The following is a 72,089-nucleotide window of genomic DNA, read 5'->3' as shown; positions in this document are numbered from 1 at the left end:
CTGGACATTTTTAACATGAAGAACACAGCTTTTAAAATTAAATTAAAGCCTCCACATTTTCAGTCTGTTCAAATGATTGTGTCATTCTAACATAGTTTTAAGCTAATTAATATCAAGTATTTTTTGTTGAGAAAGAATTTTCTCATTCTAATTAAAAACTTGGTATCAAAAAGTAAATGCACTTCAAATAATCAACACATTACTTCATTTTGAAAAGTTCATCGTGATTATTAGTGAATCAGATGCGTGCTTGTGGGTAGCAGTGACCTTAACAGAACAGAGGTGTCAATGCAGTAGCATAAAGGATTAAAAAATCCCTTATATTGAAGAACTTCCAAAGAATCTTTGCAGTCATTGCATTAGCAAAAAAAAAAAAAAAACACAAACAACCAAACAAAACCAAAAACAAACAAACAAAAACGATAACAAAACCAAAAAACCAACCAACAAACAAACAAACAAAAAAACCCACAAAAACACACAAACCAAAAAGAACCCAACCCAAAACCATAAGACCATGATTGAAATTGCTGTAGTTTACTAGTAGTGTCACTCATCACAGTCAGTGAATGTAAAAGTCTTCTCACACCTCATCCTGACACTATATCAAAGCCTGGGCAAAGTCAGTTGCTGAATTAGAATTAAAGACAATGGAGTCTGCAACTTGAAAAGGGGGTTCCTGCTTAAATTTAAGGTAAAAATAAATCTGATAATAAAAATGTCAATTTTTATTTGGAAGCTGGGAAAACTCTGGGGAAAATCTTATATTCAGCGCTTCTCTGACATATATTATGAAAGGTGACAACCTCAACAGCTGTAGGTGGAATGTAATTAGGCTTTATTATCCCCATTTTACAGATGGTAGTCTGAGATACATAGCAATCAAAAGCTACACAATGCAAAGAGATTATAACACAGAAAGAACCCTTTTTTTTTCTGGGATAAAAGAACTTTCAATGATTTTCATAAGCATTATTTGTATTTCACTGTGAAGAAAAAAAGTACCAAAGACCTTTCAGTTTTCTGGCCCTAAATCCTCCAGCAGTTTATACTCCCATTCAGGCAAATCATCTTGTTGCAACCAAACTAGAGTGTTAAAGGCACTTTAGAGGGGTCTTATGTGTTATACCATAAATGAGGTGATCAACAGGGGTTCCCTCTGGGGTCTGGGTATCCCACAGAACTGAATTCCTAAAGAGTGAGTAATTGCAAGTTCTTTTCTGTCTGGTGTATCTAGGTGTGAAAACAGGTGACTGAAGTGCTTTGTGATTCAGCCAATATGGGCAGATGTGTTCTGCAATCTTAATGAGGTGATTAAGGTCTGGAAAGGAAGTGGGTGTGTTGGGCTGCATTTTTAAGGAAAGAGGGTGCTAGAGAGCACCTTGAAGTTGGACTAGACAGATATATGTAGTAGGATTTTGGTTTGAGCAGGGTCTACTTGTTTGGAAAAAAAAAAGAAAAAAAAACAACAAAAACTTAAACCCATTTTAAATTATGGGAGATACAGCTGTGACTATCAACACTTAACTGTGGCATTTTGAAAGAGGAAGAAAGAATTTTTAAAACTTTGGGAGATACTCTTTCTTAGAATTTCACTACTTAAGCATTGTGTGCATCTGCCCATAGTTTTCCTGCTTGCCCCAAACAGATGGTTTTTAGATACTCTCCGTTCTGCTTAACTTCCACAGAAATTCTTGCATTAACAGTGCTCAGTCCTAACATGTAGGGGAATAAATACTTTTTTATCATTGGATTAAGCTTGAGAAAATTTTGAGAAACAGAGCAGTGTTTAATGTCAGTTGTCTTGTATAAAGAGTTGCCTAAAAATACCTGGTCATCTTGCAGTCACACTCAAGTCAGTTTAGGTCAGCTAAAAAATAAAAATAAAAGAAAAAGGTTTATTTACCAAATTCAATTAAAACCACTTGTTCAAAATTTTTTTCTAAAGCTACAGGCACCGCTAATAAAGAAAAATCTCTAATGTGCTGTTTTAAGATCATACCTAAAAATTTCCTTTCCTTCTAGATTTACTTGAACTTCTACTAAATGTTTAATCTAAATTATATTAATTCTGTTTTCTGACAATTTGACGAGTAAGCCGACATGTCTGAAGAGGCAAACTTGTTCAATCTCCTCCTCAGATGTTTAGGACTCCACTTAACCATTTGGAGGTACTCAAGCAGGAGGTCTAATCCACTAATTCCAAGGATTTTTTCTCTTTTGTTCCCAAAGTTCAGCACTCCCCTTCTTTTTCCTAGTCCCTCTTCATATCTTTCCAGTGCCAAGTTGGCCCTTATCTAAATTATCTAGTAGAATCTCTGGGACTGACATGGCCCTTAGACAGTTTTCCTTCAGGCTCAAAATCTCACTCAGTTATGTCATTCTGAATGTCAAATCTGAGCAGGCTTTGGCTATTTTAGGTCCTCTCATGAAAATTTCAAATGATGGTAAATATATGTCCTCGCTCATTCACACTGATTGTCCATTAAACTGGTATTTGTTTTCTGAAAGACCATTGCCCTGTATGCTAAAGTGAGGAAAAAAATACTTCTATATATCTCCTCTCCCCTATCCAACTTACATCTGCTATAATTTGTTCTTCCATCCCAGAATAAAACAGCTTTGCTTATTTCAGTGTTTTTCTTGATTTCTTATAGTCATTGGTATGTAAATTATGTTATACCATACTAGTTGAATTTAAATTTTAGTACTAGTATCAAATTTCCCTGTGGAAAGACATGTAAAAACACATTTCTTCTTAGGTATGTTTATAAATACCATTAGTTATCTTTTTCTGTGTATAAGCATTATTGTAATGTCATCACTGACAGCATAAATCAGAACCATGGCCACAGAAATCTGGTGCTATCTTGGACACAAGATGGGAATTCTCTAAGAATTAAATAATTTATAGAAAATATAGATAAGTAAAGTTTTGGAGAGTAGCTTCCAGCAGCTTTTGTGATTCATAATGGAAGTTTAGCTAATTTTAATTGTAATTTTGAATTTCATATCTTTGTCTTTTGGGATTTTTTTTATTGGTTTGACTTTTGTAAGTTTGTTTTTATTGGGTTTTTTTTTAGTGGATTAGTTTTAAATATATTTCAGTATTTGGAAATAACATATAACTTAATTAATATTTGGTAAACATTAATTAATTAAGTTGGGGGGGAAAAATTACCTCACTTTTCATTAATTATAAAAAAATCACTCACATTCTAGTCTCTTACTCAAATTCAGGTAGATCATCCTTCAAGTTTGTCTGTTATGTTATTAGTCTTATCTTGCAAGGGAAGTAATCACTCCTAAGGTGTCATCTTTTTGCATCCATTTTCTACTAGTTGTTAGAAACTAATTTTCATTCTTTTATATATCTCTTCAGCTTCTGTTTTTCATTCCATCTTCACAGTTCCCAGTTGTCTTATTTCAGGACCTTAAATAGGTCACAGATTAAACTATGCAACTTCAAAATTACCACTGTTTACTTAGTGAATGGGTCTGGAGCAATGTGACTAATCAAACACTTGATTAAGCTTGATTCAAAGTAACTGTGTTCAGCAGTCCCTGGACACAGAATGTTACGTCTGTCTCATATGTTCTTTGCTTTAAGGATTATCTTTAGTTCTAGCTGAAATTCTACTGGTTTTCTTTTCTGCGTTTAAGGTGCCTGCAACAGCTATTCTTCAAAAACAAACATAAGGAAAATTAGTAATGTTACATTCTTGTAAGCAACTGTTGAGTTTCCAATAAGAATTGTGGTTTTACATAAGATTTTGAGAAATAGATTAGATATTATTCCATTACTAGATTATGTCAACAGTGTCCAGAAAAAAATGTTCTATCAAAATTTCTTACTTTCATCAGTTTGATAGCTCAGTAGAATAAAAAAATATTAGTCAATAGAATCCAATATTTTCTTCACGTATTTTTTTCTTCTTCTGAGGCATGTGTAAATTGAAGCTGTTAGGATATATGAATACTAGAGTATAAAAAAGCTGCTCAAGTATGTAAATCTAATGTTGAAAGAATCTGACTTTTGCTTTTTTTGATTGGGGTCAGGAAGAGCCTTTGGAAGTTTCTTCAAATAAATGCTACAATGTCAATGATCATGTCCATAGTCATTTGTGCTGAAGTGTCTAACAATATAAATGATATGTCAGGTACAGGAATCAGTGAAAAAAGATGGAGAGACAAACCTACCCAGTATTTTTTCCTCTTTTGTAATATGTTTTAGGTCAACAACATACAGGTGATTGGCCTCAGATTTTGTTTGGAAAGCAGGGTTTTCATTGAGGAGTGTCTATAATATTCAGTCAAAAAGTCCTTGAGACATTTCTCCTAGTACTGTGTTTACAATACTTTGCCTTGAATGGCTTCTCTGCTATTTTAATGACTCCTTTCCCACAATGAATTCTGTTTTCTCTGAAAGTAATTTATATAGTTCTGTCCATTTACAGCCACATATTATGAAAATGTATTTTCAAATGTATTTATTGAGTGCGAACCAAGCTCTACAGACACTACTCTTCAACAATCACGTTCATGCTGTTCTGAGGGCTATGACTGGAAAACAAATTGCAGCTATTCTTTACCATCCAAATAGAGATATGTGAAAAGAGACGTGTTTTACTACCACACACATATTTAGATTAAATTTTGTAGAATTTTAAAAACAAAAATCAACTTGTGATACAATATTTAGTAAAGATTTTTTAAACTTCAAGTTAATGAAGAATTATAAATAAAGAGGTGCTTGTATTTTAATTTGCACTGAGGCGACATTTCAAATTACCTTACAATATTTCTGATATGCATAGGAAATTAATATGAGGTTAATGAGCACACAAGTACACAGATTTTGAATTATAGTCAGGTCTTTGAGGGATTATTATATTGTCTTAATAATCAGGATATTTCTTTCAGATTCAAGAACAATTAATCACAATCCATATATTAAAAGAAACAGACCAACAACCCAGCTGAACAGGCCACAATTCCTTGATTTATTTACATAGGAGGAATAAAAATGAATGAAGCTACATTTTGAAATAAGACAATAGAAAGGTGTTTAGTCTGATATTTTGCCTCTGGACTGCTAGCCCTTCATTCTAACATTCACTGGGTTGATTCGTTTTGTGACTTCAGGCAACTTTCTTTACTTCTTTTGACCTTCCTCAATTTAACTCAAGGGCTGAGTAACACGACTTCAATGGAAAAACAAGTGTTTTGTCCCCATTAGCATTCATGGATATTTAAAATAACAAAATGGGAGTTTTAATGATTATGTGTTGCTTAAATACGAAAGAGTTATGCGAACAAGTCACTGTATTGATATATAAGCATTAACGACTATGTGCTCAAATTAATTGCAGATAAGCTTGATGTGACTGGGGACCTAAAGGTACTTTTAGCCCTTCTATAGTTAAAATGACCAAACATGGAAATATTTTCATGATAGTTCTGGGAATCCAGTGTAAGAATTTCCAAATTATTATATTTTACATTAATAGGAAAATTAATAGTAAATATTGAGAGAAGCTTTGTCCTTGCATTGGAGCAGCTAAATAGGCAATTAGAGCTGTTAAAAAATTACATAAGACTAACCCTAGAGGAACAGAATCCCAGATCTCAGAAGGAAAGAACAGAAAACTTAAGGTATTCTTAAGAATGATTTTTAGTTAGCTCTTTGGATACCAGATTAGATCTGTCATCACGCTTCCTGTGTTAACTAATATTTACTGAGAACATCAATGATTGAACCAACATGTAGTTTAAAATTCTGAAATGCCACTCATGTATGCTGTCAATATGATTTAATAAAATACATGTTGCTGAGAAATAATTAATTTGCTCTTTCTTATAATTGGAAACCATCATGAATACATGAATTTTCTCTTGGTTTCTTTTTTATTTTGTTGATTATTTTTGGACTGTTGAGAAATTTTTCATCCCTAGAAAAAATGTCTTTATAATTATACCTGAAGAAGTGACTTCAGCCAAGAATGACAAATTATGTAGTATGACTTAATATGTTTTCACACTTTTTGGCTCTGAGACTGGGATTCATGTATGGATGTCAATGCTTAAGATGACATTTATCACCTTGATTGAAACTGAAAATTGCTGGTTTTATTAATGTAAGACCAGTTAAGCATCTATTTACCCTGTCTCAACCCACCTAATCTTTTTGTATGGGGATATTTCATTTTCTGCTGAGTGGAACACAAGGCTTTTTTTCAGTGAAATCTTGGTTAAATGCACCATGTCAGGAAGCAGCAAAGGTTGGCTGCCCCACGCGAGAAGGGAAGCTGGGTGCCAAGCAAGACATCAATCAGTAACCTCTCAGGCTCAAAGTACACCTGCGAGGGAAGAAGAGCAGGTTCATGATGACAACCACGTGCAACTTAGAGTCAAAACTCTCAGGCAAATCCAATAGAATGACACCAGGCCAAAGACAATCAGAGAAGTCAGCCTGTGGCTCTGGGTCCAAGAACGCTGTGTTTCAGGTGGCATACTTTTAACTCGCTTTGAACGATGATAGTTTTTTTATTTCCCTTTTGGAAGCTTCATACAGAGGACGTTAACCAGCCAACTCCTGAAGGAAAATGTTTACTTAGTAATGAGTCATAGAAAGTGCATACATAAACACATAAATATTTTCTGTAAAACAGTCAATGGCCTGCTTTCATGTTTAATTTCTACTCTTCATTATTAGAAAAATATTCTCTCTGTTTTCAGGACTCCTCCATCTTGTTCCAATTATTTTAGAAACTCTAAATGCAAGACAGGTCAAGAGGATGCTCTCAAAGAAGATACTTCTAGTGATTGTTTCATTGTTTGTGAACTTGGACATAGTAATTTTTAGAGAACTATATCCGATGTTCTGATGACTCTTAATTGTCAAGGATTTTCAACGCATCTGAATAAATGTGATTTTTAATCTCCTGTATTATTTTAAAACATCTATGGATCCAAGTTCATACATGTATGAACACCCCAAAGTGCCCAATCAACGATATTCATAAGATATTGTATCTAGAGCTACCTATCTATTATGTATTCTCATCTATGTTAAGACAGATCCACTTTAAAGTAAGCACCGAGTACTCACCTAACACCCACTCAGCAGAAGTGGGTTCTTGCAGTGAGCATATTGTGTACCGTATACAATTTTAGTGCACAAAATTTGTGGTGGTGTTGTAGAAATTCAGTTAGTCATTTTCTCAGTGTGAGTGTAGTGGATGTGTAATGCATGTATCAAGTGCATAATGACTGCTAACAAATGAAGATAATAATCACTTTGACTACTCCTTAAAATTAAATGGAGTAGTTATTATGTACATTTATTTATCCTCCAAAATGTAAACCATTACTGTAAACAGTAATGAGCACCTCTTTAGCATTCTGTTATCAATGTAAACTACTTAATATGTACAGATCTACTAATAAAGATACTTTAAATGAAGACTGTGATGTCATAACTTCTAAGAATATTCAAATAAGTCTATTGAAAATCAAAATGTGCACATGATTTTTAAACCCCTGAAAATTTGAGGTTTTTAATAAAATCCAAAAAAAAGATGGAATGTGAAAGGCAGAGAAAAGTGTTAGACAGGTGTCAGTAAACACCCAAGGGCACTATGCTAACTAGTTAGAGAACAAGAGTTTATAACCAGAGGTTGAAATGTGGTTTAGTCTGCCTACATTTGAGAAGAATTTGTACCCAGATGCTGCTTGAAGTATAGGGCACATTATTAAAATAGTGTGTTCCTGCTACAGAACTTAGAAGCACGTTTATCAATTTAAAACACTTTTGTAGGAACTGAAGGCACAGATATTTCTGTTAGTCAGCTTATTAGAATTAAAATAAAACTAGTCTGTTGGTATTTAATAAGAAAGTATTTACTTAAAATTCCAATGCTACAAGTACAAACTAGTGAATCTTCACGAATCTTATGACACAGGTAGTTAAGCATGACTTCTATCTTTTATGCCTAAAGCAATGATGTTGATGAAATACAGTGACTTGACATGGGCCACTCCAAAAGAATCGGTATTGGAGCTGATGAGATTACAAATAAAGTCTCTTGGCTTTGTTCATGCTTCAGTAACACTTTTGTGCTTCCCTTGTTGTTGGTTTTGATTTCTTTTTTCACCCATTTATAACTGAGAGCACGACTTTCTGTATAGTAGCTGATTGGCATGCAGTGTTCTATATCCAAATATCATCCTGGATTATGAGAGAACTGTAATATCCCTGAATGACACTACTATCACAGAGATAGTACATTTTCCTTTTGTTGTAGTCTAGGACTTAGTTCTATAAACACAGTCTATCTCTCTGTCACGGGAAAATATAAATCTCTAAAGGTTTGTTATTCTTTAGTTGCTGATGAATGTTGCATGTGATCATGGCCAAAGGGGAAGAGCTTTCACAACTCTTTATTAAACTCTGGGAATGTTAAATTCACAAAAGTACTCAGAAGAAAGATATAGTTTCCCTTGGTAAATGCTTATTTGGTTTGGAAGGGACTTCTTTCAGCACCCAGTAAAGAAGCATGTTCTGGAAAAAAAATTCTTTCTTTGTATTGATTTATTTCATGAAATCTGAGAGCAGAGAGGGCCTCAGAAATGACTTAATGCTGTTGATGGAAATAAATAAGTTACAACTGGTATTACAAATGCCGGTGGAACTCACAAAAATGTAATAACATTGAAGAATCATAAATACACCATTCAACCAAGGATGAATATTCCTGGAATTGCGTTGAGTGGGGATTGCTTCATTGTAAAGCAAAATGGTTCCTCTTGGAACATTGCCCAGAGTTACCTAACTATATTAACTCTGAGCAGATATTGCTGCATAAATGTCAGGGCAAAATGAGCGACGGTAGACTAGACAGGCTCTGAGATATGTAAAGAAGTGTTTCTACACCACCACCAAATCTGACTTAAGGTAGAAAATTAGATACTAGGATACCAAAAAGCAATATCAGATAATTTTTTTTCATAAATAAAAGTTTGATCTGAAGCATTATCTTGTTATTAATATCATAAAAAAGAACAAAATTGTTTTGCAAAAAAATGGACATTTCAATGGATGTTCTGAAACCTGCAAATGCAATTTAAAATATTATGAATGTTTTGGAATATGAAAGTCTTCTTTTAACATAACTTATGATAAATTACTGCAAGACAGCAAAAAAAAGGTACAGTAAATCTGGTTTAGAGTTATGATTTCTTTGTGTTAAGATGGAATGTATAATTAAATTGTAAGGTACGGAGAATAGAACTCACCACAAAAATCTTTATTCTAATACATTTACTGTAATAATGGAAACCTTTCACATCAATTATTTCACATCAATTCCTTTCACAGGGTTTTCCTCAGATGAATTTAATGTAGTTTTAGTTATCATAAGAAAAACAGTATTCTAGGTGTACTTTATCTATTTTCCACTCTACATCAGGACTGATATAGATATACAAAATAAGTTCCTCTTGCTTCAAATACTGTTGTTGATGCAAAACTACACTCAGATGCGGGAATACAAATCTAACCTTTTCAACACATTTTGGTTTGATAGGGATTTTAACATGAATTCGATTTCTCACTTGTTGTCGTGGTTTAACCCCAGTCAGCCACCAAATACCACGCAGCCACTTACTCACTCCCCCAGCAGCAGGATCAGGCAGAGTATTGAAAGAGTAAAAGTTAGAAAACTTTTGGGTTGAGATAAAGCAAGTTTAATAGGGAAAGCAAAAGCTACACACAAGCAAAACAAAACAAGGAATTAATTGACTGCTTCCCATGGGCAGGCAGGAGCTCAGCCATCTCCAGGTTGCAGGGCTCCATCACCCGTAATGGTTACTTGGGAAGACAAACGCCATCACTCCAAAGGTCTCCACCTTCCTCCTTCTTTCCCCCAGTTTATATACTGAGCATGATGCCATATGGTATGGAACATCCCTTTGGTCAGTTTGGATCACTTGTCCCAGCTGTGTCTCCTCCCAGCCTCCCATGCAGTTCCAACCTCCTCGTCAGCATGACAGTACAAGAAGCAGAGAAGGCTTTGGCTCTGTGTAAGCCCTGCTCAGCAATAACAAAAACATCTTTATATTATCAACACTATGAATTGTGCATATTTTCAACACAAACCCAAAACACAGCCCCACAGTAGCCACTGTGAGGAAAATTATCTCTGCCCCAGCCAAAATAACATCCTTGTCATATAGAAAAAACATTGTTCCATAAAAAGACTGAATAGCAACAGTAAATAGACAAAAATTTTGTTAAATTCGTCTTAACTATATTTAGTTTTTTTTCATAATTACCCTTGAAGGCCTGAACACAAGCAAACAAACAAATAATACCAAATGTTTCTATTTTTCTGTAAATAACATTTATACCTAATTTTTAACCTTTTTAGATATGTGATATATATACTACATTACTATGAAAGACAGAAACTTCCTTCAATCTTTATAAACTTTAGTAAATCAGTAGATCTATATTTTTATAACACATTCCACGCTTATTGGAAATATGGCAAATTATTCACTTAAATTGATTTATTGAATATAATATTCTGAAGTTTAGAAAGTACTAAGATGATTATTTTTAGGATTGATTTATTAAACATGTCATAAATGTCCATGATACATGGATTGAATCTTTAGCACCTTAATCTAAAGTAGAAAGGACACACTGAAAGGAGAGAACATACTGTATAACTATTCATGTGTGTGTAGAAAAATTATTTGTGAAAGTATTTCTTTATGACAAAGGAGACTGTTCCAAGAGTAGAAGTAAAAGTTTAATCAGGGTGTAAAGTCTGAATCTGAGAGCTGAAAACCAGCAAAAAAACTTCTGAGAATTAGAGAATTAGAAAAAGTAAAAGATGTGGGGAAAGCGTGATATGTAGGGAAATCAATGCAAACTGAGTGGAAGGATAGTTTTATTTATGTCCTTGATGATCAACAACCTTGAAATATGCAAGGTAAGAAACAAATTTAATGGATGATGTGGAAGTGACATAGAGCAAGTTCACATATAGCAGTAAGGAATATTAAAACCCTTCAGAAAGAGCAAAACGAGGTATCCATGTAGAAACTGAAAGCGCTGTTGTATTCTCTTCTTTTGAGTCTCAAATAAAAGACATGCTTTGGAGCAAACCCTCATGGATGCTTTAGCTTAACTACAAGCTACAGTACTTCTGGCCAGTTTATTTGGTAATCAAAAGTTGTAGGTACAAACCACAAATAAGTACATCCACTGAACTATCAAACATTTTTGTACTAGCCACTGCTTGCACACTGTATTTTGTCTTACACCCCCAGGACATTGACTGAAATTAGAGTTTTCATCAAAACCTGAACATTCCAGTCATGTTGAAGAATTTTCAAGTCTCTTACCGTTCCTGAAACATTTCCCAAAACCCCACATTCCAACCATACTTACATTTTAAATAGTCCTGTCTAAAACTACTTATAGTCCATTCTCCAGGATATAGAAAAGTGTGTTGTTGATCTCTGGGAATAGCACTTTGGATGCAAGCACAGAAAATGAGACTAGTAGTTCCGCCTGCCACCAGCCACACCAATGTCTAGGAGCACAAACTAACGAAAGGAACTTTTTTTCCTCTGTCAAATAGTGCACCCCAGTGCATAATAGTATGACACAGTGAGAAATTACACCGCTTTAATCATATCTCTGCAGCTTAGGAAAATAAAATAGAAGAAGTAACTAAAGTAAGTGGCTTGTCACTACAGTACAGGTCCACTGATCTCAAAGCTGAGGAAGAGCTAGATGTGCTTTCCAGTGAGGCATTTGGGTAAGTGGTAAGTAATAGGAGTGGGTGACCCTGCTGAGAGGCACAGAGGAACTCATCTGTTAATCTGACCTGTTGTCTAAAGAAGTTTGCTGCTTATGGGTGCCTGGATCCAGGATGCTGCTGAGAGACTGCTGAGGTTTGTCCAACCCTCTGACTATTATCCCCAGATGTTTTTCCCTGTGGACAACAGTGGGACAATCTGGAAAGGATCCATAGTGACTGCAGAGCTCTAGGGGCCCATGTGGTGTTCCCAATCCTGTCTGCTGGTGAGGCTAAAGGGTGAAAGCTGATACTGTATGCCAACAATTGGTTGCAGAGTTGATGTCAGGAACAGGTTTAGTTTGTATGAAACTAGAACCTATTTAAGAATCAGCATCTGCTTAGGATAGAAAGGATGCACTTTACTAGACAGGACAGTAGGACAGTAGGACAATCATTTTATGGCACATGAAGCACATCAGGAGGAGTCACTATGGCTTCATTAGAGGGAAGACATGACTGACCAACCTGAGAAACTTCACCAATGAAATACCTTGGCAAATATCGGGAGAGCAGTGGATATTGTTTACCTCAACTTCAGTAAGGATTTTGGCACTGTCTCCTAGAAGATCCTCATAGACAACTTGTTGATGAATGGACTGGGTGAGAGGACAGTGAGATGTATTTGAAAGGAATGTCAGGCCCAGAGGATGGTGTTCAGTGGTACTAAGTTTAATTGGAGGTCAGCAATCAGCAATACAGACCAGAAGTCAATATTGAGTCCAATTCAGTTCATCATCTTCCTAAATTATCTGGATGATGGGCCAGAGTTTACCTACAGAAGGTTTGCTGCAGACATTAACAGGGAGGAGTGGCTGATATGTCAGAGGATTGTGTTGCCATTCAGAGGGACCTCAACAGACTGGAGAAATGGGCTGGGCTATTTGGAAGCTCATGTTCCAAATGGGGAAGTGCAGAGTCCCACACCTGGCGAAAAAAGAACCCATGCACCAATACGTGCTGGAGGCCAAACAGTACATGCTGGAAAACAGCTTTGCACTCCTTTTAACTCTCTCTACTGTCATTTTTAGTATATCAGAAAAACAGTATCTAGCAAATTTTAGGTGTTGTAGCAAGTCTGGTGCATGTATTGTTTTCTAAATGTCGTGTATGTGGGTCTCTCAACTACAGTAATAGAGTCACAATAGATCTGAGATTATTTATATGCAAAATATTATAATTGTATTTGAGAAACAAGCCTGTAGGTTTAAGAAGTGACTTGCAGAACTTCTACAGAACTATACACTCTGCTATCTTTGCCATGTCAGCACTCAGTTTTCATGCTCCAGATAACCCAAATCTGAGTGAGAAGGTCCTTCAATGATCTTGAATGTATGTCCTGCCAGACTCTCTCTGATGTATTCTCTCTGTGCTAGTAACAGATAAGCATGAAGACAGTATACTGACAGGGAACATTCCTATATCTCCTTTTCTTTGACCCAAATAAGAGATCTGCCACTGTTTGGACCTTGTTCCTACATTTTCTAAGTAAACCTTCATCAATGTAGGCTGTATCCTTAGGATAGCACTTGTACATGTAGTACTTGATTGCCAAGTCTGTCTGCAGAATCCTCATTCAGATCCTTCTTTATGATTCATTCCTGCATACTCAGAACTATAGCATTGATGTAATTATCCAGGCTGGGCTCTAGGATTTCTGAGGACATGTGTCAGCGTTCAAATACCCTCAACCACTCTAGTGGTTACATTGTGAAGAACCGTGGGAAAATGTGCCAGTTATTCCAGAACTCAGTGTAGACCCACAGGCAAATCTTCACTGAAATGCTTTCACTGCCTCTGTATGCAACCTCCCCCAAGTTTCCAGTTTTCAAAAGCTGAGTTTTTGATAACTGCTACTTCCAAGAAATTTTATCACAATCTCCCTCTTCAGTTAAGCTTTACACTTTTGTGTAACTGCAATCTCAAAACTGTAACGCATCTACACTAGTTCAGCTTAGGAAAATGTTTTTCAAGGTTTGGCATAATTTATGGTTTCCTAGAGGCAGGAATCCTCTTTTATTTTTTTAATCTGAACTAGGATTTTTGCTCCAGAACTAAGATATTTTACTGTAAAAGGGAAAAGGCAGTGTCTTCTTTCCCTCAGTCTATTGTGTCACTCATTGTGTCTGTCTAGAGTGACAACAAATTCACTTCATCATACAGCAAGAATAGCTGCATCTCTGTGTTTTGTGCTATCAGTTTCTGTTAGAGGCATGGGATTGGATTTAGTTTCTCAACTGAAAGCACCTGGTGTCATTTTAAATGTCCTGTGGAATTCCACCTGACCTTCATCTACTAGTTTAGAAAGAAGCAAGTATTTTGTAGGTCTCCTGTGTCACAAACAGCAGCTACATGCACATGTCCCAGATACTCTACAGCTTTCTAAATACCACTTGACGTGTATTTAGGGAACTAGATAACACCCAATGAGTCCTACTCGTGATATAATAGGAGATCTCATTCACGGGATTCACCTTTAGGGGACCCCTTCAAAACCCTTATGTCTTTGCAGGTACTGTTACAAACCCTTTCACTTTCAGTTAGAAAAAAATTAAAATTACTAGTCTTGTTTTGCTGGTATTAGTGTGTAATTTAACAGAGCTAAGAAATGTATACCTGACTCCCCAGAGAGGATTTTTTTTTTAAGTTATTTCCATACCGTTTACTTCTAATTCATTGAATTGACTGTGACAGTGGCTAGTGGGTGCATGTCTAAATCTGTACTTCTTTACAAAAAGCTTGAACCTAAAATTCCTAAGCTTCTCAGTCTCTTTCAGATATTATTCTCTTCAGTGTAGCACTCCTAGGAGAAAAAAAACGACAATAAAACCCACCCACAAAAGAAAACAAACAAAACAAAACAACCCCCCATATTTAATATGTACATATCATGTATACTTCTAATACCCTTGAGTAAAGCTCTTTTAGGAAGGGGAAAATGAAGATGGCAAGTAGGTATATTTCCCTTCCAGTAAACAAAACCAAAGCTATACTATTCTGCTGTAGGCTGACATCTTTGACTTGTTGCTCATTGATTGCATGTACACAAAATCATTTCAGTACTGCTCAAAATATCTCTACCATTCACTTATCTTTTTAATTGCTCAAGTGACCTTCATGTTGCTGCTTTTATATACATTATCCACTTAAGCCAGTCTCCTCATTTGAGCTGGTTTTGAAGGTAGAGAATATGTTCTCTCAGTCACCCATCTGGCACTCTTAATGCTTGTCTGAAGAAGGAAAACTTTTTTCTTGAAAATCATGTAAGTATACACAATAATTTGTTAAAGAGTTTTCTTCTTCACTTGATATTTTTCAAGTGTTTTGAGAGTTTGTTCAAAGTCACTTTGTCTCCCCAAAATTTTTATGTAATTTGTCATTTGAAACTAATTGCTTGATTTTCAGTAGAATAATGAAATCTTTTTTTTCTATGAACTTCTTTCCATGAACTTGTGTCCTTTGCTTTTCCGCCTGTTCCCTTTCCATCCACAGCCATGACACTCAGCAGGAGACAACATGTGCCAAGGCTAATTTGGGCTACAAGTCTGTGGACTGACAAACACTGCAAATGAACTGAACCCAACACCTGTTGGTTGTCATCTTGTTTCATGGCCGAAAAGATTTGCGCTAACTGTGAGTCACATATGCCTTTCAGTCTAAAATATCTAGCAGCATATTTTTTAATTAGACTAACAGAAATTCTAGGTTGAGCAAGACCTTTATTAGTCATATCTTTCACTTGTAGATCTTCTTTCAAGGCCTAAGAAATTTCAAGAGTGTCAACTTTCTCCAAGCACCAGCAGACATGGATGCAAAGACATTCACAGTATTTCTGGACCACTTCCTCCAACTTCACATCATCTAAATATTACAGGGTTGTCCTCTGACTTGGGTGATAAAAAATCCCATTCCCTTACTTTCATGATAAATCACAATTGTTTAAAACAGTTATATCTATATTTAAAGACTGCAAAATTTACTATTTGGCTTTTTTAAACAAGGTTCTGTCAATCAAGAAGTGGCTTAGGTGAGAACTCCTTTTCTATGTAAAACATATCTTCTATATATAATTAAAAAAAAAATAGTAATAATTTCTCAAATTAGTTTAAATCTTTCCAATATGGACACCTGTTTCTTAACTATAGCAAGAACAGTTCTTATCAGATATCTTTATCTGTCTTTCTGCTGCAAGTGTCTAGTGCCTCAAGAACAAACCATCCATACCTCTTCCTTGATTTGGGAGCTCTCACACCAGTATCACCAGCAGGGAACACCCACCACAGCTCTCTCCTATAAGCTGAATGAGGTACGTTACCCGAAACTTCAGAGTCCATCAGCATATATTGTCATGTCCTTCATTCACTGTATGGCCTGGGATGTTGAAACCCCTGTGAGTCCTGTGTAAACTTACAGGAGGTAAGTGTACAGACTGTCTCCATGGCAGTTTGGTCAGTAATTGAAGTTCTGACTGAAAGGGGTCACACACCATGTCCAAAAACTTTTGCCGGACAAACTCAACAGAGCTATTGGCCCTGTAATGGTGGATCTGGAAAGAGAGCACTCACTTCTCTGGAGCTTCATAGGACACCTGAGGGTAATACATGGGGGGGGTTTAACCCCCATTGCAGAATTACCTTATCTCCTTTCCGTACTTGCTCATGTATGAAACCTGAAATCATGTTACTGAGATGCTGGGTCCGGCCAGCCGGTGACTTGTAACAAAAATCCAGAAATTAATAGAAGTAGGGAGTACAAAGGGGAAATGTCTTGTAAAATATAAGGACCAGATTTTATTATCACCTGAGGACTAGGCAGTGGTTTGGCTCTCCTATTTGTCAACTAGGCCAAAAACTGAACCTGCAGTATGTGGAATAAACACTTTGTCTGAGTGTGAAGATGGTTGGAGAAATTTGCAAAGCCAAGTATATTTTTTCAATGAAGATCTCTGTAAAGGAATTCTACGCAAGATACAAGGAAATTTTTCTCAAAACTGAATGTCCCAGACTATGGTGGGGAGATTTCCAACAGTATGATGGAGAGAAGTCCCTCTGTCTGCAAGGAAGAAGCAAGAGGTGAAGAAATGTGTTTTGAAGGGGAAAGACAAGGGGGTATTCATGGAAACCTGTGGAATGAAATGAAGACAAAAGTGGGAAAAGAGACATTGATTTCACAGTGGCATGGACTTCACAGTGTGTATGTGGACAGAGCTGTCCCTTCACAGGCAACACAGTAACACTGCCAGGAATTTTATTTTGGGACTGCTCAGGGGTCCTTTCTTGCACAGCTTGTGAATGGCACAGCTTTGTGCAGTGATTCTGCTGGTTGTGTACATTTATGCTGATAAGAAAACAGGCACCTAGGTTTTATGTTATGTGATAGAAGTCTGATTATTGTACACACAGAGGCATATGGGAAGCTGGGGTAACCCCAGTGACGCAGGGTTATGGTCCTCAGCAGTCTCACCTTGGCCAGGCTGCCAGATCTAGCAGTTCCTAACACTGAGAATCTGCAGCTGACTTTTATATGACCAATTATTAATTAAATCTCAGCAACTGAGGATTCACAAGAACTACTTGTGGGAACAGTAAGGCTGAGTACAGCAGGATGATAGGATAAAGCATTGCCATGAACAATGCAAATAATTAGACACCTTCTAATCTTCGATTTTGATAAAATTTTGTAGAATATTGACCTCAAACATAAACACTGTATCTTTGAAACTTCTGCTATTCCCAAAGACATTTTAGGCAGCACTGGAAAGAACAAATGGTAGCTGCTGACAAACAAAAGACCGAAGCCCAGTGGAGTGCAGTCTGTAAAACCATTTAAACAACAACAACAACAAAATTACAGTCCTGCTCCTGTTTATAATGGATCTAAAGTAGATTACCTGAGGCTAAACCATTGTTTCACAAACCTGTAAATGTCTAGTGAATCTGGCTTTCAGCAGGCACTGATTTCACTTTTCAAGGCTGCAATAAGGTAACAGAAACACTGCTCCTCCTGAATCAGTTCTACCTCTGAAACCTGACTTTATGTGTCTCTCTATATCCTGAAATTAGTTGTAGACCGTTGCTCATCTCACCTTGGTCAAAAGCAAATAGAGGCTTTGATGCATGACCTGAATTGTAAAGATGTATCAGGTCTAAGCTGAGTGTCAGCAGCAGCCAGCAACTTGGCAAAGACACTACCAAAAGTTGAAGAATAGCAAAGTACTGCTTTTTATTATGGCAATACTAATCACAGTTAGTAGAAGAGAAGCAAGGCAAAAAATAAGTGAGAAGCTGCTATTTGCCAGGTTTGTTTTCTTCTCTAGAACACCCTTTTTCCATCTTCATATTTTCTCAACCTTGGTAAGGTTTTTCAAGGACACCGTTGTACGGGGCCCATTTTAAAGGGCTACAAGTCAGAGCCAAACACATAAATGAAGATTTTTGTAAAGTAAGTCTTTGAGCTCAGCTAAGGCAGTGGGAAAACCTCTTATAGTGTAGACATCACTGTTTTGGGGATCACAAGGGAAAAATCAAGACATTTCTTAGTGTCATAATCTGTGATATCAGGTAGTGAAGTTTGCTAAAAACTGGCAGTTTCACAAGCTGTGAATAAAAAATTCCACTTGCCCACACTGCCACAATATCTGAACAGCCTGTTCTATATATTTCTTTAGTCCTTTGTGCTACCAGATGCCATACATATATCATTTTTGAAAAAAATGCATTCTTTTTATAGAGGTGTTTCCCATATTATGTTAGAGCTGATCATAATACAACATTCATCATTTATTTAGAACTTGGTTTTATGTATTTGTATACTTTTTATGCATGTTTGTTGCTGATTTGTTTTGAGGTGTGATAAAGTCTGGAAATGTTAGTTTCAGTATTTTTATTTCTGTATGTATGTAGTTAACACGAGGTTCAATATATTTTCTTCTATAATAATTGTAACAGACATTATATGTATCAACAGAACTAAAATTGGTTCCAGCGAAAAAATCTTGTAAAATAATAGCATGATCTGGTGAAAATATTCAAATGTACTGAAAATAGGAAGTACTTACCAACTTTTTATTTGAATATTCCAGAATGGAATATCCTGTAGTTTAATAGATGATTTATTTTTTAATATCTTCTTTTGACTCATTGAACCATATTTGTTACTCTTATAAAAAGGTTTAATTTTATCTTTCCAGTCTTGAAGTAAATGTACATTTTCCACCATGCTGCCTAAACTGAGTCAACAGAAGTTTTATAGACCTGTTTTAAGTATTATACTTTTATCTTTCTACAGCTTTTCCTATGAAGGTATTTAATTTCCCATATAGCACATTTTGATTATTTCCTATATGCTAATTTTAACTTCTTAAATTAATTTCTTGGCAGGAATGTCCTTTAGACTAGCAGCATAAATTTTCACTTAATATCTGTGACATTAGGATAGAACTAATTCGACAAAAACTGTATGGACAAAGCACAAATATTTGTATAAAATCAATAATCTTTGTAACAATTTTCTAACATTAAATTCATGCAGTTGTTTTAATGTAATTTTCCTAGAATACCTCAAACAGTATTAATACATTAAACAGTATCATCAATTTAAGTTTTATAACAGAGTTTGATATAAAATATTAATATACTATTTATTAATTTTGCAGTTAATTATTTGATACATTCCTAACCTAAAAATATTATTCAGGCAGTAGACAGAAATACTAGAAACAAATGTTATTGAGGTCTCCTGTCTGAACCAACCACTGTTTTCAAAGTTAGGAGCCTTTTCTTCCTGTTTGTTACTAAGAGTGGTGGATGCTCTTAACAAGAGAAATATCTCAAGTCAAATATGTGACTTCATGTCTGTAAGAGGGGATATATGGTGGCTTTCAGTGTAATAAGTGGAGACCACTCAAATAGATACATTTCAATCTATGGATTTTTAATCCTAGCTCCTGGCTATTTCTCTTTTTTTTTATATCTCTATTTTTATTTTTCTTTTTTCTTTTCATTAAACAAACTTTAATAAAATCCAAAAAAACAAAGCCATCTTCCTTTACAGCCCAAAGGTAGGAAAAAAACCTCTGCATGCCATTGTTTTCAAAATATTGTAATTCTTTCTTCATGCTCGCTTAATCTTTCAAGCTATGGGGTTTCATACCTTTTCTAAACTGAAAGGGTATGAAACCCCATAGCTCATTCGTTTGTCATCTTTATAAGTCATCATAGCAAATGTGGTCAAGTTAGACTTTGAAACGCATATTCAGGGTTCCACGAGGTCCTTCATCACTTTCAAAGAGTCTTCAAAGCTCTTCCTAACTTGTACATGCCCCATTTGCTGTTTTCAGCTGTGGTAGAGCTAATTTTCTTCATAGCAGTGAGTATGGGACTAATTGTTGATAACACAAGAATATTCTAGTTACTGCCAGTTACCAGTTACTGAGCTGTTCTTACACAGCATCAAGGTCTTTTCTGCTTCTCACTCCACCCTACCAGGGAGGAGGCTGGGGCTGCACAAGAAGCTGGGCAGGGACAGAGCTTGAACAGTTGACCCCAGCTGACCAAAGGGATGTTTCATTCTATGTGGTACCATGCTTAGCACATAAACTGGGAGAGGAAGAAGGAAGGGATACACGTGGCATTTGTCTTCCTAAGTAACCATTACACATGATGGAACCCAGCTTTCCTGGAGGTGGCTGAACACCTGCCTGTGCATTGGAAGTGGTGAATGAATTTCTGGTTTTGCTTTGCTGGAGTGGCTTTTGCTTTACCCATTAAACCATCTTTGTCTGAACCCATGAGTTTTCTCACTTTTACTCTTCTGATCTACCCCACCTCACCACCTAGCAAATGTCTAGGTGGTGCTTAGTTGCCAGCCAGGATTCAAACATGACACCCTGACTTTTACATTTATTGCTATTAGACTAATGTGACTGTAAAGAAGTAAGGGGTTAGTATATAAAATTTGATTTCAATTAAACTTATTCTTAAAGTAACAGAATTGCAGCTCTTTGGAAAATGTCTATATGAGATTAATTGCCTGGCCATGTCTACCTTTATGTAAACTGATAACTTTTTCCTATAAAAGCACAGTTTTTGTGAATTTCAGGTTATGTAAAGGTTTCTCTCTCAGGTTTAGGTTTTGTTGTTTGTTTGTGTTTATTTATTTGTTTTTATTTAAACATCATGTTACAAACTCAATCAAGACACTAATTTGTGAACCTTATTTTTACACTCCCAGTTCAAATAGTGAAATTTTCTCTCATCTGTCAGCAACACAAATGTAAAAAGGAAGCCTACAGAAGGTGCAAGGAGGGACACATAGCAGGGGAGGAATAGAGAGACACTGTCCAAGTATGAAGAGAAATGCATTTAGGAAAGCTGAAGCCCACTTGGAGTTGAATATGGAAAGAGATGTCTAAAAACCTGGAAGGGCTGTTGTAAGTAGATAAATGCCAAAAAGAAGATTTGGGAAAATGTGTCCCCACTGCTGAATGGGACAGGGGTCCCAGTGGCACAGGGCATGGAAAAGGCTGAGGTACTGAATTACTTCTTCACAAGAATCTTCAGCAGTAAGACCAGCCTTTAGGATTCTCAGTCCCTGGAGACTGGGAGGAAAGCCTGGATTAAGGAGGCCTCACCCTCCCACCAACAGGGCAAGGGAGGTGATTCTATTCAACACTGGTGAGGTCACACCTGGACTGCTGGGCCCAGTTCTGGTCTCTCCAGTACAAGAGAGACATGGAAATATTTGGGAGAGTTCAATGGAGGATCCCAAAAGCGGTGAAGGGACTGTAGCACCTCTTCTATGAGAAACGGTAGGATTATTTAGCCTAGAGAAGAGAAGGCTCAGAGAGATCTCTTCAATGTTTACAAATATCTGAAGGGAGGATGAAAAGAGAATGGAACCAGGTTCAGTGGTGCCCAGTGACAGGATGAGAGGAAATAGTCACAAACTAAAACACAGGAGGTTCTGCCTGAGCATTAGGAAACACTTTTTGACTGTGAGGGTGACTGAGCCCTGGCACAGGTTGCCCAGGATCACTGTGAAGGTTGTAGAATTTTGAGTATCTTTGGAGATATTCAAAAGCCATCCTGGCAACCTTCTGTTAACTAGCCTTGCTTGAGCTGTGTGGTTGGATAAGATGACCTCCAGAGATGCCTTTCAAATTCAGACATTCTATGACTGTGAGTATGTTCATAGAAAGCTTTTTCAAGTGAGATAAAGCATTAGCTTTGATTTGAAGATCAGTGCCCTCAGTCTCAATTTTTTCCCTTGATACTCTGTCAAATGTTTTCCTTAAGAAGACAAACTGAATGGACAAGTAACCAAGCTGTAATGGACAAGTCTGAATCAAGAAGTCATTGTGGTAATCATCAGTTTTGAGGATAGAAAAGGGTAATGTAAAAGCCAGGTAACTTCTTCTACCTGCGGAGTGTTACATCTTTTCTAGGAATGTACTGGAAGGACTAAACTAGTCTTGATGAGAAAACACTTAATGCAAATCTTAAGGGAAAACTTTTTGAGTGTCTGGTCTTACTGTATTTTTCTTCTCTTTTCTTATTTTCTTTAATGGTAAAGCTAAAGGTTTTAATATTTTATATGTTATATAGTCCAGGGAATAGAGGGTTTTTTGAAGTTATAGGATTTTTCATCAACTCTTAGTCTAAAAATCTGTTGTTCCATGTTTCTACAGCAACTCGGTAACAAGGGCACTAGAATGAATTAGCCACAGTCATTTCTGTGGCCCTTTCAGTCCCATATGCTTTTCTTTCTGTCCTTCAGCACTTTGTAAAGTCAGTAGAACTTAACATCCATCATCTGACATATCCAAAATGTCTCAGTGCTCCCAGGTACTTATTCGCTTACCTTCGCTTTATTTTTCATCATCCTAACTTCACTTCTTCCTCTGGTTCTAATTCCTTTTCAGAAATTTCCTGCTAACAATGCAAACATCTTGCTGTGGTAGATTGCCTTTCTCCAAAACAGTTTAGTGAATACCTCTATATTTCAAAATTTTAAAGAATCATGTAGAAGACCTTCTATTTAGCAGAAATCAATTTCATATGATGTATTCCTTCCATGACAACTTGGTAACATCAAAATTTTCCGGGCAAGTCACATTTTGGCTTTAATTATCTTTGAAATATAAGATGTGAGGGATGACTTTAAGGGAAAAAATACGCTATGACAACTGTGGAACTCAAAGGTATTATCTGTAAATAAAGCCTCTAAATATGCAAATCAACATTTAAACAATTACTCTTGTGGTTTCACTCATCATAACTTTTTTTTTACATATCCAGAAACCTTTGAAGGGAATGAAGTCTTCCTCAATCAAAAGTTTTCAGGAAAAAGCATGAGATGGGGGGTCCACTATGCTTACCAGAAAATGGAATTGGAGTCGGTCTGGGGAGGTTCTACTCTACACATTTGTGCAAATCTGCTATTTTATTTTTTTCTGTACGAAGAACTGGGGGACAGTTCATAACAGTAAACTGTTAAGTTGGGTTTCATATCCTTGTATGAGATGAGCAAGAGGAGATGTGAACAAAATTCATTGTAAGTAACAGTAAAAAAGGTTGAGAAACTAAGTAGAAGCTCCAGTCCATGATAGAGAACTGCAGGGGGTTTTTAAGGAATGGGGGGAGATAATATTATTATCAGAAGTTTGTTTTAATAAAATGTATTGACAAAAAGGGAATCTCCATCAGTGAGAAGAATGGGCAATCTCCACAAGTGAGAAAACTAATGAGAATTCACTCTTAATGACAGATTCCATGAAAAAAATGGCACAGACTGCTATGTTTAGGTGACATACTAATCCAAAATAATATTAAATCAATAGATTCAAGGAAAAAAAAGGGTGTTGAATATATATGTAATGGTTCTGTAAAGCTGGCTGAAATGCCAGTGACTGAAACCTCTGATAGTCTACCTATCTGAAACAACATTCATGTACTCCCTTTGAGCCTTTATACCTTATGAGAAAGGCACATCATTTGCCATAGGAACCATTAGCTCTTTCTTTCCCTGGTTAAAATGACAAGAATATGTGTTAATTTGTGTTAGTGTTTTATGTTAAGTTTTATACAGTTAAAAAATGTGAGTAGAGCTAGTAGCGTTCAAACAACCCCATTATTTTAGAATGATTACCTTCTGTGGTGTCCTATTTGAGATAAAACAGAAGAGAGCACAGCAGGTTATTCTGATTTTGTAGAGCTTATGTTGAACAATTAGCTGTTATTGTTGATTGCCCCCTTAGAAATAGTCAGGAATTGTTATCCTATGACACATTTCTACAGTTGTTCTCATGTAGAATATACAGCTATGACTTTACAACTTGGATAGAGAAAACCTGTTTTTCTGCCTGTTCCAATATCATTCCTATTTCAGACTTTAATAGAACTGCAATGTGTGCCAGTACTTGCTGTTGTGATGAGATCTGGAGTACAGTTTGTGTATGCCTTCAGGAACTGGAAGATGTAGCCATGTGTAGTCAAGAGCCAAAAAGTCTCTCCCTGAAAGCTCTTGTATGACTGAGGCTTCTATTTCCGTAGGGTACCATATACAGGAACTTATGGAAATGTTTTCCAAACCTCTCTTTTGTTACCTCTGAAGCACAGTAAATCTTCACTTAGTCATTGCAAAATCCTATGTCTATCTCTATAAGCTCTTAAATGGTAAAAAAAGGACAAGCCATACATTCGTTGGAATTGTGGTTGTATATTCAAATAACAAGATAGATCAGAATGCTACACACATAAAATCAAGTAATTCTGTTTATTTGAGATGGAAAAAGGGAATCTGAAGATTTCTCTGAAGATTTTTGTATGATAAAGCCTTTCCTCATTCTGTGATAAACTTAGACCTCCTATGAGGACAATTGTCCTTATATATATGGAAACACTACTAGTGTTATAGTTACTGAATTACCAAATAATGAAGTAATATACTATTCCCTCCATCAGTTCCTACCTGTGATGTGATCACAGTAACTATTTTTAATTCAGAAAACTTTTATGTTCATGTATATAAATATATAAATCTTTTTCCCCCCCTATTTAACTATGCCTTTCTACTCTTCTTCTCTGTCCCCCATTGCTTCATATCTCTGCAGGAATCTCTGTGGCACTACCTACCATAGTATCTCACTGTATCACATATGCTAAGAGATACCAATTAAGAATTCCATAGAAAACCTTGAAAATCAAGAAAATATTCCATAAAAGAATTCCTTTTTTATAAAAAATATTTTGAACAAAATATTTTATTAAAAATTGATAACTATTTTTTTACTGAAAATAAAAGCTTAAAAAGTAAATATTTTTAGACTTCAGATTCTGGACATATATTCTAAAAAAAAAATAAGAATAAAATAATCAAATTAAAAAGGTTTAAAATTATAAAAAAAAAAAAATTCCAACCAGGTCTAAGCGGAGAGTTCAGGTTAATTCTGCTTTCCCCTTTTCACAGAGGTACAGAAGGAGTTCTGATATTAGTTAAAATTGATTTCCAGGATAATCTGAATGGTGATTTTCATTTGCTACTATGTTTTTAATTCTGAATGCTGACCTCAGCAAAAATGAGATGATTATTCTTAGCAGCACTTTGAAGCAATACTTTCAAGAAACGAAAGCCCTACATGCTTAACCAATGACATATGGCATACCTTATTGAAAGACATGTTTGTTTGTTTGCTTTTTTGCAACATTTTAACACTCTTCATCTCTGTCAGTTTATGTTGTCTTTAGTCCTGCCACGCATTGTCAGGGGAAGACAGACCATTAGAAGTTGAAGATATTATCCTTCCTCAGATGAGAAGAAAAAGAGGAAGTTGGAGAAGAAAGATGAAATGCCGAGTTTGTATTTAAAGGTTTAATATTTGTTTAATACAGGTCACTTGCATACATTTTCTTTGAAATGACTGGTAGAATCATTTAATATTACTTATTTATTTGCTTTGAAAAAAACCACAAACCACCAAAAAAACAATAAAACACATTTACTTCACTAAAAATAAACACACTTTCAACCTGATATCAACTTATCATGCCTTATTATTTTCCCAACATTTTAAATTATGTTATACTTTATGAAAACTAGCACATCTCTACATCTCCTTCTGGGTGACTGAGCCAATAAAAGTCTCTGCACTGACCTCACTTGTAAAAACTGTAGTATTCTTTTCTAGTGATCACTTTTATGGGACAAAGAACATCAATTAAAAATCAAGAACAGAAGGACAAAATAACAAACCAGCAAACACAAGCTTTGATTACTAAAGAATTCAGGCTGAAAGGTTTAGAATTTCATAGTCATTTAGATCAGTTTTGGTACTGTCATAGAACAATTACTCAGTGAATTTGAAACAGTTTGTCTCTTAATATGGATCACATAATACATTAGTTGTGGTTTATTTTCTATTTCTATTTTAAAGTGACATTTTAAAAAAAGATTTGCATATTTTGAAAACAAATGTCATGACCCCTCTCTGTCATTTCCTCTCTTTTTCCATCACAGTATATATTTGATAATCACACAAAATATTAGCATATTGCCTGATCAGTTACAGTCTCCCACTGATGGAACTATTCTCATTTGTCCTTATAAAGTCTGTTCACAATGTCAAAACAACTGAGATAAATTATTACTAATACTGTATTGTCTCTACCAATTTTAGTATGAAACTAATTGTAGAATTTGGTTAAAACTTGCTCACGGCAGGATGTTACATTTAAAGTGGTTGTGTTTGAGCCAATGTGTGAAAGTTCCATTTTCCTGCCTGGGGCTACCATATGGCTGAAGCCAGAAAGCAAGACACTTATTTATGCCTTTAGAGATTCCAAAATTGATAATTTATCCATATATTTAAAAAACTGGAGAGAAGAAAAATCTGTTTCCATTTTCGGTTGGTCCTAATCAAGAAGTTACCTCTGAGAGATCAAAACGGCACCAAGTAATATAATGGTGTTCCAGATCACCAGTAAGAATAATAGCATTTTTAAAATGGTATTTCCAGAAGGCTAATATTTCACAAGTTATTTTCACAGGAGTTCATGTTGCCACACAGTGAAATCTAAAATCCATTATATAAGTGGAAACATACCAGTGATTTCTATAAATGGTAGGTCAGCCACCATCCTTCCTGAAAATCCATCTACCAAGTAATAACTGGTGCATATATTCTTCTTACACATAAAAAATAACAGTTTAAGTTTCTAAATATTAACAGGAATTCTTTTTTCCTCTTTTGTTCCACACCTCCATGTCAAGTGTCTCCTTTGTTACAGACTGAGATTCAATTTGGGATATTATAAACCTTAAAAGTATTATCCTTTTTTTTTTATTATTTTTTGCATTATAATATGATTGTTACTTGCATCTCATCTGTCTCCCTAAAATTGCACTACTTTACTGAGCAGTTCAAAGACCTCTTCATTTTTATTTGGTTTACTTAAGGTTTAGATTTGTAGTAAAACCTCAGAACACCTGGATTCCATGTTTGTGATTGTTGTGAATTCTTGTAATATCAACAACAGGAAGATTATAAAACGGAATGTATGTGTATATATACATACATATCATGCTTTAGCAAGTAGACTACCACAAAATCACCACTAGCAAGTATATCTATGATTATATTAATCATTACAAATTACTCTCAGCAATGAAAAATATGGTATCAATCAATACTATACAGCAATGAATAACAGCAAAAACAAGGAGGTATATACTAAACTATAGCAGCAAAACCCGTAAGGGGTGTATTATAGGTTACTACAAAATGTCATTAGTCAAACAAGACTATCACTAGTATGACAGCACCATATTCTTATGGTAGATTACTGATATGGATATAAAGTGCTGGTACCTAATGAATCAGACAGAATTCAGAAGGGGGAAAACCATCCCTGAGAGGAGAAAAAAACCATTCTAGAGGTGGGAAGAGAAACCCAAGTGACCCCTAAGGTGTACCCAAAGTGGGACCAATAATTCAACAGGCAGAGTCTCACTTCAGAGGTGAGCTTGGAGTCAGATGGGCATGTGCAGTAAGAGTCCAAGATCTCATAGAAAGTTCATGTGTTCAACCCATGTAGGAAAGGAAAAGTGCAACAAGGGACATTCCCAGAGAGAGAGAGGTTCAGCTTTGGGTAAAAATTTAGTCCTTTTCAAATCACTGAGATACAAGACATAGCAACATCACCACTTCTAACAGCCAATATGTGATTTTACACATGTAATGATGCTGTTTTCTGTTTTCAAACCCATTTAATTTTCCCAGACTATTTCCACCTTTCAGAAAACAAATTGTCATTACAGTTTCTTGATTTTGCACTTATTAGTTGTATCCAGTGATATCTCTGGTTTCTAGGTACCCCAGCTGTACTGCAGAGAGGTCAGCTGTACTTTTCAAGGATGTTTCTGGTTCCCAGGCCCAGGCCCACAACTTTCAGGCTGGCAGGCAACTTCTTTGTCACTATTTTTCAGCAGAGAGTTTCAGTTTTAGTAAATTTTCCCTTCTAACCCGGCCAACTTTATGGCTGCTCACATCAACCTAATTTTGCACATTTAGTTATGCCTCTGTTACAGAGTAATTTAAATTTAGTAGTAGAATGGCTAAGGCTTAGTAAGAGAGTAAGTTGAGCTGAAAATGAGGGTCTTTGGAATCCTGACTTGGGACGCTAGTCCTCAGGTTCCCGGGCCCCGAATAAAGCACCGCATAAACCGGCACTCTGTTGGTTTGTGTCTTTGTTACGGGCAACACCTCTATATAAGTACATCACTGACCTTCAGTTCAGCCCTTTAATTAGTGTTTTTCACTTTCATGACCAAAGACACAACCTTAGGAATTCCTAACACATAGTACACAAACCTGTTATTTGAAAATGTAGACATCGATTTTGTCTCTAAACACTAGAATTTATGGATTGATTTTTTTCATGCTGAAGCCTAATTTTTAAAATAAAACACTTCAAAACATATTCTAACAGTTTTTAATATCTTACTGTGCAAAATAGTAGTGTGATTCACTCAGCAGAAATACCTTCCTGGTATTTGGGGGCTGGGTGGCTGATTGTTTATGGATCTTCAATCATTTTGCATACAAAACTTGAAAATGTGTTCAATTTCTTGCTATATTAACTTCCAAATGTATCTACTGCTTGTTCTGTACACACCTCCTCCCCATTCCCTTCAAAAAAATTCTGGGTCAAAAGGAATCAAACAGCATATGAAGTATGCAGCATACCACAAGTAAAATGTCTTGCAGTGGATGTGAGTGAACCAGATTTCTCATAGTACTTGAATGATAAGTTCGAATGCCTTCTATATTCTGTGTGCATGACAGCTTATACCTTCAAATTTCGGTAGAACACTGACTCGTGCAAATAATTTTTCTATATTCTCCTCTAAGATGTGTTCTCATGATAAGAAATGCGATGATAAGCCCCAAAACAAAGTGCTACTCTTCTATCCAAAATTTGATTATAGGAAAACTATGTTGGGATTATCACCACAGCCTGAAAAAAATTGCATTTGAGAGAGGGTGAAAAAACCATCTGTATCAGCAGCTGGGTTAGGATGAAGTAAAACCTCTTTTAAATGTCTGCACCTTTCAGTAGCTGAGTTTTTATGAAACCTGTTTGTTCTAGTAAGTGGTAACATGTCTCCAAACAGTATGAGTAGTACTGATTTTGTTATGTTATGGCCAGAGAAAGTATCCATGCTTGAGAGTTTTGAAATATCAAGTTATGAAAGATCCTGGAGCTTCTGCTGATATACCTGTACCTGTTGACCTCAAAGACCGTGAAGATGGGGTGATGCAAAATCAAACAAGGACGGTAGGGAGAAGACACATTTAGTGAAGATAAATCAATCCTGTGAATCAAAAAGAGCAAGTGCTTGAATTTAGCTCTCATAAGGGAATGCTCTAACCATTTTAAGTTATTGGTGTCTTGGATTCCTCTCCACATATTTGACCAGAAATCCTATTTCAGCAAAGAAAAACCTATAAAAGAAGTGTCAATCAGATGTTTTTGTGAGCAGCTTCTCTTTTGACAAACCAACACAATGTTAAGGAAAGACATTTTTGTTTTCAAATATCAATCAGCTTCATACACCTTTTGCCCAGCCAAGAACGAGCACACACAATTATAAAGAATGAGTGATCGAGATGTGGTTTTCTTTTCTGAAGAATTTGTCCCCTAGCAGACATAGAGAATAATGTGGAACATATTTCCTCACAATATCTACCTGATCCTGCATCCATAAGAGTACACAAATAATATTGTATTATTCATGAACAAACTTCATTTCTTGTCTTGCAGAGTACTAGCATTTGTTTAAAATACTGTTCTTTTAATTATTTAACTCCCGTTGTTATGCTTCACCCTTATTAATCCAGGAGAAATAAATCCAAGGACTGTCAGCAACAGTAACAACACAGCAACTGAAGAACCAGGAGGTTAATTTTTGATTCAATAATATCATGTCAAACCACTGAATCAATGAAAAAAAAAAAAAGCCATGTTCTCATGAATGTCCCTGTTGAACACAAGGTACCTTGGAAGTGAAATGATCTGGTTAGAATTTGACATAAACCTGTAAGATGACTCAGCATTTCATTCAGGGGCTTAAGATCACTAACTAATCTTTTCCCTGCTGTGTCTGGCCCTAATCTTATATTCTAGGTATGATGAGTAAGGCTGTTACTCTGCATGTCCTCTCTGGGCAAGTTTTCTTAAACTCTGTAGTTACATAGGAAGTTAATGACATGTTGTGCATGGACTTTAATCCACTTCATTGTCCCAGAGCTGAAATTTAACTCTTAATCACTTGGAACAGAATGTTATCTGAGGTAATTTGGCATATTTTAATTGCAATGAAGCAACTTTATATGAGCTATTGATCCAGCCTGGTATAACTAGGTATCAAGGAAGAGTGTTCACTGCAGAACTAACCTTTTTATGTTGCGCTTTGGTGGTCTGAGCTAAACAGATTTATTTGTTCTTCTTTCCCATAATCCTTTCTGCTTTCTGACATTTTCACATGTGGACTTTACACTGAGATACTTCAGTTAGCACACTGATGGAGAAAGGTTGTAGTAGCTACGATTTTTTCCTGCTTTGAACTAAATAATAAGGCCATGATTTATTTTTTTTTTAAGAGAGAAAAATCCCACACATTTTCTATCTCCGTGACACAAACGTATCTTGGAAATCTGCATAAAAACTATGAAAAAAATATTGCATTTGCAAGAAGTAAAAAGATGAAGAAAGTAAAACCAAGTAGTGGAATTAGCATGAAAGAGCAACACTTTCTCTGATCCTTTACCTTTTAGAGTTGCGTCAGTAAGGGTTAAGCAAAACTTTGAGATTTTATTTCTGTAGTTGAAACCTAATTAGAGCATGAATTCCAAAATGGCTGGAGATGTGAATGAGACCATGAGATGTGTTATTACATGATATAGTTAGGGATACTTACAGATTTCATTCCCTCAAATATTGATTGTACCCTGGAATAAGACTGAAAATGGCATAATTGTTACACCTGCCATGTAACTATGGCTACAACAAGTTGGTTTGTTTCAAGGGTGATGTTTTTAAAAGCTATTTCTACCAACTTAACCAACATTACTGAATACTGGATGTTTTTAACAGGAGCTGGAAATGTTGTAAATAACATAGGTTCATCTACCGTAGTATTTTATCTTGTGTCAGATGTACTATTTTAAGCAAATCCATTGGTTTTCTCACTCCTCATATATTAGTGCACATCACAGAGTAGTCTCAGAACGCACTGTCTGGATTTCCTTTGCATGCATGTTCTCCAGTAGCATGCCTAGAGCAATTCCTCTACTCATATTCATCAAAACTGGGCTAGAGACAGCAGCAGTAAAAACTCTCTAAAATTCTGATAACATGAATGTCAAGGCATTAGCACTGTTTTGTTCTATAAATACAGCTTTCTTTGTTGGCATTAATTTTTCTCATTGCTGAGTCAGAGGTAAAGCAGGCACACAATTTCTTAATGGAGCAGTCTAACTTCAAGGGAAGAATAATTCTGCTTTGTATATGTAAGTTTTAGCATGTAAGTTTTTAACATGTAAGTTTTTAACAATCAGAGTATTAGCTGTGGCCGTCTCCCATTAATGAACTGGAATAATGTTAGTCACATCTTTTCTTTCCCCTTATCAGAAATTTGTATATTTAAATAATCAGAGTGCTTTGAATCACTCCCCAGGCTCACTCTAGTTGACTAACCACCTATCATATAACGAAGCAACACTATTTCTCAGGAAAAAAAAAACGAGAACAGTGTTGTTGTTATTATTGCTGAAAGAAATTATTCTAGCTTCTGTATTCATTATTCAAACATGTTTGTATACTGGCCAAGTTCCTGAAATGTTCCATACTGATTGCGTATATGGGCATTTCTTTTTTTTTTGTTTGGTTGTGCTTTTTGGTTTTTGTTTTGTTTTGTTTATATGGTTTGTTTGGACTTTTTCAATTTTTATTTTCCTGACCCTTATTCTGATAGCTCCATATATATATTTAGTTCTCTATGTTTTTATGAAAATATACCCAGAGCCACTAGTCACTGCCAAAAACTGGCATGTCCTTATGTTTTAAAAATACTAGTGCTAAATCCTTTATACTGCTGGACACAAATGATTCCATCCTTTTGTCTAAACCTTTCATCATTCACACCATTTCAGAAAAAGCCTGCCTAACCCTATATCTTTTAGTGCTAAACTTAACCTTCTCACATTTACTTCTTTTGTAGAATGACACCTGTGACAGTTTGTTAATCCTTAAGAAATCAGCTTTTCCAAAATACCTATTTTGTTATCATTTACAAGAACTGGAGGAATTTTTTTCAATAATCAAACACTATTCATACAGAACTTACAGAATTTGAAGTGTTTGATAGAAAGATGATTGTAAGGGTCATTTCTCCACTTGACCCCTTGCAGTAATCTGGGCATTTTTTGAGACTGTATTTAATCCAACCACAATCCTTTTTGTGCTTGTCTAAACCAAGAAAGAAACATGAAGAAATCTTTCTCAGGTTTTATCGTCTCTCAGAGAATGAGATTTTCTTCTCAGTAGAAGAGAAGAAATAGTAAATTACTAACTTAGATGGGAGAATGTTTGAAGAAATACCTTGTTATGAAAATATGCTGAAGATATGTTATTGAGCTTTGAAAGCTCATGATAATCAGCAAATTTTCAGAGAGAAAGGGTCTGAGGCCCGCAGCAAAATTCTTGTGTCACTTCTCCAGAGAAAAATGAGTAAAAAGACTGTTGTTGGTGGGGTTTTTTTTTTTTGATCTGGAGCTGTGCACTTCGAATACATTCCATTTTATGAAAACATTCAAATGTTTGTGTTTTGGTTTTTTTAAACAACCAACAAAAAGCAAAAAAAAAAAAAAATCTTCAAACCAACATTTTCTTGAAACAGTGAAAGGAAACACAATTTTCATTCCCTGACCAGTTCTGATATGTAATTTATCTATTGATGTTCTTTGATCTGAGGATTACATTTCTGTATAAGGATTAAATCTTTAGATCAGTTTGAATTACTATAATTTTTCATTCTGTTGTCTAAAGTGAGCCATCCTTTGCATAAGAAATGTTTTCGGAGAAAACAAGAGCCTCTAGATATCCAGAATTACCAGAGCCTATAGCTATCCAAAATTACTACAGCAGAGCAAAACTGAGTAACGGACTCAAACCACAAAATTTAGTGATGGCTAAATTTCCTCTTTCTTTCAGGATTTCAGAAATAAATAGGCATAGGATTAAAGACAATTTCACTGTGATGATTTCATTTGTGTAGTAGACCTTTAACGTTGATATTACAACAGTAACTCAAAAGATTTAACTCTAAGATTGATATGTTTATTGTTTTTCTTTTAAAAAGGGGGAAAAATACGTTGTTTGTTAATAAATCACCATAATGGAAATGGTCAGAGTAAATAAAACTAAATATGATTATCTTTCAACAGGTGTAACAACAGATAACTACATAAAATGCAGTTCATTGGAGAAAATTAAATTTTCTTCATTGCCAAATCACCTGCAAAACCACAACACACATTATAAAACAGTTAAATTTTTTTTCTGGGAAAATTATGATATCTACTTCTACACCAGCTGTTTGATACCTTCCTTTCTTGCAAATTAATTTAAGTGCTCATACTGTTGAAGCCTTCCCTTTTCCAAATTAACTTATGTAAATGCTGAACCCCCTCGCCCAAGTGACATCTCTATTTGCTTATTATTGTCTTTGTAGCATCCATAGACACAAAAATGAAGATTCTAGTAGATTTGCTTTCATAGCACTACACAAGAAAATATTTCTCCTGCTTCAAAGGGCACAGCGACACAAGTTGGAAGAATAGAAATTAATAGAATAAAAGCAGCTATAAACGAGAAAATGTATTGGTTGTATAATTATGTGCATTTGTGTTGGTTAGTTAACCACACCTTACTAGTCCCCACAACAGTAGGAAATTGGCAGTTATACACAACACACACATATATATATGCATATGTACGTATTTCACTCTTTTTTGCTGTTAACTATAATTACGTATCATTTATAGCATTTAAGCATGAGCAGAATAATGAGCAGAGACCTCTCAGAGAACAGGGTTTCGTGCAAAATTCACTTTGGGCTGAGGAGGTAACAGCACTTGAAACAACCAAATTCAGTGGGCCACAGACACTAGTATTAAAAACAAAATAAAGATAGATAATACCAGACAACAAAATAATGGAAACCAAGTCTGGATAAACCGGAATCTATCCAAGGTTTGTGTTAAGAGAACTCTGTCCAGGGGCCAGTTCTGCCCAGTTCTGGGCCCCTTGCTAGAAGACATTTTGGTGCTGGAGTGTGTCCACAGAAGGGCAGTGATGCTGTTGAAGAGTCTGGAGCATTATGTCCTATGAAGAGTGGCTGAGGGACCTGAGGGTGTTTAGCCTGCAGAAAAGCAGGCTCAGGAGAGATCTTATTGTTCCTCTGAACTACCTGAAAGGAGATTGTGGAGCATTGGGTATTGATCTCTTCTCCCAGGCAACCAGTAACATGACAAGGGGAAATGATCTCACGTTATGCCAAAGAAGGCTCGGCTCAGATATCTGGAAAAAACTGTTCCCTGAAACAGTGGTTAAGCATTGGAATGGGCTACTCAGGGAGATGCAAAGAAAGAGAAACGGGGCAAAAGTTACCAACTGGGCCTATGAGTTTTGCCTTCCAAAAGGCACTTCTCACTAAGCAGATGTGAGTAAATGATCAGAAGTAGCAGCTTGTTCTCCCTTTCTGCTCCCCCCCCGGTGGAGAATTACATTTCAGCAGTAAGTGGACAGTCACAAAGGCTGCTCATTCAAATATTCAAGGGAAATTTTAAGAAGACCTTGTCTTCCACAATGTCAGGAATGAGAAACAGAAGAGAAGGAAATGGTACTTCTGAAAATTACAATAGATAACCAAATCTGATTTGTCAAAGTAAGGAAGAATTGAATTGCTTTCCATCACTTTTCTAGAAAGCTGTTCTTTAAAATACATAGAGTTTTGTTGTCAAAGTCTTTGTTCTTTGCATTAGCCATATCTTTTAATATTAGGGGTTTTGTTTTTTTTTTTTTACTAGTCATGGGTTACCATCCTATATCCCAAGGGGTGCTTGAAAACAAACTGAAAAGTATCTAATGCAAAGAAAGCTCTAGTACCTGTGTCAGCTGGAATTATGCCACTTTCTCATAAGAAACTATTCTTCCATCAATTTCTGTTTCAAAACTAATGTCCAGGATGCCTTGAGCTATGTTATAAAAGTGGTGTAAATTACGTCAAGTATGCAGAATACACATACTTGAGAAGTAAAAATTGAATTATACAAATGGGACACATGCTTATCAGAAGATTCAAAACATTTCCAGACTGAGACTTCGAGGGGTAATTAGGAATCCCTTCGTACTGATATGTGACCACAAACTGGGACAAATGGGAATTACTTTGTGCCAGTAAATCTCACAGTGCCAAATGCCCCAGTAACTTTTGGCTATCTTACAGATAGGCATGAGCAAGCATGAAAAGTGTTTTGCGTATACCCTGCATGCCTGCTGCTTTATTTAAATTGAATTCAATTCCATTAAATTGAATTAAACATGAATTGCTTACTTTATAGCTGCTATTTTATAAGTTGGTTTAAGGATGGGATGAGTTGGAAGACTCATCTGTAAATATCAGAGAAGGACCAATAGGAGAACAGAAACAGGAGAAAAATCAGAACACTCTACAGGAGTTTTGCTTTTCAAAATTGGATGTTGGGGACATTGTTTTGACCTTATCCTTTTATCCTACCAGAAAAAAGGAAAGAATGGAATTTCTACATTGCATTCTAAAAGAAAAAATACGTTGTATCATAAGTATGTTTCACAGATTGATGTCAATTAGAACATAACTGAATTGTCAAAACTAACTCTCAAGAGAACACACCTGCTCACTTTACTGATGTTTCAAAGTTGCACTGCATTGTTTGGCTTTTTTTTGTTTGGTTGTTTTTTTTTATTTCTTTGCATATTATTCTGGAATGGTTTGTGTAGTAAAGACATCTTTAAAATAATTCTTCTACTCTCTTAATTCTTTTTCTTGCACAAAATGCATAATTATCAGTATAGAACTGATCGAGTGCTTCCAGCTCTGTCAGTTATGCGACGAATGCAGGTGCATGTAAAACAATTATAACATAACTGAGAAGTTAGTGCCTCTCTTCACCTCTGTGTTGGACTGCAGGCTGAATAATGAATGTGTTGCATTTTATTGCTGTTCCAAAAATGATGTTTGTTACAGAACTACAAAGGAATTTCAGGAATTTCTCATAATAGTTACACATCTCACATAGGTACAATACTTACTGTGCCCATTGATTGCTTAAGTTTGGTTACGTGCATGTTACTTCAGGTTTTAAATATATCATAAACAGTGACTCAGAGACATTATACATTATGTTTGCTGTTCAGTTTGAAAATGATTTAGTGTTTGCAGGCCTTGTAAGAGTAGCCAGTGCATTTGAACTCCTCTTGGCAGAGGAGAAAACAAAAAACCTCAGCTCAATTATGTTATTTTTAGACATAACTCAAGAAGGCTGGCACTGTATCTCCCAAAAGACTCTTACAATGTCTGTGTCCAAGTAACCCTAGCAGTGAAGATTGCATTAAAAGAGACTAGTCATTTGGACATTGCCTTAAAGGTTATTCCTGTTGTTTACACAGTCTCATGGTACCTGTGTCTTCAAAGATGCTCTATTCCACTATTAATGTAATTATCCAGTAAAGGGTACATTTTACCATTTAGAAACTAAGTTTGGAAAAAAAGCCAAAACTGTTTGTCTGCACTGCAATATAGTAGAAGGATCATAGATTGTCACAGTTACCAGTCATTTGCAGCCATCAAACCACTCTATATCTACTCACACCACACTGCCTGCAATTCTTATTGCACTCACATGTTCCCTTCTAAATAAAAATCTATATGTAGTTGCAGGCAATTTAAGGAAGCAAGGGTTTGTTATGACAGATTTCTCACCCTGGTTTGTCATTGGATCTCAAGAAACCAGGTATTTGCCTGTGTCAGAATTAATTTTCAATAAGAGCTAGAGAGTTTGAGTATCACAGTTTCCAAATGTTTAACAAAGATAATTTGAAAGAAAATTGTTTCATTTACAGCAATATTCAGTTTTAGAAAAATAAAACTTTATTATTTCCAAGACCTGAGATAAAAATAGTAGATTTTTTCCCATCTCCTCCTTTGCTTCATAACTTACAATAACAAATTTTTCATAGTATAAATTGCTTAACTTAATCACTTTTGATATAGTACAAAATTTGAAGAAAAGTTCTTTTTATTTATAACTCAGAGCAAAATAACTCAGTATTATGCCATTTACAAATGACTTATTAAGGACAGCAACAAATTTTGCAAGGATTTACTACTTAGAAGGATTGTTTGTAACAAATATTTTCTAATGTGAATATGCACATTTAAAAATTCTTAAAAATGGTTCTACCTACATGTATTTTCACATGCTACCTTAAATACACTGTTTCTATGAGTTTGCAAGTTTTTTATAAAAGAAAACATAGATCACAAATCCTGTCTTTGTAAAACTAGTTTGAAAAATTATGAAAAATATTCATGAATTGTTTTCAATATTCCAAATCTGTAAAAACAAAGGTATTGGGAAAACTGATGAATTTTACCTACTTCTTACACCTGCCTTTCAAATTACTACTGCAGTTGAATCAGACACATTTTGTCTTCTATGGCAAAACATTATGGGAGACAAAGAAAATTATCAGTATTACTGTAATAAGAGTATTATAGGATAAAAAATCCTTTTCCAAATACTGTGAGAACTTCCAGTAACATACTTCACTTCATTAAATTACTCTTTATAAGACAATAATTATTTCTGGAAATCTGGTTACCTAGTACATATTTTTAGCTTTACTTTTTTCTCTCCAGTGTGCAGTCACTAGAACTTGTGAACATTTGCCATGAACTTGCTACCCCTGGTAGTGTATGGGATAATACAAAGCCTCAAAGGGCCATATAAAGCAAAACATAGTGTAACATAAAGCCAGTAAATACCACATTCCCTTTTTTTTTTTTTGTGTATTCTTAATTAGCCTATGAGACAAATAATCAGCTGTTAGTATGACTTCATTGAAACCAGCTCTGCATTATTGGTCTTATCTATTTCAGCTTGATCATGGTTAAAACAACAGCATTTAAAAATTAGGATCCAGTACACACAGATTTATAGTTGTCTTCTAATAAATGCACAATTTGCATACAAGATTGTGTATTCTCCAAGCAACTGAGATTCATATTCACACAGATGAATACTCCAAAACAAGCCTGTTTAAATATACCACAATAAAAGAAAATGCTGCTGACAGCAATTCCTCCTGTAGCTCAGTATGTGAAATTGTGAATAGACTGACAATCAAATGAAATTTATGGTGAACAAAAATTAAATTAAAAATAAAAATAAACTAAATGAAAAAAAAGCTATCCAAGGGAACATTTTTTATGAAAATCCTATGAAAACACCAGATCTCTCTTCCTTTAATTTTATAAAAGATTTATGTATTTATGTCTGGTCAATTTTGCAACCACTGAAAAAAAATGTTGTTTAGCTAATAAAACAATCTCCTTTTCCAGATGAGATCTATTCACTAGTGGTCATTTAATCTGCAAATAAACCTCCTAGATAGTTACAATGCACATATTGTATTCAATATTGAATTACTTCAATAGTAATTTTTATCTTCAGTTCCTTAAAGATATTAAAGTTCTTTTCTTTAAACCTGCTTTCCATTATTAAGGTCAGCGTCTCCTATGACTGTGATTTTGCATTTTTCAAACTGAGAGATAGCTATCCAGTTATTATTTTGTTTAAATTGTGGAGTATTCTGATTTAGATAACGCATTTATTTAAAGCTACCACTTCTCTATATGCAACTTGATGAAGAGAAATCAGCAAACTCACGGTCACACAATGACTTGGACTGAACAAGGTAGTGTAGGATAGTGAATTTTTTCCCAGATTATCTACTCTGACATTGGAACAAGTTGCATTTTATTGACATAAAGAGGTATTACATATTTGGTGGAGTTTTTTGTTTTGTTTGAGATTTGGTTTTTGCATTTTTATTAAAGAACATGGCATAGTTGGGGTTGAGAAAAGTACAAGAATTTTATTCTCAATCAGTTTTACTGGGATTCTGCACCCTGAATTTAGGTTTCTGTATGGAAGTGTCCATTATAATCCTGCACACTTGGCTCTCCTTACTCCACGTGGAGATCTGATCATGGTTGTAAATACATCCTAGAGAAAAAAAATTCAGCTACATACAGGTGGATACCCAAATAACTACTAACCAAATGCTCTTTGAATAAATTGAGCAGCTCTTTCACAAACAGCAACAGAGGCATAAAGACTGTACGCAGTTGTAGACACCTACATTGATGATACCTAAATTCAGCCTTTCACATATGAAGGAGAAAGTTAAACATGAAAGAAATCTGTACCCAGATAAACCCTTCCTCATAAGGTACCTGAAGACCCACAAAGTTTCCCCATGACTGTGTCTACTGATGGTGCTGACTAGGATGATACTTCAGTTTTCAGTGGCATTTGTACCCATTAGACCCCGCAGAAGCAATTTAAGACAAAATTTCATTTATTACATATATCTAGAGCATATTGTTATGCACTAATTTTGCTCAGTACAAAGTAAATTATTTAAAACAGTTCTCAGTGTGCCATTCATTGTTAAGCAAATTAAAAGTATTTGAGCTTGTGAACACTGATTACAAGCACTATATTTCATATCTCTCATAGTCAATGATCTTTTATTTCCAGTAAGAAATATGAATTTCCCTCTATGATTTAATAAATGGTAGTACTTACCTTTATAGTCTAGGTAGTTCATTTCCATAGGTATGTTTCATTCAAATGAGTTAATTAAATTGATTTGCATTTACATAATTTCTCTACTTTGACTGCAATAAACTTTCAGTGTAAATTTAAGCAATCGAAACTCTGTTTTGGCAAGTGACAATGGTCTAATGTACATTTTGGGCTGATATTTCTTAATCAAGCAATTTAGACCATAAATTTACATATTTATGGGTAAACTGCATAGTTAATATTTGTTCTGCCTGGATGCTTACTTCAATATAGGAGAAATTTAGTAGTAATTTTCTTTTAGCATTTCAGAACAAGTACTAGTGAATGTTTTTATCATGTAAATGTGTCTTTTATTTGGTCCTTTCTGTTTTCTCTAGAAAAATGAAGACCCAGACATAAAGATACATTGATGCTAGTTGTTAAAAATAATTTAATTAAACAAATCAAGTGTAGGGATTTTAATGAAAATTGACACATCTTCACTTAGTATATTTTTATTATTCTTATTAAGAAATTGAAAGCATATTGGAAAGGCTGCAATCAAAGAAAATATTTATCACTGATTTTTCTGATGCTGACATGGAATAAGTAAATCTTTACTTTAGTCTCTTTAAAGAAAATCTTCAACATGAAACCAAAGCCAGGTTGTTATAAAATCTCCTCAGAAACTATTTTAAAGCTTGAAAACTTCTCTCTAGAAAAAAATTCCTTTCATGTAAATTTTGTACTTCTATATATACAATCCTGGAATAGTAGAAGAGATAATACATGTAATTTATATTAATTTGACTTAATTTGATGTGTATATGAGGGAAGGAAAAACTTTCATTTAAATAATTTCATAAAGTTATTACAGAGGGTTTTTTTCTATATTTATAAATAGTTATATGAATAATCAAGGATTTTCTTAAAATATATTTTCCAAGCAATATAATTGCTTGTTGTTGTTGTCAGGTGTTTTATCTGTTTGTTTGCTTTTGTTTTTTGTACTGAGAGAATCCATTGTTTGTACAAAGGTGTTTTAATTCTATTTTGCTTCATTGCACATTTGCCTTATGAAAATCATTATCCTATTTTTCCGTTCTTTTCTAGTATATCTTGCATATTCATATTCTGATATAGCTGCAGATATAGGAGGAATTGATAAATTACTTTTCCCTGGTGACATACTTCTCCCTGATGACCAGGCTCTTCGGGTAATGCTTTCAGCCTGAAAGATCAGTTTTGTTGCCTGACTGAAGTGATCACCTTTTCTTATTTGCCACTGACAGAGATTCAGATACAATACAGAGTAGGCTGATTATACTTGGTTGAATATATCAACTTTTCTTTTACCCTCCCATGCAAAGGAGAGTTTAATTTCTAAATACGAATATTAAATTTGTGTTGTAAAGCTCTCTGTGCCTTAATTCAGGTTCTAGGTCATGAGTCTCCTTTCAAATCAACAGATTATTAACATAAAGCTTCTCTGTAAACTACTTCTCAACAATTTATATTTCTGCTGGAGATAATGGTGCTTGCAAACCCATCTGAATATTTCCTTTTAAGACTAAATCTAAATTCCTAACTCACGGGCTGTAGTGGTTTGAACCAGGTTTTCCCCCTGAAGCTAAGAAAGTGCTAACCCCCAGGGGGGTGACACTGGAGATTTGAACCAATCTGCGCTCCTGCGAAATATAAACATACCACAACCTGACCAGAAGAAGAAGTGTTGTAGTTTGGTTGTAGAAGTGTTGGCCATGTTCTGAGGCCACGAGGAGCAGAGGGCAGAAGCCCCTGGGGGGGCTTTGGCCCCCCAACCCCCAGCGGGGGCCTGCGGGGACCTGGAACAGCATAAAACTGGGCTAGGTGCCTGCAGCTGAGAGCTAAGGAAGTTTTCTCCACCATGAGTGAGCAGAGACAGCAGCGGCAGAAGCAGTGTCTAGAAGTGATGGCAGAGCCAAAAAGATAAGAAGCGGCAGAGGCATTACAGCCAAGCAGGAGAGACACAGTGTTGTCTGAAAAAGAAGGTAGCAGTAGCCGAAAGAGAGAACAGAGTTCTACAGAGAGGAAGTTTGGGGGTAAGACCTGCTAAAGTCCCCTAAACTTTCTTTGAGATCCCTCCAAAATGGAGGGGGGTGGACTCTTACTGATTAGAAGTCCTAAATGGAGTAAAGGAGCTAAGAAGCTCGGTTGTCCTGAGAGCTCAGCCAGGACGGTGTGTAGGAGGTTGACATTGGAACCCTCCCTTGCTGCAAGCTACAAAGAAGCTCACAGCCATCTTGAGGCAGGGCACAGAAGCTCTGCAAGGGGCTTGAGTCCCCTGAAGATACCAGACTGTCACGAAGACTCCCTGTGCTCGTGATAGGACTGTGGTGGAACGACCTTTGTCTGGGGTGAACGTAGCCCACAGAAGACCCCTCGCTTGGAAACGATGGGGCAGGGGGGGGGGCTTGGATACCCCCCTTGTGAGTGCTGGTAGAAATCCAGCTGTCAGCTGCTGCATGTGAAGAGGACAGATGACTGCTGCCGTAGAGAAACTGCTCAGAGACTAGAAGGGATCTGTCCTTCTTCCCTCCTGGACTTTTATTTGGAGGGGAGAAGAGATCTGACCCATTGTAAATACTTATGTCATGGTAGAGATAGTTGAGATCATGTGTATAATGTATTATAATATTTATTTGTACAGTCATTGTAATATATTTCCCTTTCCCCCATTTTGAGTCTGGTGTGTTTTATCTGGAAAAACCCATCTCACATTAGATTGAGATGTGACAGGAGTCTAGGACTAGAGAATTAGATTTTTTGAGGCTCTCAAACCATGACACGGGCATAATGGAAATATTTTAAATCTTAAATGCCACTTGTATCTTATGTTTAAATTACAAGTTTTTCTCCTTTTTTAGTAAACTATTCAGACATTAGTGAGCACTTTAATAATATCTTATTGCCTTTTGTGTTGATCACAGATATGAAAGAAAAAATAAAACCAAAACTCTCTCAGCTACATAAATTCTGATCTCTAGACATGTTGAACAGATTTAGGTAATTATGAAAGTTTATCCCACTTGAGTTACTCAAATACATTGTAATATTTTGAACTACAAACCATACATGAAATATAGTTTATTAAAAAAGAGTAATACTGTATCTTTCTCATTACATTTTCCCTCAGATAAAAATATAAGTGCAAGATTAAACTGATATGTATAACCCATATAACTTATGTTTATAATTTATGTATAATAGAATATAATGTGTATATTTATAGAAAACTCATGCTGGTTTTACAAAGCCATAAATTGTTGTTTCAAACTTGCATCACTAGTCTGCACTTTCATCCAAATATAGTCCTAAAAAAAAATGCGTAAGGCATTGGTTCCTCTGTTACTTTTTCACACAGTTCTAGCTGATATAGCTCTGAGAGTAGGTTTAGACTAGATGCTAGGAGGAAATCCTTTACCATGAGGTGGTGAGGCACCAGAACAGGTTGCCCAGAGAAGATGTGGATGTCCCATCCCTGGAAGTGTTCAAGGTTGGTTTGGACAGGGCTTTGAGACCCTGGTCTAGTGAAAGGTGTCCCTGACCATGGCAGATGTTTGGAACTAGATGATCTTAAAGGTCCCTTCCAACCCAAACCGTTCTGTGATTCTATGAGAGATATTTTTTTTATAGTCCTTCTTAAACACAGAATTTATTCCAAACAATTGCAAGAAGAGATTGATCTGACACTGTCACAGGTGGGTACCTCCATCTCCTGCCACTTCCAGGAGGTCTGTCCAAGTTTATTTGTCTCTGTTTTAAGCATCCTAGACTGATGAGAAACACTTTCATTTGAGCAACTCCCTTTCATCATGTTCTCCACTAGTCCGTTTCTTCCCAAGGATCTCCCACGGGGAAGGAGTCAGTATAAGCACAGAATCATTAAGGTTTGGAAAAACCAGGTCATGTTCACCACTAAATCATGTCCTAAGGTTCCATATACAAATGTCTTTTGAACACTTCCAGGAATGGTGACTCCATCACTTCCATGGGCAACCTGTTCCAATGCTTAACCACTCTTTCAGTAAAGAATTTTTTCCTAATATCCAACCTGATCCTCCTTTGGCACTCCTTGACACCCCTTTGACTTATTTGGAGTTAAGAGATTTACACCCAGTTTGGTTATTGAAGTTAGGTCTTATAAGGTTGACCTTAATGAGAAAACCATCTTCCTATCCATAAAAACTCATTGGCTTAGCTCCAATTTCCTTTCTATCACCTTGTGCAAGGAGCAGAAGGTGGTTGCTTATCACATAATATTCAACTTGCAAAAGTCTCCTATATTATAGTAAAAGGAAATGTAACTATAGAGGGAAAGACTCCTGCAACTAAGACTGAGAGACATAGAATAGCAGTAAAAGAAGCATTTGTTGAGGCCTATTCTAAGGCCAGCAGAAAAGTCCCCTTAAAACCAATTGTAGCAGATAGACCTCACTCTTATGACTATGGTAGTTATGAATCTCAGAAGTTAAATTGCTACTGGGAATTCACAGATGACTGCTAACTGGAGTGATTATCTTAGTAAAGACAGTGGCAAGCTATGTTCTGGATAGCTTGAGTCTGAGATCCCTTAATGGAATGTTGCCCCAAGACACCCAGACTTGAAGAAAGTCAACCAGATTTATAAGTGAAAATATTGTTGGAATAATCACTGTTGGCAATAAGATATGACAAGGTACAGTATCACAATCCCTTCTAATGTGAATCTTCCCAAACTTAGTATGTCAGCATCTCTCTCCAGTTGAGTTGTCCATATAACTCCTCAAAATACATTTTCCTTTAGGCTTGCTCAACATAACATTTATTGCTCTCCTTCCTAACTTTCAGTCATATATACAAGAAACTGATAACTATGTAGATATTTATGTCACTTTCTTTTGGCTACTGATTTTTGGTTTTTACAAATTTAATAATTTATAATTTAATTATAAAATTATTCAAATTTTATAGTAGTACTCACTACAAAATTTGGTGTAAATAGAGGTGCGAATGAGCAGTAAAGAAGAAGAGAAATGTGGTACTTTATTTTGTGTTACAACTACTCAGCTTTCAGACTCTGAAAGATTTCTCATCCTAATTTTATAAAACCTACCCCCTGTATATAAATGTCTGAATTTAAGTATGTATTTCATTATCGTAATACTAACCCAACACATTATTAATTGTCTGACTTCTTCCAGAAACCGAAACAAAAATGGGTCTAGAGGAAAGACTGTGTTGCAGTGAAGAGGGAGGTCAACTGAAAGAGAGGCAGATTGCTGAACTCAGGATAACCTTGATAGCATTGTATGCCTGCTTTATCAAGTACACCACGTTGTAGCAGCCAAATGAAACACAATATTTCAAAGCAATGCCAGCTGTAAGCAAGACCTTTCAAAGCAGTGTAAGTTTCCATACTCACATCTCTCAAAACAGTGTGGTCGCTAAGCTCTTCACATATATTACAGAATTTTTGTTCTCACTAAAGATGCCTAAGGACATAGTGAAGTGTTTTCATTCCTTGATTACAGATAATAGAGAAAAACTGTTAAGAAAGGAAAAAGGGAAAGGAGAGGAGGGGAGGGGAGGGGAGGGAGGGGAGGGGAGGGGGAGGGAGGGGAGGGGAGGGAGGGGAGGGGAGGGGAGGGGAGGGGAGGGGAGGGGGGAGGGGAGGGAGGGGTGAGGGGAGGGAGGGGAGGGGAGAGGAGAGCGAGAGGAGAGGAGAGGAGAGGAAAGGAAAGGAGAGGAGCGGAGCCGGAGAGGAAGAGGAGAGGAGAGGAGAGGAGAGGAGAGGAGAGGAAGAGGAGAGGAGAGGAGAGGAGAGGAGAGGAGGAGGAGAGGAGAGGGAAGGAGAGGAGAGGAAGAAGGAGGAGAGGAGAGGAGAGGAGAGGAGGAGGAGAGGAGAGGAGAGGAGAGGAGAGGGAGGCAGAGGAGAGGAGAGGAGAGGAGAGGAGAGGAGAGGAGAGTGAGAGGAGAGGAGAAAGGAGAGGAGAGGAGAGGAGAAGGAGAAGGAGAGGAGAGGAGAGGAGAAGGAGAGGAGAGGAGGAGGATAGGAGAGCGAGAGAGGGAGGAGGAGGAGTGAGGAGAGGAGAGGAGAGGAGAGAAAGAGGGAGTGAGATGAGGAGAGAGGAGTGGAAGGGAGAGGAGGAGGAGAGGAGCAGGGGAGGAGAGGAGAAGGAGAGGAGAGGAGAGGAGGGAGAGGAGCGGAGGAGGAGAGGAGAGGGAGAGGAGAGGAGAGGAGAGGAGAGGAGAGGAGAGGAGAGGAGAGGAGAGGAGAGGAGAGGACAAAGTACTTAAATTTAGAAATTACAGGAAATGGACAGAAAGTCCAGACTGAATGTCTTGAAAATGCCATCTCACCTGCCTCCCAGCTCAGGTGGTCCTGAAAGACACATTTTTTTCATCTCAGTACTCTCCAAATACAAAAAGATTTTGCTTTTGTGTTTGTACGACAGAACTTCAGATTTGATAAATTATAACTAACACACGCATCCTCAAGGATGTTTAGGGGAGCTTGATTAAAAATTGGTGGATTTCAAACTTTTTATTCATTCAGTTAAATTGAAGTAATCCTGACAGGCACATTCATCATCCTGCACTGTTATTCTGCAAATGAAGTACATGAGAACACTTTGTGCTGCAGTTCCAGTGGTAGATAGGTATACCTTGTTCTAGGTCAGAAATCATATGCCTACATTAGTGTGTACTGCCCAAATAATTATGCCCTGCTGTTTCCTGCTGCAAAATTTTGAAATCAAATTCAGTTTGGATATGAGCAAACACAGATCTTTGCACCACTTCTATATGGAAACAACTCGGATAATCCTTATATACAAGTGTCCCTAATAGAATACATTCCCAGCATAAGAGAACCCTTACATTCCATATTACAAAAAAGTAAAACTATTATGAGCAAGTCGTGCACCTCCAAAGATTAGTCGTGAACCTGAAAAACACGTACGTGAAACACTTTGAATTTTCACCAGATTTACTATTTCTCCACATTGAAGATGTTGGGTAATGTTTTAGCCTTTACACTGTTATCAGAGGTTGTCTCAGATTTCTCCTTTCCAGAAGCATTTTAAATAGATGGAAATCTCAGGTCACTGAAAAGAAACTGTGCAGCTGTTTTTCAATGGATGCACCTTAAGTGACACAAGCAGTAAATCAGCAGAGGAAAAAGAAGATGTAGGTCCAAGTCTGTCTGTCCTGTCTGCTGCAGGTCTCAGTTATCCTGCTCTTCAGTCTTGATGCTCTTTTGGGTAGCTTTAGCTTTCTGTAATTGAGTTTATGTTCCAGCTCTGTTATTCTGTCATCTGATCTTTAGCTTTGTTCCTCTGTTTCTCGATTTTCTTTTTCCCTGCATAATCATCTTCACAAACTTCTGAGCAATCCTTCCCTGCACAACTCCAATATTTTGACAATATTTATTTCCTCTGAGGATTTCTTGGTTGTTTCAATGTAGCAAGGAAAAAAAGCAGCCTGTGTTACCACACCAGTAGTCTTGCAATCTGCACCATAAAGCTTTCGTCCTCCTACAATAAGAATTGTACACGGTTAGAAAACTAAAAAATGTGAAACCCTAAGTTTTTCTTCAAAATAATCAGAGGACACAGACACTTGGAGAAAAGAATGAGGACCACAAAAATCCTTTTTGGGGGCAACATTCTCATTCTGGTCAGAATTCTTAATTAGGAAAAAAAAAGGAAACAAAATATAAAAAATACAGGAATCTTTTACTGATTTGCACTTCCAGTCCCCATACACTCTTATTTGCAATAATCACTAGTTGATCAGGGTGGAGTTTTCTCCAAGGTCATTAAAACACTGAGAAAAATAATTTGCGTGTGTGAGTATAGAGAGCTCTGTAGTGGAGGATCTCATTGCTCCCACCGTTACTAAATGGATGCTCTTTACTTCGTATTAAGCCATAGAAACTGCAAAATAGCTTCCAACTTATTAATTTATTAATGCGGAGGAATTTATTTTCACGGTTTTATGGGGAAACATATCAGTCAACTGACCGCTACGTGGTTCTTGTGGAAAGAGGGTATTACTTACCATCTATATGACTACTACTGCTAATGTCTGAGGCTGTTGCAGCCTAAAAATGCACAGTTCATTCTGCAGATGGTGATAGCTCTACTAACACTTCTATTGTTAGTTTGAAAGTCAAGTGATGATATGTGTAGGCGGATGTGTGGGAGCAGTGCAAAGAATTACAAGGATTTTCTCCCACACTAACGATCCACATGGAAAAGAGGACCTTATGAAACAATGTTCTGTTCCCCTGGTATTTTTAATCAGTCTGATATTTTGTTAGAATAGCATTTTATTGCACAGCTTGTCATTTTTCTATCTATGGAAGATCTTTTTAAATAAAAAAATCTTTTATGGCTTTTCCTTCACATTTTGATATGTCACCATTTAAAAAAAAATTAAGCTGTGTCAAAGCAGAAAAAATAGCTGGAAAATTAATGAGTTATTCTGACACACATGTAATTTACTCTTCTAGCTTTTCTCAGCAATTATGCATTTGTTGAACCTGGTAGTATTTGGAAGTTCCTTAAAATACAGTACCTGTCAGTTTTGCCATCTCTATAAATTTCGTGGTGGCTGCAAAGCAGGAAATACATCAGTATTTGTAAACACAGCATTTATGGTGCAGTCAGATGAGGATAAGGCAGCTGACCTGGGCTACCCAAATGCATACTTCAGCCCCCAAAGGACCTTGTGTTTGGTTTCTACAACTCATTCAGGACATTTTAGTATGCTGTTTGTATTTTTATTGGTTCTAGTTCCCCACCCAAATTACCTATTCACTCTCAGATAGGAAAACTTATTATTTTCTTCCAAGTAGGGTATGAATTCTTTCCACACCATTCTCTGGGGTTTTTCTTTGTTTTTGTTTTGTTTTGTTTTTATACATACATAGATAAACATATGTGTATGAGTATGTAAACATATGTTTATATGTGCATACACAAATATTTTTTAAATAGACAAGAGTATCTATGCATATGGATATATGCCTAAATTTTGCATAGCTTCTGGCTTGTCTTCATATATTATATAAACTCGGGTAACAGGAAAAATTTACTCCATCCAAAACTTCACTTGTTCTCCTTCTCTACTTCATTCTTCTGCTGCTTTTATTCCTGTCCAGTCATTTTTTTCTCAATGTTCAGAAATAAGCTCCTTATCTTTGCATTTTGAATAATGAGGGCTCAAATAATGAGCCTCAGGTGATCTGTACTACTCTAATTATTTTGTTCTTTTGATGGCAACTGTGATTATACCCACTGAGAAATGTCCAACAAAAACTTATATTCTATTAGAATTAAAAGAAACGATCCAACTACATACTCCCATGTAAATGTATCTATTTTAAATTTATCAGTCTTTAGTCTATTCAAAATCGTCTTGTCCATGCCCCATATTGTGAAAGTTTAGGAAATATGTGCTTTATTTTTTTGTATGGGAAGTTATTTTGATTTTATTTTTTTCTGAAATTAACATTTTATCATTGAAAAATATTAGTTTCCTTTACATTGATATTTCTGTTGGAAAGCTTTCTTTAGGAAATTTATTCATCACTAAATTGTAAACTTAAAAAATGCAAATAACTGACAAATTGTCTTTTACTTGATGGCCAGAACATCAACAGAATAGGGAGCCTCTCCTGATGCACACGTTGTTAAGTGGTATAAAGTAACATCATAAAAATGATGATATATATCTAACTGTTTCACTGCATATTTTAGGTCCACCTATTTTACAGACTTGACTGAATCAGATCTCTGCTGGCACATAGGGAATCTTTGGCATTTGACTGTAATCTTTCAGAAGGGAATATTTTTACTTATTTCTGTATACTTTTTAAGTGTCTTACTTGTCTCAGTAGAACTCAATGTCCTTGCAATTTTATTGTCAATTAACTACATATTGAAATATATCTACAAGGTTCTATATCTTTTCCAACTGACATTATTAACACAATTCTCACTTGATCATACCAAATATACCTGCTAACTTTGCATTTAACTTTACAGTATGAGTTTTATTTTGAATCATTATTTTTTGTATTCCTGTTGACTTGGTACATGCATTTAGGAGAGTTTAGGAGTAAACAGAAGCTGATAATCAGGAAAGAATTTTGGATAGGAGTTTAATAACATTTATATAAGAATGATGTGTAGAAGATACGTGGAAACAAGTTAAAATGTGGTCATACGTGATTATAGAATTAGAATGACATCTAGGTATAGGATTTGTGGATTTGGGGTTTTTTTGGGGGGGGGTTGGTTGGTTGCTTGATTTTTAAATATTTCATTGTAATGAAAGAAGTACAGTAGGTCAAATGGTAGAATTAAATCTAAATGAAATATTATTATCAGTTAAATCTGTATAAAGAAAAGAGTTCCTAAAGGTGTCCATCGATCAACAATATTCTTGTCAGTAATGTGGAACCAGCCTAATCTGCTTGCTTTGTCTTTTATTGCTCAGTGTTGTATTTTCACAGATGGTGACCAAACTGTTGTTTTTTTATAATAGGTTGTGAAGTTTTGATTAACTTTCCTGGTTTTCTCCTTTTGTCACTATGAAATTAAAGGTCTTTAGGGAAGGAGGACCATGGAGAATATTGTATGATTCTGAGACATGACTCAGACAAAATGAGAATAATTTTATTGCTGTCTTCAATCTCCCAATAGTCCACAACTAAAGCAATGTAAATAAAACATTTTAATAAATTATGATTTATATTTCAGTGTTAAGTTTTAAGGAGAAATACAAACAAGCAAAAGAAACCAAACAAGAAATAGTTTTTAAGAAATGGGAAATAGGAGTCATCTGACAAAATAAATCAACATTCAGGAATATGACTTTCTAATAGATCAAAATCCCCTGATAATTAGCATCTTGACTTCTTTTTTATTATACAATATACTTTGAAGATGCTATTGAGATCATCTCCTGGGACTAAGCACTACATAAATGCATAGTAGCATTAGACTGAATTCTCAGCCTGAAGGTGATAGTTTAGTCCTCTAAATGTACCTGTTTAGAGAGCTAAGAGATGGAAAACATCTTTTATATCACTTGCAAGCTGCACCCCAGACTAAAGGGAGAGAGAAAGAAACCACTTACTGACAAGTGGAAAAAGAAAGGGAAGACCAGGCAAAAATATACTTATACTCAGTGAACACCCAGACACTGTCTGAAGGCCTAATCTACATCAGGTACTTGTCTGAGACAGATACAAGTCTCAGTTCAGAGCAGCAGAGGGGAATATGACTGTTATTAGTAAAACTATTTCTTATCCCTCTGTCTGGCCTCATGCAAAAGCTGGAATACAATCATTGAAACATAACCCAGACAAAATGTTCCTTTCGTGTTTGAACTATGAAGAATTTTACATATCCTCTGGCCTCAGCTGTTTTGTCAGTTTGTCAACGTTCACAAAGCCTTGTAGATAAGAAAAAAGTGTATAATGTTCATCAGATTCTTCCTTTTCCTCTCTTAGTTTGACTGAATTATTTCCTGCTAATATCATATTACTTCTGCTAAAATGTTCATTTATATGCATTGTTGCAGCTGATAAGTAGTAGAAAATTAACCCAGAAATGACATGGCTCAAAAAGGTGGCTCAGAAACACTTGATACAAGTATCTGGCCTTCATTTTGCTTTGTCTTGGTTTGAGATTCATATGTTATGCAAATAAAGAAGAATTTATTTTCATCCCTGTTCTTGTGGTTTATGTTTCTTTGTATTGGCTACAGCAGCTACTTGCTATTCCTTTGTGAAACGAAAGGGAGTTCTAACACAACAACTTAAAGATAATGAAAATTTAAAGGTTTAGAACATAGTAAAAAAATAGTGCCCTTGATTACAGCTCACTGAAGTTGACTGACTTTTTCTTTTTTTGTTTTTTTTAGAAAAAGTAATAGAAGAATTTTCGCTGTTGAAGTCTCGGTGACTGCTGTGATCTGAGTAAAATTAACTTCTATTGGTGATCCTATTGTTTTCATTTTTGCTTTGGAAATGAAAGTCTCATTATATCCTGCTACATTATTCAATATGATAAGAAAGACAATTTTAATGCTTACACTACCCTATGACTCTGTGTGTAACCTTTCCAAATCCTGCCCTCGGCTGCAACGCAGACAAGTAAGTCAAGGCCATTGTTTGCATGGTTTAATAATTCTGCTGCTGGCAAGTGAGTCAGACAGAGGTTGTTCTTGATTATTCTGTGAGAATTGTTTTATTTCTGCAATTCTAAGAGGAGTGGGAAAATTAAATAACTTTTTTTTTTTTCTGTTGGTTGCATGAAAAGATTGAATCTTTTGATAATAAAAAGTGTGGTATTTGCGTGATTTAGTGAGGACCGTCTTTTGAGATTTAATGCAGAATGCATTTTGAAGATAAAGGTGCAGATGTTCCTATATTTTTACCCAGAGTTTATATCAGGTTTAGGGATTACTTTGGTAAGAGAAAACCTTAAGTAACAAAAAAAAAATTACACCAAATGATTCTTAAAATGTGAACAGGTCTAGAAGTGCAGTGAACAGAGGGAGAGCATGGATAAACAAGCTTAGATTCTTCCAGTATTTCACCTCCAGATGAATTCTCTTTTCTTTTCCTAAGAAATACAGTCTACTTTAATTTCTTTACAATATTTCAATAAGTTTTGCACTGCGTGTCCACATTATTCTACTTTCAGGACTAGATGTGAACTCAATAGGCAGCTGCTGTGACAGTTTGATTTTGTCTAAATAACTCTGACCTGCTCAAGATAACCACCAGTCAAAGCAAAGCTTAAGTAATTGATTCCATTTGGATGTTCTGCAAATGGACTCTGTAAATATCAGGATTCCAAAATATAGTCATATGTTGTATTTGAGTGCCTTGTGCCAACAGTTACATATAGAAATACTTATAGTAGGTGTCAAAAGGAAACAAAGGTACCAAAGATAACTCCTTGGTCTTTCTCTCAAATCATGTTTACATATTCTAATATCTCCATTTTCTTCCAACCCACAGAAGAAGTTAGTTTTGAGATTTACCCTGGTAAAGTACTGGAAAATTGTCCATCTAGTTAAATATCTAGACTAGCATTTGCTGCTGTAGCTCTTAAATATTTTTTCTCATTAATTCAATTCACGCATTTAAAAAGCAAATATTTGAAAATTATACTTATGTCCTGTTATACACTAACATTCTTGGATATCCAAAAAGTCAAGAAGTAAGGTTTGGTTTTTTTTCTAAGTTGAAAACTACACAAAAATTTCTCTTGTGAGATCCAAGACCATAAAAAATATTCAGAACATTCTAGGTGATAGTCACACTACCAACCTTGTTCCCTGTGGCATATTAAACTGCAAACTGTCTCCCAAACTGATAGCAAATTAGCTCTCAATGAGTTAATTTGTCACAGTTGCCAACATAGAGGGTAAATTTTTCTCATGAGACAAGATTTTCAAAATATATTTTTATTTTTCTTGTGCTGTTGTTTATTGTATTGACAAAAATAGTGTAATTTAGGAAAAATGTGTTTTATAGTTAGTTCAGGAGAGAAAAAAGGATACTGAAATGCTAAGTGGAAAAAGGCAAACAAATTCTGTCAGGAAATTAAAACAAAGAACTTGTACTTTTCAGTCCCATGTGTATCCCGCTCCATGCTTTTATTCCATTTCCCTGATGTATCTATCAAAATTTTAACTGGAGAAAAAAAATTAAAATATGACCCTGCATTTATTTTGAAATGGAAGTTTAGTTTGAAATTAATTCTATTTCTGAAGAGAACACTACAAATTCTGGCAAGGTCAAAGGCCTGATTTCTGTCTTCCTTAGGCAAGTCAGGTGTACATAGTGTGAGAGAAAAAAACAAGTCCCTAATCTCCTAAAGATTCACGTGAAATTTGTGAATATAATTTTATTTAGCCATTTCATTTTGTCCTGCCTTCTAGCTATGTGTGGAACGGAGTGTGAGGTCCATTTACTCCCCAGTGTATAATTTTAGATGATTAGCTACCCAGGAAAAATTTTCAGAAGTAATTCAATTGGTTTTAAGCAATCAGAGGGAAAAAATGCTAGCATGACCAGACAGAATATGAGATATTAGCAGATGATATAACCAGGTCATTTTCCCCAAGCTTTGGAAATATTTTTTTTAAACTAATTTGGATGGTAGCTACTTTTTTTACACAACTCCTCTCTTAATGAAGTGCAACAGGCTTTTTCCTTAATAGCTGACATAAACACAGTTGTTCTGTCTGATTGGTACAAGCACTGTCTGCCTTTTACTGTGTTTAACACGTGCGTGTTCTTCCCTTCCTGAGAAGAGTACATGCTGCATGCAACATTTTCATACTGTTTTGCTTCACACATGTCTTATAAATACTATTAATTTCATACATTACGACTAATTTTATCTAGCAATGCATTTTTAAAATCTTGGTTATTTATTTAAATAGCATGGCTACATTTGTGGTGTTCATGAAAACACTCCCTTTTCAAAAAAGGCAGAGAATCCTAATTACATTTTTCATTGGTAACGTCTCAGTTAAGCCTGGCCAAACAAGTCTAGATGATTTTGCCTCCTTTTATCAAGGAGATATAAAACTATCTCAGCATCAGATAAAGGGATTTTAATCACTCAAGTATTGGAATGGTCTTCTAATCACAATGGTGAGAGCAAGGCGTTAAATATTTTTTAAGACGGAACTTGGCAAGTTCATGGAGAACGATGCATGTACATTAAAACAGAATGTCTAAAGGTGAGTTACATCTGGGATATGTCACTGTGTTGTTACCTCAGAATAGTTCTTAACTGATCTCCGTTGCATTCACACATTAATCAACCTATTCTTCAAAGTTTCCTCCTTTTCTTGGACCGCAATGAGGTTTCTCTTTTTGTTGTTGGTTTTTTTCTTAATCTCTTTTTAGGCCCTCACTATAGGTTACATTTATATAAGTTGTTAACAGGTGCTTCTAAAGGGGATTAAATCTTACTAGGCTCCTTCCATCCAGCTCCTAAATTCGAATTGGAAGCTAATGCCAAGTTCGTAGATTCAAAGCGGACTATTTCCCCCTTCTCATATTCTAGTCATAGGCTAGGGTGTTTTTTCCATCCTTCGGTCATTAAAAATAACCCTCTTCCTAGATTATCTGTGTGCGGAAATATTTGGGGTTTATCTTTTCCATTACACTTCTCTCTTTTATAATGCTTTTTTTTTTTCATACATTATATCCAAAACATGCTACAAAATATATTGCAAAAATAACAAAACACTATTTTGAACCTATCATCCTCCTTCCTTTTTTCCTTCCTATTCCATATTTATGAACGAAAGCTATTCCAAGAAAGTTAGTTATAAGATTGTGAATGTAAAGGTTCACAAAGTGCTGAGAACCTACCGCATTAATGTCAATAGCTATTGTATAAAAGCTTTCAATTTAATCTGAAATGGGACTGCAAAGTGGTTCATATGCTGAGATATCCAAGTGAATCTTTTATTTCTCAGTAATGGAGGATGCCGACATGCTGAGATTCACCCAGGAAATCTTCAGCTTAAACACTAGATGCATCCAGGAAAGTAAAAAGGTGTTCATTCAGTTGTAGAAGACAGAACATTAGAAATTCTTCGTCTGACATTTGGTATTTACTTAGAATGGAAGAACTAGAAAGTTTTTTCAGACATAAAATAAAAACAGTGAATGAGGAGCATAAGAAATTACATTGTATTCCTCTAACAAAATCAGCATTTCCTCCTTAATATCTTCCCTGCTTTTCCTCATTTGCAATGCCTTGAACAATATAGACAAACAGTAGGATTTCATAACATGCTGAAAATTTAGAAAACTTTCTTCCATTGGTATTAGTTAGAAACTTTGTAAACACCTATAATTAGAATAGAATAGAACAGAATAGAATAGAATAGAACAGAACAGAAAGAACAAAATCGAATAACTCACCTAGAAGGGGCCTGGAAGAAACATCTATTCCAACTGCCTGAACACTTCAGGGTTGACCAAAAGTTAACAAATGTTGATAAGGGCATTGTCCAAATGTCTGTTAATCACTGAGAACTATGGGCCATCAACCATCTCTCCAGGGAGCCAGTTCCACTCTTTGACCATCCTCTTCTTGGTAAAGAAATGCTTCCTAATGTCCAGTCTAAACCTCCTCTGATGATGCAGCTTTGAGCTGTTCCTGTGTATCCCATCACTGGAACCCAGACAGATGAGATCAGCATCTCCTTTTTCTCTTCCCCTTCTCAGGAATCTGAGGGAGCAATGAGGTCACCTCTCAGCCTCCCGTTCTCCGAGCAAGGCAACCCCAAAGTACTTGACCACTTCTCATAATTCTTACCCTCTAGGCCTTTCACCAGGTTTGTTCCCCTACCTGGATTCATTTGAAGCCTCTTAAGTGGTGGGGCCCAGACCTGCACTCAGTAATCCAAGTGAGGTCACACCAACACTGAATGTGGAATGATGCCCTCTTTTGAGCCAGCTGTTGATCAGCAACCCTACATCCTTTTTCCAAACTGGAAAAAAAATGAGGTCTTCTTATCTTTTTTAACAGGTTTGTATCTTCTTAACCTGTATGTGTTAAAACTAAGCAAATAAGCTAATTCCAGCTATCTGACATCTCTTTTGGTTAATAATTCCATCTGTTTGCTGTCTGGATAGGAAGTTCATATGGGGTTTGTATTTAAAGTTCTGTTAGTTTTCTTCCCTTCATGTTGCTTAATAATCTCCAAATTCAAAAAAAAAAAGTCTTATCTGGAATTAGTGGCCTTTGTGTTTAAAAAAAAAAATCTCACTGCGCTGAAGGGATTATATTGATTGCCTTAGGAGAAGATACCGTGTACGTGCACACAGTATGGTCAGATCATTGTACCAAAAGACACAGCTCTTCAGGTCAGACATACAAAATTGGGAAAGCTCAGAAAGATAAAGAATTAACACCAGGAAATCTTTTAGAAACTGTAAAGCAGTCTGAAATCAAACAGAACCTTCATCTTGTCAGATCACAGCACAAAAACTGCCACAGTAAACTGGACAGAAAATTCTTTTAAAATGACACCAAGGAGAAGTAAGTGTTTAGAAAAGCAGTATGGAAATGTCACTGTCCTTCCTGTACTGATGCATATTACATCCTGACCACCTTTTTTTCTGGTTTTCATGATTTTATATGCAGCTCTATCCTGTGATAGTCATTTATTTTGTATACTGGAGAGCCCTTTTCTTTTTTGTCTCTTTTCATTCCAAATCCATTTCATACTTGTTTCTCTTTTCTGTACTCTGTCTATCTGTACTATATCCTTCTTCATAGAAAATAATGATAAATGCCTAGAGAAGAACTGCAAAAGGAACGTGATGTATGGATTTAGACGAGACACACTATAATGGCTTTTTTTTCTTCCTTTCCTGTTAATTTTTGAGCATCTATTATCTTGCAAATCTAAGCACAACTGCTCAAATCTGTCCTGATGCCAATAGCTGGTGTAGATCCCCTGATTTCAGACTACTTTGCTTTTAATTACTTTAGGCATTTCATCTCTCACTCAATCACTATTACAATATCTTTCATAAGTTTTCATACTGAATTATAGTTCCTACTTCCTTGAAAAACACTATGTCAATTAATTTGGTAACCATCATACTTTTCCCCAGATCACTCAGGAACATGTTCAATAGCATTGATTTCCATGGATCACTTCATAATGGTAAAAGTAATCATCATTTTCCAAAAACTTTTTTTCATCTTTAACCACTTATTAATGATTGCAGGAAGATTTTATCCCTTGTACCATGGCCTCTTCTTTTACAGAGGTACTTTCTCAAAATTGTTTTTGAAAACAAAGTAGATATATCAATCAGTATCTCTGTCTACTTTATCACCTTCTTTATAGAGATTTGCACTACATTTGTGCAGCGTCACAACATAATCTGTGTTGATGTTCTACTACATCATATTTACTCATTTACACTTTATTATAGGTTCAACAGTTTGCTGAGTGTAGATTTTATAGTTTCCATTTTATAGTTCTTCAAAGCCCTTTTAAAAAATTTGTATCACATTTGCCATTTTCAACTCCTCCGGTACAAAGGACATTTTTAAGTGATAAATTGCACACTACAGTTAACAGCTCAGCACTTTCATATTTCATTTTCCTTGAAATTCCATGTGAATACCATCTGTTTCTGGAAGTTTGCTGGTATTCATTTTATTAATTTATTTGAAAACTCTTTTATTTACATTTCATCTGAAACAGTTCCTGAGCAGTGAATTCTGTTACAAAAAACTTTCATTTGTGACACTCCAAAACTTTTGCACAGTAAGGTAGTTAATTCATTTTGGGTTTTTCTTATATTTTTATTTTACTCAGACATCCCTTATATTAATTTTTGACCATACAGAATCTTGGAAGGCTTCTTTGTTCTGGCATTGGTATTTGAATACATTATTATGGGGGTTAAATATTTTCCTGGTACAAAATGTTTCTCAAATCTTGTTTTCCCTGGTTTAGTACAATATATTTTAGTTAAGTTACAGTTTCAGTATTTGTATAGTTTCCTTTTCTGAAATAAGAATTTATAATTTCTAATGGTCTTTCTCAATTTGTATTTAGCCATGACAGCTTTTTGGCATCATTTTTAAAAGACTTATTTTTGCTGTTTGTTTGAGTTTTTTTTTTAAATAAGAACTACACTTTTAGAATAAAATTCTTATATTCTTATATTTTCAATACAAAAATTTTATATCACTAGAGTTTCATCCTTCTGGCTGCTTGCTTTATTTTCTTCAGCTTTACAAGCATGCTATTTAAACATGTTTATATATTTCATTTTTTTCCTACTTTTTACTTCTTTAGTCATACATATATGCTGAATGTACGATGGTAATTTTTCAGGTTAGCTTTTTGTTAATTATGTCTTGATCCAGGTCTTTTACATTGATTGAGACTACCTCATCTCTTTATATTTTCCAATTATTTGTTTTAAACTGAAATAATTTAAGAAGAAATGTTTTCAGAAAGGTTTTTGTGCACAATGTCCATTCGGACATGAATCTTCATGAGAACAACTGCAGTTTTCTGAAAATTTTCTTTTCTCACAGCTTTTCTGAGTTTTAATAATATGCCACAGACTGTTTTGTCTAGCTAATCTACCTAGTATTTCTCCTTTTGAGTCCAAATTTTTACGTAGCACCATGTTCCATCAATCTTCCTGCATCATTTTTATCCACTGAATACTGCAGCGGGGGCCTCTAGGAGTATAGATATGGTTGATATCAGAGGCCTTGAAAGTACTGGGACATAGTAGACCTCAAAGCTATAAACATAAATCACAAATGATCAACAGCTGGTCACTAACAGATTTCAGCCTCGAGAACCAGGGTGGACTTATTTCAAGGCATATGAAAAAGTAAAAAAAAAATAAAAAGTAAAACCTGAGTATTGATTCAGTAAAAACAAAACAAAACTAAAAGAGACATAAAGAAAAAGAACATATAGCTGCAGAAAAGACAAGCACACAAGAATGGAAACAAAGCAAAAATGGAAAGAGATGAACTGCTCACATACATACTGCGAGACCACTCAGGATGCTGTGTCTCATCAATTCCCTCTGCTTAGTGCTTGCTAGGCCACACCTGGAATGATGTGGTTAGTTTTGGTCCCCACTATATCAAAAAGATGTGGAGAGGCTGCAGAGGGTTCAGAGAAGGACCACAAAGATGATAAAAGGACTAGGAAGCCTACCACATGAGGAGAGGCTGGGAGGATTGGGTTTGGGAAAGGAGGGCTTAGGGAAGACCTTTTTACCATGTTCCAGTATTTATAGGGTGTCTACAAAGAAGATGGAGACTCCCGTTTTACAAGGAGTGCCATGGAAAAAAGTGGCAATGGGTGCAAGTTCCTCCCGAGGAGTTTCCATATGGACTCAAGAGGAATATTTTTCACAATGAGAACAATCAGCTACTGGAGTAATTTCCACAGGGAAGAGGTGGATTCCCCAGTGTCAGATACTTTTAAGATTCAGCTGGGCCATCTTGGTGCCTTTACCATGCTTTTACTATGATTTTGCCAAGAAAGGTTGGACCAGTTTATCTTTGAGGTCCCCTTCCAACCTGCTGTTCTGTGATACCAGCGCTTAGACACCACAGCTCCTCGCTCTCCTCTGGTTGAAAAAAGGCACTGCTTTTTGTTCTGCCATTCACCACATTTTCTTATTGCATTTGTTCAAATACTCATCTGTAGCTGGTCTTGTCTGGTTGTCTACTTTTGTATATCATGTTTGTATGGAACTTTCATTACCTTTTGTTGTTGCCTCCCAGGGTTTTATTTACCTTTAACTCATTTTCCTTGAAGGCAGAGGTTGCTGACTTCATTTTTACAGCATGTACCATTTAGTTATTTTCATTCTTGTATACTTGCTAGGTTTTATCTTTTCTTTAACTTAAGTCTATCAAAACAGTTTTGGGGGGTTGTATTCTTTTTATTTTACGCTTCAGTAACAAAGTTATATTGTGATTTAGATAAAGTATATATTTTTGCAAAAAGGTTATATTTATTCAAAAATCATTGCCTTATTCTTTCTTTCCAGTTCTTCCCCATATTTGGACTTTCTGTCTCTGTACACACTAATGCAAGTGTTTCAGAGAAAACTGAAGTGTCTGTTTTCTTCTGCAATAATGTCCAGAAATCCCATGATCATAATTTCCCAACTGTTTAAATTCTATCTTTTCATGTAGCAAAAGTTACCATCCTGACACACATATACACCTAGAAGCAAACCCGCTCAGTGTGATAGATCTTATCCTCTTGATATCAGGGATACCCTGAAGGGGTACCCACACACAGAAACATGTAGTTATTGTCTATGAGGAACAACCTTCTTGCAGGTGTGATGCCTGGTAGATTGTGCTGCAACTGAGCTGCTCAAGGGAAGGATGTGTAACATAGGGATAGATCCAACATCCTAATTCTCAGATTGCTATTCCATGATAATACATATATTCACTACAGACTATAGCAAAAAGCGGACAGACTACCTGCAGCAGACCTTCTAGTTTTTTTACCATGGTACTAAAGGCAACAGCTTTTGTTTTACCCATAATCCCAAGAGATTATTTGCTGTTATAAAGGTTTGAAAGTAAAGTCATTATTTTATACTTTTTTTGTCTTTTTAGAGGTACTCCTTTCCATTCGCTCATAGGAACTTTCAAGGGATCTATCAAACACAATGGTCACTCAACATCATCTTTAGGGAAGTTTACATATATAGAAATGAAATAAATTGTGTATAAAATCTGTATTTCTCAACTTTCTCTCACATAATCTTACTTTTTAGTTTGTAACAACAATAATTTAGGTCCAAATTAATGGATCATTCATTCTACCATTTAAATCATTACAGCTATGGCATGCACACCATTGCATGAGTTATAATGGAGGATTTTAAATAGTTCTTGCTTTTTAAGCAAAAATACTTAAGACACTTTTGTGTAAGGCTTCAAAACAATAGTAGTTCGACTGTATGTTATGTACACAAATTTTTGTGCACAGTTCTGTTGCTAATCATTAATGTATCTATACTTACTTTCATTGCCATTATGCATCTGCCTTGATCCTTGTAACAACATTATAGATATTTTCTAGTATTCATTTATATACAGTCATTGTGATAGCTTCATTTACGTGTTAATTATGTTCTTTGAAAAATATGAGCTGTCCATTTTTCTTGTAAATATTGTAATGAATCATTCATCTGGATAGTATCCTAGTCTTACTAGTAATTCAAGAAATCCAGTACAGTAATTGAAACATAGACCAGGAACAAACAGCAATCAATAAAGGTTCTCACAAAAATAATAAGTTATGGGCAGATAGCTCTTTGTTTTTCTAGAGGCTATATGCCACATTTTCTGAGAAGAGCATAACCAATAATAGACATTATACACACAAAATTTGGAGAGAATGTGAAATAATATTTTCATTCCAACAAAATAAACTATCATAAATTAAAACATAATATAGTTATAAGGTTAAGTATTCACATACTCAGATCTGAAAGACTGCTGAACTGAGATTGAAAGTTCCATGTTAGTTTTGTGCCCTAGTTCCTATTTACATATATAAAACAAACTTATATAAGAAATGCAATGTATTGCAGATCTCCATGAATATAACATCTAGGGTGATTGCATCTTATCAAGTAATTTGGCATTTTCAAAACTGAAAATACAGAATGTGAGTCATAGAGGATTTCGCTATCATTTGTATTGGTACTTTTCCATTTAAAAATCTTCAACCATTTCATAAGATTGTACTATCAAGTGTTAGAAAGTATTAAATTGAAACAGTCTTTGCTTCTGTATTCCTTTTTTCATTATATTCTTTTCACAATATTTATTTATTTGAATTACATTATTTGTGCTGGAGTGTAGGTTGTAGGACAAAATGTGTAACTGTGCTGTACCATGTACTTGCTTACAGAAGTATTTGGATCATTGATAAACAAAAATTACAAAATCCAAGTCACTGGTAGTTCATCCCACAGCTGATGTTGACTTGTCTTTATCTCCTCAATCTTTGTGACAGTCAGATTTACTAACACTTTCATATCAAGATATTTTAAAATGTCACAATTTAAATGGTGCAGTATGGTATTTGAACTCCTATCTTAAGTCTTCAATCTTCTGAGCTTTCTTTCCATTGATGTTTCCAAGGCCATATCTTTGTCAAACCTGTCATCACCTAAGAGGCAAGGAAACATGTCCTTTGTGATACTTCAGAGTTCAAGTGCCTTCTGAAACTGTTCATAAATGTCTACAGTTTGTACTACCTTGTTATTCCACATTTTTCCTTCTTTCTAAACACCGACACATACATAAAATCATATTTCCCAAACCATCAAAATCTATATATTCCAAAATATACATTGCCAAATATACATTTTCAGAAGTGAACTGCTTTATACATTTGTTTCTCTAAGATAGACAAACACATTTTGTCTGCAAAATGTCATCCCTTTAAAGCATTGTAACTGTACTTAGAGGTGAAACAAATGCAATAGTGTCCCTTCAAGATTTTAAAAATTGTCAAATTTGAAAGAGAAAAAAGAAGTTGTTTTTAGGACAAGGAAATTAGATTGCCCCATGAAATGTACTCTTCTGCTTGCTACTCAGTAGGATGCCTTTGTAAATGCAGATAAAATGTATTTATTCCAAACATTACTGTTCACAGCTCATTGCCTCACTGAAAATAATTTTCCTCAATAGGTGCCATTCTGCCCAAAGTAAATTCAAGCAATTCATCTGATGAATTCAAAGATAGCACTCCGACCACCTAATGCTAAATTGTATATCAAATGTATAAGTTGTCTGAATCTGTAATGTGCAAGCTGCAAAGACTTAATAAAATTATTAATAGTGAGGAAAGCAACTACCTTTAAATCGTCACATAATAACTTACTTGCTATTAGAAAAAAATTAAATAATTACTGGCTAATTAGGGCATTCTTCTTCAATCTGAACAGAATTTAGCTGTGACCATAGACACATCACCATAATATTTCCATGGCAGAAGAAGGAATCCAGAATTTTGTATATCATAGTACTGATTATATTGTTTATTGTATGAAGGACCATGTTCTGCAGTCTAATTCTTTTCAACTAAATTTATCTACTTACGAGTGAAATAGACAAAATGAAGCTCACGATTTTGTTGCCAGTACCACTAGGTTTTTAAGTTGTATTGCTTTCTTTTAAAAAAATAATTATATTGTTTTATAAAGTTGTAAACTAGTTTTTTCTAACTAAGAGCTTTTAGTTTATGACACGCAGTGCAGTATCTATGCACATACACCTTACTGAGCTACATGATTGAAATGCATCTTGTTTTCTTTTCCATAGAGGTTGTCTGCCCTAAAAATGCTGCACAAAATGTCACATTCTCCAAAGAATGAAGAATGGTAGATTTTCCTGGAAATATATACGATATATACAAGATATGTATAACATGTAAGTCTTAAAATATAAAAGTTAGTTACACTTTTGACACTCTGTCATGTCTATTGGACCGAATACTTCAACAGATTTCTGACAAGCAAATGAGCCTTTTTTTTGTTGAAAATACAAAACGAAATGTAGTCACCACATCAGGTCCCATGCTGCTAATATATGTAAGTAGCAAATTCTCTCAAGTGTATTGAGATACATGTATCATAATTTAAACCAGAACTCTTTGCATACCTTTAACAGACACTAGAGGAAAATTCATTCTTTATAAGCATTGTCTGTGTTGGTTGTTAATGTTTTCTTTACCTATTGATTATTAGCACTGCTTAGAAAGAAGCACCATTGTTGATCTTCTGCCAGTAGAACATCATAGTCAAGTATGGGGTAATAAGGCAAATGCCAAAAGACATTATGTAATAGTGTCTCCATCTATTTAAGAATTTATTGGAAAAAATGAAGTTCTCTGTGCTAAAAATTTCTGTGAAAAGACAATTCTGAAATGTATTTCTGCTTTCTAGTAGTATTTTGTTTCTATAAAAAAGGGAAAATTTTTCAAATTATACCAACATTAGTCAGGGCATGCAATTGATCTGAAGACCATAAATGGCTAAGATGTGTGTGTTCTTCTAAAAATGAGATACATCTATAAAGAATCTGGATATTACCTACTTAATTATGTATTTATTGCTTTTGTGAACAAATTTATTTTGTATGTCATACAGGCTGCTATAAAATAAGAAGGAAACTTTGTTTTCATTGTCAAAATCTTGCCCAAAATTTTGATAGTATTTAAGATAGAAAATGGAGGGTAATCTAATCTTTTCTGTTCTATTGTAGAGTAGATTTGTGAAACTTATAAAATAAAAAGAGTAGCACAAGTGTTTTGAAGTTAGTGTCCCAAAATGTTTGTATTGTTTTTTTCCATAAAAATAATCTTTTTTTCCCCTTGCTTTTAGCACTGCTGTACCTTTAAGTTTAGGCACCTGATGTCCAGCTACCTAAAGAGAGGCATTTAATGTCATCTAAAAGACCCTTGGGAATCCAAGAGCTTCACATGACCCTGACAGGTGCAACTCAGAACATGCAAGAGACCTACACGGTCCTCTGGTGGTGGCTGAAGTGCAGGAAATGTGTAAAATGGCACCAGACACGCGAATCCCACCCCTGCATGGAAATACGTGCAGATACAGTGATTTGAGATATGCTAAGCTGAAGTGGCTTCCAGTACCACTCTAGATGCCTTAGATTTTCCTGACTTATTTTCACATGCCACTCCAAAAACATGTGAAACACTTACTGATCTACTGGCAACTCTATTATCTCCATACAGAGCTTGGACCTTATGGATTGGGAGTCTCCCTTCAGGCAGAATCAGTCACAGAAGTCCATGACTGTGTAGAAACAGTGTGGGCTGATTCCCTCTCTTACACTGCAGCAGAATGCTATGTTCTCCTTTTCAATAACATAGTGGAAGAGCTTCTGAAGCAATAGCTTGTTGGAGAAGCTCCTTCACCTAATTATGTACACAAAAAACCCACAACCTTGGTTTATTAATTTTTCCTTTTATCTAGGCTTGTTTTTCCAAAACTCACCAAAATGGCATTTAGAAATATTTTCTCAGTTTTTCAGAAGAAATCAATAAATATAGTGTGTAAAGCCTCTTCAAGTATGCATTTGTAGAAAGCTGCCAGAAACCACTGTAAGGATATACCTGCATGTTTTTTCAAGTTTTTTCTAAACAAAACAGACTGGCTCATTCTCAACTGTTGATTTTTCCATGTTCTGCACTGATGCAGGTTCCTGGCAGCTTAACTGCAACTAACAGCAGCTGACCTGTCTGCATAGTTTGAGCTCAGGATATAAACCTGAACAATACTGTGGACTTGTCTAGGTTTCTGTGTTAACCTGAGATGCTCATCTCCTATCAATTTACCAAAAAATCAGTATATTAATTAAGAGTAATTAAAAATTTTAATGGATAGGAATTGCAGACATGTTTGAGAGAATGTCATGAAAGTGTAAGAGAAAAAAAGTAAATTTTATATCTCAAATGATAGAGTTATATGGCAATATTTAAAACCTTTTTAAAAAGTCTGTTGCGAAGATCTTCATGTGGTCCTTTCCTACAAGAAGTATATGAGAAATGTTTTTTAGAGAGTCTGTAAGTGGAACAGTCCAGTATACAGAAAATTCTGATGTTGAATAGGAGGGCTCCATACTATGAACTAAATGGCAGACATAATTCCACTGATTTTGAATTATATTTTGCTGTTTAGCTACTTAAGAGAGAAACAAGTAAGCATAAATCCAAAAGGCAACCAAATTAAAATACTGACTTAATTTCAGCTCTCCAGTCAGGAAAAAAACATTAATCTTGGCTTATACAAATCCATGAAGCTGCACTGCAGATTTTTAGATACATCCTACATGATGTGCAGAAGAAGTGACTTTGCAACACTGAAAGTTCCTATTTATTCTGCCAATATTCCTCTAGGACTAATGAGGTAGGACACAGCAGAGCATGGAATGTTAAACAGACTGAGGTATGCATTCATAAGAGAAATGTGGAGACTTTACATAAACACCAGCTCTGCTTCTAGATAATCTGTAAACTCCATAAATAATTGAGAGTGCTCTGAAGAACTCTATGCAGTGAGGTACAGGAGCTACATACATGCACTATATTTGAAATAATAAGTCTTCCTGTCTCATGGATTTCATAGTCTAGATAAACTAAACAAAAGTAGGCAGAGGGGAGCTTCTGGCAGGAACTGAAGCAGGGAGCATTAAAAAGACCTGTCCAAGGTCCATGAAACAGACCAAAATTTAGTACCAAGTACCTAAATCCTTGTCTAAAATTTTTTCCCCCCTGATGAGGAAAAATATTCTCCTTCTCCCTTTTCTCAATAGTCCTTTTGATACTATTAGAATTGCTAAAAGGAGCCTTTTGATTTGTTACTTTAGGGATTTTAGTCTTTTGGAAGACATTTGGAATTCATTCTAATGGTGGGGTTTTTTTAAATTTTTTTAATTTTTAAAGCCTATGTTCACAGTACCTTGTATTTCTGGGTATTATCTTGTATAGGACCATTTACTAAGCACAAGACTACTTAGGTTTCAGTGTGAGCTTTGATTTGGATGGCCAGAGCAAGGGATCACTGTGCAGCTAAAAAATAGCTTTTAGTACTATGCATCTATTATTAATGTAGATAATCATGTTAAATACAAAAAACATGCTTTTCTAGAGTATGAATTAGTCTTCTGGACAAAAAATTCCATACTTTTGATGATTAAAAATTTCCCTTTACCCAATCCTAGGAAGTATCAAAGAAATCCTGATGTTATTGTACAGTTACAGGTATGCCAACAGTTTTGCCTTGTAGTAACTTGTAATGACCACACTAAGATTACAGACTTATGGTGGAGTTGTGATAAACACTGAAACCTTTTTACAAATGCCACATACATAGTTCAAATGAATAGAATCATTCCAGACTCCAACTTAGAAGCTTTCAATCTCAAATTATGTTTAATGTAGGTTATCACAGGAAAACAACATTTTACTATTCATTCCACCAGATAGTTTAGTCATTATTCATTGCTCCTGATCACTAATATTTCAGCTAATCCACAGGACAGCTTATATTGTGCATGTGCTTTTACTAGGAACGAACCTGGAATGTCAATTAGATTTAGAAAAACCTACGAAGCTGAATAATCTTCAACAACTCCCTATTTTTTATATTTAATACCATTTAGGTAACATTCTTTTGCAAGATGCTCACTAGTCAAAGAACGACTACAGCCTAGGTGCAGCACTCACTCTCAAAGAAACCTGCAGAGGATATTGTGCCTCCGTGTTAAAACCTTCCTAAATCTGAAGCCATACAGTAAAAGTAGGGTAGAATCTAAGTTCTGCTATAAGTATATTTTTAAGTATTATAGTATTCCTTTATTTTTCATACCATTTTGTAATAAACTCTTTAGCAACACATGATAAAGGAAGGAAATAAATTATAGCTCATAAATGGTTCCAAACCAAAAATCTCTGGAATTAAATGGCACAAAAATATTCAGATCAAAGAGAAAACATTTCTCTGAGTGTTTTATTGCTTTCATCTGTCATCTTCATATACCTTGAAAGTATGCATTGTTTTTGTCAGCCAAGGATCTTACCTTTCTCCTGAGTATCATTTTTCATCTCAAGACTAGAATAACTGATCTCTTCTTTATTAAAAAAAAAAAAAAAAGAAAAAAGAAAAAAAGAAAATATCTTGAAATATCCATCTCTTGAAAGACATATTTTAAAGACTTTTTGTATGCTTACTAGGGCAAGTTATTTTGTCTTAGTCTGTAGCTCTCTACTGAAACATTTTATTGCTGTAAGAAGGGTTTCTGGATAGTGTAGCTCAATGGAATTGAAAGGTTACTTCCTGATAACAAGGATTAAATATTAATTAAGCTAACTTCACACAGAATCACAGAATCAAGTAGGTTGGAAAAGACCTCTGGGATCATCGAATCTAACCTATGACCAAACGCCATCATGTCAAATACACCGTGGCACTCAGTGCCATATCCAGTCTTTCCTTAAACACCTCCAGGGATGGTGACGCCACTACCTCCCTGGGCAGTCCATTTCAGTATCTACTCACCCTTTCTGTGATGAATTTCTTCCTAATGTCCAACCTAAACTTCCCCTTGTGCAGCTTAAGATTGTGTCCTCTCATCCTGTCACTGTTGCCTGGGAGAAGGGACCAATCCCCACCTCACCACAACCTCCTTTCAGGTAGAGAGTGATAAGCCTTGAACCTTCTTTTCCCCAGGTTAAACAACCCCAGCTTCCTCAGTTCCTGATAAAACTTGCACTCCAGACCCTTCACAAGCTTCATTGTCCTTCTCTGGACTCACTTCAGCACCTCAATGTCCTTCCTGAATTGAGGGGCCCAGAACTGGACACAGGACTTGAGGTGTGGTCCAATCCGTGCTCAGTACAAGGGGTGAATCACTCCCTAAGTCCTGCTGGCAACACTATTTCTGATGCAGCTCAGGATGCCAAACTTGCTACATTTGAAAGAATAGTGTATCTTAAAGTAGAATTTTAGAGCACAGTGCCAGTAATGCCCAGGTTTGTGGGTTTGGTACCTGTAGAGGCCATTCACTTAAGAGTTGGACTTGATGATCCTTTTGGGTCCCTTCCAACTCAGAATATTCTATGATTCTGTGAAAGATAATAGCTAAAATGACCATAAACGTGATCAGATTGTTATTTTAACATTACTTTATTTTCTTCTTTAGTTAAAAAAGAATCACTATGCTAAACATAATAATGAAAATTTGCAATGCAAAGTGCTGAAGAATTAAGAATTACATTGTATTCTAAATTTGTGCATAAAGATTAAGAACAAAATGTAGAAGAGAATGCAATTCTATTTTGTTCTGTTTATTTTGTTGTTCTCAGATGATTCGTTAATTTGTTGTTTCTCCTCCAGCAGTTTCTCCTAACATAAATTCCCAGCTAACAAAAGGTGAATAGAGTGAGTACCATGCCACAGAAACTTCTTTTGTAAGATATGTGCTGTAAATCAAGATGGGTGTCACTAGCACACCGCTGCATCTATTTTCAGTTGGCAAATCTGGTCCCATTTCCTCTAATAAACTAGAACTATTCTAAGACTTGATTGAGGACACATCAACTCAAGCTGCACACGACAGACATTGTCTGCAGTTATGCATCTGGACAGTTATCTCAGTACATACAGCCCCTGGGAAATGTTAATTTAAAATGCAGTCCTGAAATGGTGAAAATGTTAACTGTCCTGTGGGAAATTATTACCATTTCTACAGACACTGTAATGCATTTTTCAAGGGAGGACATGCCAGGTTAAATAAGTGGAAAGAGAATACAGTAGCATATAATCAGAGAAATACGATGAAAGTATAACTGTCAAAATCCATAGGGTTTGTTTTGGTTTGGTTTTGTTTTCATTCATCTGACCAAGATGGCTTGATGTTTGCTTGCTTGTTTATTTCCTGCCCTCCCCTAACATTTGAGATGTGGATATCTGCGAAGTATAAATTTAAAACTGTGTCTTTATGCACTACTGTATATTTTGAATATATTTCATTAAAACTACTGTTCTTAGTTTATCGCATTCAAGTGTCATTTTTTTATTATATTTCAATGAGGCTGTAAAATTGCTTTTATAGCATAACTTTTTTCAGGGTATGTCACAGACAGTACAACCACTTAAAATTTTGACCTGTGTAAAACTCTAGCCCTAGGAGATATCAGCTCATGAGTTTGCCTGTGAGTTTTACTTTAGTATATAGATATAGGGTTCTTTAATACCTCAAGATAGTCTTAAGAGAATAAGCCACGGGCTTGTTCCCAAGGAATTTGTTTATTAATTCAGGGGAGTAGATAAAGGGACTTGGCCAAAGTTCAAAAGGACACCACACAAGCTAGACAAAAATGTTCTACTATGATGCTGGTTCAACATATTCTATTAATCCACAGCATTCAAGTCAAAATGCAGTAAACTAATTCCACAACAAAGCAAGACCCAAGCCCTCCAGCTCCAAACAACCCTAAGCATTAAGAAAGGAGCAGAGAAAGAGAAGCAGAGGGATCAAGAAGAGAGAAGGAGAAAGAGGGAGAGGCAGATTATATAGCTACCACTGGACCCTTGTAGACCAGCTCTCACAAGTTCAATGGCAGGGCCACAACACAAGGCAAACACATACCCTTGGTTTTATTTGCTCTGGTCCCTATGGCCAACCCCTCCAGGTGGGGTCTGTGACCACCAGCCACTCTGGGGATTCCAGATCAGGGTGAGGGGCAGTGTCCTCACTGTCCCTGCCAATCTGAGGCTGGGTTGGGGGCTCCAGGAGGTTTTGTGTGTTACAGTTTTCCAGGGCTGTTTGGGACTGACTCTGGGGCTTCCCCATGTGGGTTCCAGGGACTGCCATGAGGGACACGATGCCACTCCATCTCCATGAGGTTCAACCCATCCCTTCCCTCTCCACACATGCACACACACACACACACACACACTTTCCATAAGTTGGTTCTGACCCAGTAATAACTAATGTGGTGTTTAACAGCCTGCTCAGTGACTCCTGTGACTTGGAAATGTGTGGGATTCTCATGAAAACTGTAGGAAGTAGTTACTACTAAGAAAAAAGTAAAAGAAGAAAGAAACAAAAGCGTTCTGAGAGATAAAAGCTCCTTCAATATTTTCCAGTATGCAAAGAGCTAAGGAAGGTGGTTCAGATATTTCTACAGGCCATGTAGAAATGGATATTTAGGAATGATAATTTGAGATCTGTTTCACCTCAGTTTAATATACATTTAAGATTGTTGTCTTGCCTTACTTTATAGTTACTGAGAGAGTAATTAACATGCACACAGTACAGTAGATATCAATCTAAGATGGACAAACAACATAGATTAATCAGCCCCTCCAAAATTCTATGAGAAGTAAAATCAACCAAATTAACTGCTGTTATGTAGATATCCAAGTCTGGATAAATGAATCCTACCTGTGTTGTCTATTGGTTTGCTATGTGTCCATTCCTTACCTCTCTAGCTTAGGGTAACTCATTTTCCTGAAACTTGTCAGTCCTTGAGTAGAACCAAGTTATGAACCTTTTGCTGTCAAGGTGAAATCATTAGTGCTTTGAAAGTACATATTTGTGTAACATATTGGA

The sequence above is a fragment of the Manacus vitellinus genome, unplaced genomic scaffold (assembly GCF_001715985.3).
Source record: "Manacus vitellinus isolate BGI_N305 unplaced genomic scaffold, ASM171598v3 scaffold_7_pilon, whole genome shotgun sequence".
In the NCBI taxonomy this organism is placed as follows: Eukaryota; Metazoa; Chordata; class Aves; order Passeriformes; family Pipridae; genus Manacus; species Manacus vitellinus.
The sequence above is the reverse complement of the archived record's forward strand: the minus strand, read 5'-3'. Positions refer to the sequence as shown.